This window comes from Amphiprion ocellaris, chromosome 8, assembly GCF_022539595.1.
Source record: "Amphiprion ocellaris isolate individual 3 ecotype Okinawa chromosome 8, ASM2253959v1, whole genome shotgun sequence".
NCBI lineage: Eukaryota > Metazoa > Chordata > Actinopteri > Pomacentridae > Amphiprion > Amphiprion ocellaris.
This window is the reverse complement of record NC_072773.1, coordinates 17,080,503-17,150,013: the sequence shown is the minus strand read 5'-3', so window position 1 is coordinate 17,150,013 and position 69,511 is coordinate 17,080,503. Positions and strand designations below refer to the sequence as shown.

Below are 69,511 nucleotides of genomic sequence, written 5' to 3'. Positions count from 1 at the left end.
AGAGAACTACTCAAGAACTTCTAAGATTTCAGTCCTCAGACTGTCGAAAGGTTCAAACTAACAGAGAAGTACTCAGGAACTTAGAAGATATCAGTCCTTGGACTGTCTGAAAGTTAAATCTAACACAGAACTACTGTGGGACTTAGAAAATTTCAGCCCTCAGACTGTGTGAAAGCTCAGGTCCTGAGGACTCGGGAGGTGTGGAGGCTTTGGAAAGTCTTGGAACTGAAGGTTCAGCCCTCCAGCACAAAGGCTGAAGTCCAGCCTCCTGAGAAAAACGGTGGAGTCGAGACTCGAGTTAAAAAAAAACTCGAAACTAGCAAAAAATAGATGACAAATGCGCAAAAAAAAGAATATTTAGTATCTGAGCGAATAGCTCAGGGGAAAAGGAGACAGACTACCAACTGGAAGGTCGCAGGTTCAAGACCCGGCAGTGGCAGTTTTCTTTCTTTGTCTTTGTCAGGATTTTGAGAAAATTTAAGAAGGGTCTGGTCTTGAACCAGCGACCTGCAGCTCCACAGGCAAATCCTTAACTCACTGAGCTACAGATCAGATAAAAAGAAATAAATTCGTCGTCCCTTTGTCATCGTAGTTCCTGAAGTGACCACATGGGCAGGGCCAGGGCGGGGTCTGGGTGGAGTCAGGGCGGAGAGTAGGCGGGGAGGTGGGTGGCGGCCTCCCCCCTCTACTCCCCCACCTCCCCTCATCGCCCACCACACCTTCCCCCGCCCCACGAGTTCTTCGAGTCTCCACGAGTTCTTCGAGTCTCCACAGGTTTTCCCCAGTTTCTGGAGTTTCCACCAGGTAGGAGGCAGAACAAGTTGTCATGAAGAGGAGTTGAAGTCGGCCAGGATGGACTGACTTTTTACAGCGACTAGAAGGAAGACGACTAGAACAGCAGGTCTTTAACCACCATCCATAAAATCCATGGAGTCGCTCCAGAGAAATGAAGGGAGATCAACTTTTATCAACGTCCATCCAGACGTTCAACTTGATATCTTTACTTTGACATTTTTAGCACCACAAACCTTTAGTATCACACTTTATTTTCATTTATTAGGACTTTAATGGAATCCACCAGCAGATTTAGTTTTTGTTGACAAACTTTATTCTTGTCATCGTGGGACTGCAGTATTTAAAACTCTTCCTTCTATTTGACCTCATGTTTATTAGTTTTAGTGGAGAAAGTTATTTTAATTGTTGATTAGTCTCTTAAAAACCAAATAATAAATTGGATTAGTCAAGAGCTTTAAATTTCTTACTTTGTCATATTTTAAATATGACAAAAAATATAAAAATAAAGCGTCTTGAGACAATTTGACCTGTAACTGCTGTTATATAAATAAAATTGAATTCAAATTGTATGTATCTTGTAATGTTGGAGTAATTCAGCCATATATGTTGGAAAACATTTTCTTTGACCATTAATCTGTTGATTGTTTTCTCCAGCAATTCATTTCTTGTTTTGGTTTATAAAATGTCAAACCCAAATATATTCAGTTTACTGTCATAAAAACCAAAAAGATTTACATTCATGATGCAGGAATCAGGCAGTTTTTCACTTTTTATCTTAGTTTAGTCAGAAAGATAGTTGATAATATGTGAATTGTTGCAGCTTGTGAGCCGTAGAAGGTTTTAATCTTTGGGGCCGAGTGTCAAAAAAACATTTCGAAACCAACATCAACAAAGATTTGAATATCATTAAAGGGAAATCCATCTGACGTAAATGTGTGATATTCATCCTCTGGAGCTTTCTCTTCACATCGTCTTCCACCTGGACTGGTGTGGTCAGGAGCATGTGCAACAAACATTTGAAAAACTGCACTATAACATCAATGAATGACACTGAAGTTTAATCTCTACATAAATGAGACTGAGTCTGGATGTGCTGCTCTGTCATTAACTCTTAAGTTTAGGGAAAGTTCAAACAAAAGAGGACAGTTCAGATAAGACTTGAGAATGAGCTTATTTTGAACAAACATCTCAGACTTTCTGAGCTTCAGAGCCTCTAGCAAGATATTTTAACAACAAGCAACTCAAGAGATCCAGAAGTTGGAGAGAGTTAGCTTTAGCTTAGCCAAAGAACATGTGGGATGCTAACCTAGCAAACATTTCAGACTTTTCTCTGTGAATTCTGACAAATAATTTCCTATTTAATGACAGAGCTACACATCTTAACTCAGTCTCATGAAAACAGACTCTAATTCAGTGTCATCCATCCATATTAAAGTGCAGTTACCCAAAATGTTTGTTGCATGAGCTCCAACAAAACCTGTCCAGGTAGAAGGCCACTTTGACAAACAGGAAGTGGAAGATTCCAAGCAGATTTATAGAAGGGGGAACCGGACTGTACTAAGTGTGGTCGAGTATAGAGGGGTGTTTTGTGGGTTTTTAAGGCTGATAATGATTATTAGTGAGACATTTGGAGTCGATATTCATTTGCAGTAAATGAAAGTATTTAAAATCTTGGAGTTAAACTTAGAAGCACACAAACAGGAAACTTTGTTGATACGTTTTTGTTTTGTTTACAGATGTTAAGTAAAAGGAGTTTTATTTTTGACATATAACCAATCAAATCACTCCAGAAGACAGAGCGACCACAGGTAGATAAAGGTTCAGAGCCAAAGTAGCGCCATTTTTAAATGTATTTATTACTGTAAATCAGTAAAAAATAAAATACTGATAATCAGTAAATCAGTCAGCCCACAATTACTACAATTCTACAATGTATGTCTCTTTGCTTTGACTTGTTAATTGTACAATATACGATGTATATGATGGCGATTTTTCATACCAAAGGCTATACTCTGATGTTTTCTAAGAGACATACGATGCTACTCTGTTTGTTCTGGCTCTGGGCTGCTGCACTCCTCCTCTGTTGTTTTCTGGATTGTACTCAGCTGCATGCCTTCGTCCATCCAGCCTCCGTTGACTCGTCCCGCCTGCCGTCTCTGGAGCTGAAGCTGGATTGGAACAGACCAAAGTACAGTCCAATCACGATGCCAGCTGCCTCTCAAAAGGCTCCTTCATCTGGCAGGTGGTGGCACTTCTTCTGAGGGGAAGCTGAGCTGGCCCAGCAGAACTTTGGAGATGTGTTCCAGTGGTTGGTGGATGTGTAGGGAGACAGAGAGGGACCTTTGAACTGTTCAGAAAGGAAAACAGGGAATCCATTGGTAGTTTTAGTTTAGGGTGCTACTGTGGTGTGTTTTTGGGCTTGAAGAGGTGAACAGGAAGAGGTTTTTTTCGTATTGATTATCTTTTACTTTGTTCCTGGTTGGAATGTCCATCAATGTCAACATGAAGTTCACTTTTAGTTCTGTTTATTTATTTTTATTTTACTAACACCCATTTGTTTTTAACTCCCTCACATGTTGTGTTGTTGTAAACTTCCTCTTTCAAATAAATACTCGTCTAACCATCTGGAAACCAGCGTTTGGACTCTTTTGGTGTTGCTCCTCACCTACTTCAGACAGCCAGGACAAAACAACGTTTTGTGGACCAAAGGCTATACTATGATGTTTTTAAAGTGACATGCTGAACTATGACGTGTTTTGGACCAAAGGCTATACTATGACATTTTTAGAGTGACATGCTATACTATGACGGATTTTAGAGCGACATGCTATACTATGACGTTTTTTGGACCAAAGGCTATACTATGACATTTTTAGATCGACATGCTATCGTATGACGTTTTTAGAGCGACAAGCTATACTGTGACGTTTTTTGGGCAACATGCTATACTATGACGTTTTTTGAGCGACATGCTATACTATGATGTTTTAAGAGTGACATGCTAAACTTTGATGTTCCTTGGACGAAATGCTAAACTATGAAGTTTTTTGAGCCACATGCTATACCATGACGTTTTTTGGGCAACATGCTATATTATGAAGTTGTTAGAGCAACATGCTAAACTATGACGTTTTTAGAGTGACATGCTATACTGTGACGTTTCAAGAGCGACATGCTATAGGATGATGTTTTTTGAACAACATGCTATAGTATGACGTTTTTTGGGTGACATGCTACACTATGACGTTTTTTGGACCAAAAGCTACACTATGACGTTTTTAAAGCGACATGCTACACTATGACGTTTTTAGAGCGACATGCTAGACGATGACATTTTTAGAGCGACATGCTACACTATGACATTTTTTGAGCCACATGCTAAACTATGACGTTTTTTGGGCAACATGCTATACTATGACATTTTTTGGGCGACATGCATGCTATACTATGTCGTTTTTTGGGCGACATGCTGTACTATGACGTTTTTAGAGCAACATGCTACACTATGATGTTTTTTGGACGGCATGCTATACTATGACATTTTTAGAGCAACATGCTATACTATGATGTTTTAAAAGCGACATGCTATACTATGATGTTTTTAGAGTGACATGCTATACTATGACGTTTTTAGAGCGACATGCTACACTATGACGTTTTTAGAGCCACATGCTATACTATGACGTTTCAAGAGCGACATGCTATATGATGACGTTTTTTGGACGACATGCTGTACTATGATGTTTGTTGAGCGACATGCTATACTATGATGTGTTTAGAGCGACATGCTATACTGATGTTTTAAGAGCGACATGCTATACTGTGATGTTTCAAGAGCAACATGCTATAGGATGACGTTTTTTAAAATGACATGCTATACTATGACTTTTTTGGGCGACATGCTATACTATGACGTTTTTTGGGCGACATGCTATACTATGACGTTTTTTGAGTGACATGCCATACTATGACGTTTTTAGAGCGACATGCCATACTATGACGTTTTTTGGAGCAAAGGCTATACAATGATGTTTTTAGAGTGACATGCTATTCTATGACGTTTTTAGATCGACATGCTATAGTATGACGTTTTTAGAGCGACATGCTATACTATGACGTTTTTAGATCGACATGCTATAGTATGAAAATTTTAAAGCGACATGCTATACTATAATGTTTTTAGAGCGACATGCTATACTATAATATTTTTAGAGCGACATGCTATACTATGACGTTTTTTTGCCGACATGCTATACTATGAACTACAGGCCATACTATGTTATTCTTGAAAAGTATACTATACTTTGACATTTTCTGAACTACATCCTATACTATGGCATTATACACAGAGTGCTTTGGTTACATGTTGATTTATAATCTACATTTTTTTCTGTTTTGTTTTTTGACGGACTTGACCGTGAACACCGTTGACACCCACCCGAGGTAGACGCTGCCTAAGATCTCAAGGCTGCTTGGTCGTGGTCTTTCTGGTCCTGCTCCAGAATGCCTTCATCAACTACATCTTCTTTTGAAGAGGCCCTCAGATGCTGCAATCTCTGACCTTAAGGAGGAACTGCTACTTGCACTCTGTAACGAGACCGTGGTTATTTTAAAGACCCAGCTCCTGGCGGCTTTGAGTGAAAGTTTAACACCCATCAAAACAGAACTACAGACAGTTAAATCTGAGCTGTCGATCTGTATTTCAAACGTCAAGTCCTACCCGGGCGTCCTAAAGCATGCTGTGGGTGAAACGGAAACTTCACTCTCCACATCACCCACGACATCGTCACACTCCAAAGCAGAGCGCCTGTCTGCTGAACTTTTAAAAGTGGACTACAAATGTGAAGAATGTGAGCAGCAGCAGACTGTGAGCAGTGGAACAGATGTGATCAGAAAGAAGTCATTTTCTTTTTTATTTTCTTTCTGGTTGACTTGATGCTATCAGATGCAGATGTTGGAGCTGATTCTGATCTTTCAGGATAAAAAGCTGTTTTTCCTTCACAGACTTTTCAGGAAATTATTCTCTCAAGTTTTTTCTGCTATTTATATTTTTATTATCTGTGATTATTTCATTATTTCTTTATTGTAAAAATAAAGTTTGAGGCATAAAGACTCATTTAGTTATGTTAATCCTGAAATCTTTGATGTAGCAGAACTAAACTTCCATTTTCCTTCTATTTTCCTTCTTGTACTTCTGATACTAGAACTAAACGTATCTTCAACACGGATCATCTGCTTTTAATGAATCAGCAGCAACATCACAACAACAAATGAGACAATTTTCAACAAATTAATGAAACTGATGTCATTTAAAACGATCAGAGTCTGTTTTAGTGTCAAATTAAAGCTGATTACTGACTACTAGAACATTAACGTTACTGTTTTAATCACATTTAAGTTTCCTGAACGTTACATTAATGTCAACCAGCCACAGTTTTATGAACTTAATGAACCACATTACAGGAACACAACACACTTCAGCTGTTTACATAAAACTCAACACATTAGTTTGATGCTCCGTTAGCTTTAATCAGGCTACAACTGAGCAGCTAACTCGGTTAGCATCGCTAACATTAAAGCTAATATTTACTATGCTAACTTTCTTCTCTGGTCAACACACACTGAAACAAACTCCACCAACATCTCGAGTGCATGGCACACATTATATCTGACACTAAAGCTGCATATAAAGTGCATTAAAAGCGGCACCGATACGAAAATAAACATTTACTTACCGAACTATCAGAGTCCTCTCAGTGTCTGCTGGTAGAAAACTGGTTAAAACAAGCGAACGGGCAGGAAAACTGTCTGTGGAAAATGTTCTGCCGCTCCACCGATAAATAAACCAACAGTTGTTATATCAGAATTAATCCAAACGAGGAGAGCAGAGGCTCTGCTGCCTCCTCCATAGGACCTGTCAATCATTCCAGACCGGACTTCAATCAAGTAGTCCCCGCCCCCTGGCTTAAGCAAAAATTTAACACTGTATAAAAAAATCAATATTGATTTATTTTAAGATCGGCCACCTGATCTCTCATTTTGACCATGAAAACTAACGAAAAAAAATTTATATACAGTCTATGCACCATACTGTGTTTGGCTCCACACTTGCTGATGACCACTTCCGGTCTCAGAAAATGAAATAACGGACCCTTTTTCGTTTCTGTCTCTTACTGATTTTACTTTCTTGTTATTCTAAATATAAAACGAAGATCAAAGCATTTAAAAAAAATCGTATATCCCTTTTTGATCATGAAAAGGAAAAACGCCTTGTATTTCAATTTTAATTTTTGTATTTTAAAACGAAAATCAAATAACCACTCGTTTTTTGTTTTTCAATACCCGTTTCAGAACGGAAAATCCAATTACCAGATCCGTACACGGACCGTGGTGGATGTCTGGTGTGTGTGTGGGCTGTGTGTCTGAATGTTTTGGTTACAAAAAAAAAAAAAAAGTGGGACTGAAACGAGTGACAGCTCTTATCTGTGCAGGCTACAGCCGAAAACTACAGTTGTAGTTGTCGGCTGAAAAACTACAACTCCCGGCAACAACGTCACTTCCTGTTGATGGGGACGGGAGCCTCTCGGGTATGGACACATAAGAATCATGTGACAGGTCATGGCCACAACGTGATGACGCTTATTCAACGTAAGAAGTCCTCCAAATAAAGGTGGTTTGGTTTATAAAGAGTTTTGTTGTGTGCGCTTTATTGTGTATTTTTACAAACCCATCACTGCAACGAAAAAGCACCCTGAGATCTGGTGAATGTGTGAAATGTTAGCGTAACTCCCCAGATTTTATATGAAAAAAAGAATTATCGATCTATCTTATCTGGTTTAAAATCTACAGCCAAAAATCAATATGCAAAACGTAGCGCGGGCGCTACGCTGGGTTCTAAAGGGTTAAAATGTATTTAACCTTTATTTATTTAAAAAACATCCTCCTCCCAACATCAACTGTTGGGAGGAGGCTGTGAGAATCGGGACTTTATGGTGTCAGGAAACTACTACTGAGAGAGATCAAGAAGAGGAGGAAGAGAAGCAAGAAAAGGGAGGTTAATATTGTGGGAGATTTATTCAGAATTCAAGGCAACAAAGCAATTCACCTCCAGACCATCCACACTCTCTATGGGCTGTCTGATCAAGAATCGCAGCGATGGATAACATGACCTTCATTATCGTCATCATAAACCCAGCTGAAATGGTTTGGGAGGAGTTGGAGCGTAGAGTGAAGGAGAACCAGTCACCAAGAGCTCAGCAAAAATTTCAGCATCACCTGGTAACTTATCCTCTCTAAACCTTTTTACACCGGGATGTTTTAAAACAGAACAGTTTATCCTAATGTGCTTTCTGATAATCTGATGTCTTCTTAAAAACAGTTCCTTGAAATGCCGTCTTTAGAAGCAGGAACTTCACAACAGGAACCTGCGGCTAAGGTGAGACACTGTAAGATACTTATTTTAGCAATTAAAGAATTGTCTTTTTGCAACAGTTTGAGTGACAACACTTCCCCTTTTGTCTGACTGGTGTGTATAACATGCAGAGACAGAAAGCCGGATTTTGCTCTGGAGACTGTGGAAACCCTTTAATCTCTGAATGCAGTCAGTCTGTTTGGAAAATGCTTAAATGAAACTAGAAAAGAAATGTGGTTGCCTTCATATATATAGCTTTCCACTACAGCTAACTAAAATTTGACAAGTGCTCTGTGAATATTTTAAAACAAGAAACTGGAACCTTATACAACAATTGTACTTGTTTAAATGTTAAGAGAAGTCTTCAGGTTGCTTTAGTTCATTATTTTAAATGAAAAACCAGTGAAAGGTACCATCCTGACACAACCAAGGGTTTGTAACTCTTGCAAAGGAAAGCAACAGTTACTGCAATATTCCATCTGCACCTATACATGTCAATATTAACTGATGGAATTGGTTAAAAAAAAAAAAGTAGCCACATCCTTAGGTTATTTAAGCCACAATTATAAAGTTAAGAGATGCACTTTCTTTGATTTATTGAAGCCTGTTGGAGAATGATGAGTGTAAAGCTGTTAGCAGAATAAAAGCAACCTACAATTTAGATTCAATACTTCTTTTGATGATGAAATAATTAAGGATCTCTCTCTCTCTCTCACACACACACACACACATACACAAAAATAATCTGAGACACATTCTGCTGTTCAGCTTTTGTAATTAGAAAACAATTGACATCTTTGAATTGTTTCATAAAAAGATCATTGATTTCAAGTCCACTGCTTCCATTTTTTTTTTTTTTTTAGAAAAACATACAGTACCAAAATCAAAATAGAAAAGAATAAAAATCAGCTTACAGAGTGGCTTGACAAAACCTGGGGACTGATTTCAAAAGCACAATTAGGAGAACTGCATATATACATTCATATGGAAATCAAACTCCTCAACATCAGGTTGTTCGGTCAGTCCGTACAGGAGCAGAGTACATGACAACAACAACACAGGCAACACACAGCAAGTTGTGTTTCACGATCACATAAACAATGCAGACAAGAGGAGGACGTCTTGACAAAGGGCAGGAAGGGCAGCATTCCTGTTATCACACAGTAAATGCAAAACTCAAATATGAAAGCTGAAATATTATAAATAAATTATTTGCATAAATAAGGAAGATGATAAACAACAAAGTACAAGAGTTGTTAGGCAAAACTGCTTTGGCACATTTGTAGACTTACAGTACTGTGATATTTAGGTCCAAATAACAGTGCTGATTTCTTATACTGCACGTCGTGCCAGTTGTGCGTCGCCTTCAGCAGCCCCAGCTTACAAATTACTTCCCAGAATATCCCTCTTAAAAGCTCTGTCACAAAACACCTTCAAGCAGCAAAAAAGTGGCAACGCCACTGCATCCCTTTTAATCAATAGCAAGTTCAATCAGAGCTGGAGAAACGGAGAGCTCAAGAGTCCAAAATGTCGGAAGCTTCAGCAGCTTATTAGCTGTGTGGCAGAATCAACTTCATTTTAACAGTCCATCTGTCATTCAGCACTTTTCTAGTTGCTGTTATCGCTGCATGTTCCTGAAACTTACCGTCAATATGCTGAGACAAACATACAACACTAATTATTAGTGGTTGGAACCTTTGGGACTTTAACAAACAATTCATATTTTAGGGCACAAATTACATCTCAAACAAAAATTAAACAATGCATGTATGCTTAAAAAAAGTTTTAGGCTCAGCAACAAAAATAATTAGTAGTTGCATCAATCTTTTAAAGCTTTTTAAACTTTATATTGAACCAAAAAATGACATTGATTTAGGGGAAATAGCTCTTATTCCACAATCAAGGTTATTGTAATATAGAGGAAGGAAGAAAAATGTCATTATCAAACTAATTTCATTACGTTAACTCAACATGAATTTTGTTTTAAATCAACAAATGCAGAAATTTGAGTTGAAATTGCTCACAATATTAAGTTAAACCAGTTATCACCATTATTGTCAGCCTAAACTCAGGTTGGTTGTTTTACCTTCCAACCATGCATTCAATTAAGCGATGGGAATAGAACCCTTTTAGATTCTCTTAAATCCCTTAAAAGCCTTTTAGAGCATAAATGATAAATCTCATAAATCTTACATTCTCTTTAGAAAAGTTGGACTTGTAAGCTAGACTTTGATTCAAATGCTTTTCTGAATGTCATAGCTAATGAGATTTCCTTTCTTTAGGCACAGTATCTGAAAATTTAGCTTTCACTTCATTGCCTGATAAAAACTTCGACACAGCTAATAAGCTTGAAAAGGTTCCTCCATGTGTGACTTTCTCCGTTCATTCAGTGGTCAACACTGGAGACACAGCTTGAACAGACCTTTTTAGACCAGACATTCTGGCCGGTCAGAGCAGGAAAAGCACAGCATTTAAAACAACTGCATTCCATTCAGGTCAATCAGTTCTAGGATCACATTAGTACACAGTGTGGCTTCATGTCATGATTTACCAGGACACTTAGCATCACTGAGACATTGCTAATGAGAAACCTGTGAATTTGCTGCTGTGACAAGTCAACATGTCCTCTGTGGAAAAGATCTGTTGGTCAAGGTCCAAATTCACATGTAAAGTTGACCATAGCTGAACTGGACGCATTGAAATTTACACATATTTTTTGCAGCAGTTCCACAGAAAACAACACATTATAAGGTGCATTTTACAATTTTAAAAGCAGGTTCAAATGCAACACACTTTCTGTCATATTCAGTGAATATCTCTTCATGCTGTGTGCACTGAAAAATATCCAGTGCTGGATGGATTTGTTTTTCAGAATGACTTACTCCACCTTTAAATGCCTGTTTTGTGTCAGCACATACTTTGCAAAGACTTTATTTAATTTTTTAAAGTGCAGCTATTCAATTTCTATGGAAAAGTTGCATCACACCTTCTGTCGCAAGAGTAGCAGTTTTTAATACCAAATTGGTCAGCAGAGCAATCTATATATAGATCTATTTCATGTAGATCACAAAAGTAATGTGATGTTCTCCATCCCTGAAATTATTGCTTTTAAATTCAATCTATTATATGCATGTGCTTTTCTAACTGAAAATATATTTGTGCTGCTGTACTGTGGTTAATAGTTTTAGTTCACATTATATTCATTCATTTCACTTTTGCTTCACAAAGTATTCAGAACATTCGCAGTAGCTCTCCAAACTGTAGCCCACTGCATGTAGTTTGCTTTAATCATGCTTCAGATGAGTTTCAAAGTTAGACTGGAGTCTATCTGTGGCAAACTGAACTCACTGGACAGTGAACTGTCAGACAGAGAGAGACTTCTGTATCCATAGTCCCACAGTTCAGACAGAATGTAAGGACCAAGCCATGAAGTCTAAGGAATTCTTCTGTGATAAAGCCTAAGAAGTCCTATGTGGAGATGGAGAACCTGCTCAAAGGATGACCATCTTAGCAGCACCTTCTAACTTCAGTCCTTTTAGGTAGAGCAGCTAAACAGAAGGTGTTCAGAATAATGGTATGTGTCCAAAGGATCCATATTTTCTACTCTTATTGTCTATGTAAGCAGCCATGCAATGTGTTCTGGATACGCCAAGATGCATCTGGAGAGATGGGGAATCTCATTTACTTCTACATCAGGAGTGTTCAGCTGCCTCTCTATGCCTCTGCAAAGTCTCAAAAAACTTTTGAACAAACTGCAATTAAAAGTAAAAGACAGATTTACTGACTGCACAGCTTATTTTTCATCTCATGCATTCAGAAACAATTTATTCGGTGAACTGTTGTTGTAATAGAAATTTTTTTAAAAGAGTTTGAAATCTAGGAACACAAAGTCCACAAGTGAAATATCCGTGCAGTTAGGTGCATCCAATGTTTGCACAGTTGTAAAGCATCTAATGTTGGAAAGCAGTGCTACCCCTAATGCTCAGATACATCCCACTGAATGTGTGCTATAACAGGGGAAACCAGTCAGGACTGAGGGAAGAATGGATACAGACAAACACAAATATCTCAGACTGAGGCAGCAGTTCACAGTTCAGCATTACAGTGAACCAAAGCAAACAGCCATGATAGCTCAGCGGTAGCTTCAAGACAAGGAATCAGAAGTTTATGACAGTCGCTTTCCTTCCAGTCTTATGACACAAAATATCTTTCAGGATCAACTGTCCAAACCCAGGTATCTTTGTGGAAACCTACCCAAGAAGGTAGGTAAGTTTTAGACTTGATTTAAATTGTCAGTTCAGATTATTGGGTGTAAAGTGAACGACAAAAACAGTAATTGTATCCATTTAACTATAAAGTCTGATGATAGAAATGCTTTCTTCCCTTCTCACAACAGAAATGGCATCAGGCTCACATTCTACAAAGTAATTTGAACTGATTAGTAAATAAAAACCTCTGCAGCTTGGCACTGTCACACACATGTAGACAAAGCAGGGTTTTCTTCCAAGACAGCAGCATGTCATCATGTGGTTTGAAAAATTATTTGTGTGCATGAAGGCATTCTGGCACATACACAAAGACACAATCAGTCAGCCTCACTGGTTAATGAGGCTGACCGGGCGTGTGGGTTGACGATGACGCCGTCCTCAGGCGGGTCTTTGATGGGCAGGTCACTCACCTTTCCCTGGTCAGTGCTCTCACAGCTGTTTTGCGGTGACTCCGGAGGAGGCTTGTACAGGATGCTGGCTACCAGGAAAAAAATTGCCCCCAAAGCCTGAAATAGATTGTCACAGATGACAGCAGTGAGGAAGACGTGTATGATTAACTGCACAGAAGATAATTTAAAAATATAATTAAAGAATGGTTTGACATGTTTCCCATTCTCACATGAGAAGGTCACTATCGCAAGCATGGCTGTGGGTTGAGTCTGAAGCTGCAGGCAGGAAGTGATTATTGTAGCATTCAGCTAATTTCACCATGCAGTGTGAATCCAAAATATTACGAACTGCTTCTCAAATTCACTTCTGCATTTTTATATATTAGCTCAACAGAGCAGCAATAGGCCCAACTGAACAGCCTCCTCTAAATCACAAGACAAACTACTTCAACCTGCAATTCAGAATTCAAACAAGTCAGTACAGTTCAGATGTTGTTTCCTCCCCATGTCTGACTGAATGTTTGAATTTTGAATAAAAAGCAACAGCCCCATTAGAACATTTTTAAAGCTGACTACCAGACTGGCTCAAAGAAAACATTACTTTTTTTTTTCTGGAAATTACATTTGATAAAGTATGTGTCACATTGTATTTGACTGTGAGAGAATTATGTATAATCTGATATTCTTTTATAATCTCCATATAACACTATGGGGTGATTAAAGCTCTGGTGTTAAGCAAAATTTTCCAACTCATTTTGTGGAGTGTCTTTAAATGTAACACTCAAATTTTTATGAAATCCAGGTAAACCTATAGAAGATGCCACAAAGAAGATACATTCCAGATGACTGAAAATGACGATGAGTTAAAATCTTTGTCTAACATCTTTACTACAAAAAATGGGCATTGGGTCCAGTCATTTGTCAAGCAGTCCAGAATTCCTCTTGTCACACAATGTCATAATAAGAAGCTTAAAATGGCAATAGCCAGAGAAAATCATTCTGACATGCTGCAATTCCACATGGTTTCTGGGTTTTTTCTGCTCCTGTTAGTTTTCCTAGTGGGCTAAAACTGGAATGGGCATGTACAGCATATTTCCAAGCACCCACACCTGTGTGTGCTTGGAATACTAAAATGGTGATTCTACAAACGATAATTTAATCTCCATTCTTGTCTCAACTGGCACTTCAGCGAAAAGTCTCAGAATTGTTTGTGCTGTTCGCAGCTGAATCACTGCTAATGTCATGGTTGTGCTGTGTGATGCGTGGAGCACAACATTTTTTGTTTTTGACAAAATCTAAATAGTGCGAATTAGAGAAAATTTATAAGTAAACAGATTTTTGATGAAAAAATATTCAGAACCGATTTGGTTATGTTTACCAATGGAACACAGATGGGTAGTTCAAGAACTGTTAGGAAGTTGGAAATCAAATTAATCTTTTTGTTTATGTAGTTTCTGACTGATAAATTGTGTATTTTTTAAATTGTGTTAAGTTTCAGAGGGTCAATAATGCTAAACAAAAGCAACATTAATATGCATGGCTCACTCTGATCATTGTTTATCCACATTTTAAAATCTGACCTCTGCAGCAACATAAGATTGTGATGATTAAATCTGAGAGTAAATGGCATGTTAGCCTGTATGCTACCTTATAGATGATTGCAGTTATTAGTATGTACTGGCTCATGGTTGAGTTCTGGTAGAGGTAGCAGGAGCCCTGCTCACCACACTGATCCTGCCACAGCAAGCAGGAGATGTCAATCATTGCGCCGAACGCGATGGGTCCTGGAATAGTACCTGTGAGGAAAACAGCAACACAGACAGGAGAGAATAAGACACTTTGGCTGTGACTCAAAGGTTTGAAGTAAACTTGGAAAAACAACACAGCAGGCCTACCAAGTGTGCGCACCACAACCCACTGAATACCAAGTGCAAAGGATCTCTGGCTGTCTGGAACACACCTATGCAGGACAGTGTTAGTGAGACATGCAGGCATAGCGAAGATCCAAAGCAGTTGCATCCGTTTCATTTTTCAATCTGCATCACTATGCTTCCATAGACACTTTGCTGGGATCCTTAGTGAGCTGTTATTGCAGTCGTAAAAGTGGTAATAATCCCACCCCACAGAACAATTTCCTGATGCAGGGAATACATGTAAAGTGGTAAAGTGACATCAGCTGCAGATGTATAAAAGCAGTTGTTAAGACCTTGAGACCACGAGCACAGTATTTTCATGAAACTCGCTTTATTCTATATGTCTCGCTTCAGAAACACTTAATATCAACAGCTGGGAACCACATTCTGTAAAAAAACAAAGTAGTCTGTGCTGCTCAGTGCAACCAAGAGGCTAACTCAGCTGCGGCCAAAAGTCATGTGACAAAAATTGTGGGATTTTTGGACTGAACTGCAGGCTGTGTTTAAGCTAGGGCTGGACCCGAATATCCGAAAATTCGGTCGTTGTGGTGGTATATGAACATTAATTTTGGGATCCGAATATTTGGATCCCCCCTCCCTTCGCCCCCGTATCACTTGGACTTACCAACCCTGACCTCACACTTCACTTTTCCCTTGTTAGTAAACAGAAGACAAAAGCTGAAGATGGCGATATCCATGCTAATGCTATGCTAATGTTATTGGTCTCCGAAGCAAGATCAAACTTTATATATAAACTGTATATATTTGGATATTTGTCAGCTCTCCGAATATCCAGAGCCCAGAAATTGCTATTTGGACCAGCCCTATTACAAGCACAGCAGAAAGGAGGCAAATATGGAAACAAATGAAAAGTGTAAGTGGTAAAATATCTATAGAATGTAAAATTACTATTTATTAACAGCATTAGTAACACCAAATGTTTAGCATGTTAATTTTATCACAGCTTTGTTATACCGCACAAAAAATTGTTTCAGTTGTCATTTTTATTGATGATTGTGTTGTTTCCATAGAGGTGCAGGACTTTAGACTACAGTGAAAAAAATGAGCCCATAATGAGTAACTATTGAAAACGCACACACGCACACACACACACACACACACACAAAATGGCATCACTTTCAGCAGGTTGAAGTTTTCCACCTACCGGAGTATGGCAGTCACTGTTGGGCTCTGACAGAGGAAAGTGAAGGTGATGGTGATGAAAAACACTGTGAGGAAGACTGGCAAGTGGTAGCAGGAGTTGCCACATTTTCCTGCCAGAGCGAAGCCCTCCTCCCCCCAGGACACATTACCCACCACACAGCTACATCCAGAGTACACCTGCAAACACACACAGACAGAGTCACACATAATGGAGCACAGAACATACTGAACTCAAAGTCAAGTCTCTACCTGCATTCACTTAATGAAGCAAGGAGAAGAAAATCCTCACTAAAAGCCCAGTGTTTAAATCCATTTTGGACAGTGGGTGACGCATACAGCTTGCACAGCAAAGGACACAGAAGTGGTGCCATATTTGGAATTCTGCTTCTGCAAAGCTTGGCATAGTTTGTAGAAATACTTGATTTAAACATTGGTTTGTCCTGTGGTTAAGATGTTTTCATCCACAGGCAGTGCCAGCGATGGACTTTTGAGCTTAAGTCCCAGATCTCTTTAGCATAGCGCGAGAGGTTGACTGTTCACCACATGTGGCATTTTATTTGGAGCCAGTGTGCTTTAGGTCCAATGCTTGTGACAAGCTCCACACATTCACAATAAAAAATGTAAAAATGATATCAGCCAATTAAATTTTATTAATTTTTTAGTTCTTAGCTCAAGAGGCGTTTCTAATATTTTATCATATCCATTCACAATCAGGACAGTTACACACCGATACAATGGATTCATGTGACACCACCACTTACTACAACTTCATTTATAAATGTATAGTATGTATAAAAATATAGATATTTAGGGCACCCAGATAACTCAACTGGCTGAGAGAGCGACCCATGTATGCAGTGGCCTGGGTTCAATTCCAGCTCACGGCCCTTTACTGCATGTCTTCCCCCAATTCTTGTCCCTGCTTTTCTGTCTGACTCTCGACTGTGCCTATCAAATAAAGCCAACAAAAGGCCAAAAAAATAACTTAAAAAAAGTGGATCTATAAATATATAAAACATCTGAGAAGGTCAACAAATTTTCCTAAATGGACCATTTGTGGAATTTCTGTCACATTGCATCGCATTAAATTGCACATTAATTAATATGGTATTTATTTATATTGCAATATTTAGTGATTGACTCATGATTCCAAACTCATTTAAAGATTTTAGGTTGAGCTCTGGATCACAACTGACTCTGCCATTGCTTTGGTTCTGATCCAGGGTAAACAGTAGTTTTCTTGTGTAATGGAAAAAATACAGTGAGCATTGGCAGATAATTGTTTAACAATGTACTTTTCTTATTGCCTCAATAACATCAGTGCCAAAATCACATACGGGACTGATGGTTTGCTAATAAGAATGCAGGTTGAGGACATGTCTTCCGACACAGAGGAAAGTGTTTTCAGCTTCTCAGCTTGAAATGATGGCGATAGAACCCAGTAATCACGTCAGAACAGTCATAACATCTCATTTATGTAAGGTAGAACGTTTCAGTATATGGAGGAAATAGGAAGACGTTTTTTGCCCCCAATTTGGTCTAGGCTATTTAATATTTAATATCTGCTGACAGTGAGTCCCAATCAGATTCTCTTTTCCTTGAAAATACACACTTTAAATGCATTAAATTTATTAAAATAACTTCTACCATTCAAAAGTTTGGGGTCACTTAGAAATGTCTTTATTTTTGAAAGAAAAGCAGTTTTTTTCAATGAAGATAATATTAAATTAATCATAAATACAGTCTAGACATTGTTAATGTGGTAAATGACTATTCTAGCTGGAAACGTCTGATTTTTATTGGAATATCTACATAGAGGTACAGAGGAACATTTCCAGCAACCATCACTCCTGTGTTCTAATGCTACATTGCATTAGCTAATCGTACTGAAAGGCTAATTGACGATTAGAAAACCCTTGTGCAGTTATGCTAGCACATGAATAAAAGTGTGCGTTTTCATGGAAAACATGAAATTGCCTGGGTGATCCCAAACTTTTGAACGGTAGTGTAGCTGCTTAGCATTGGGGGAAAAAAAAAAATTGCATTCCTGCTTAGAAGCTGTTCTTTAATGTTACATAGGTGGTCACAAACCTTGTTGTAAAGTTATGGTAGGACCCTGTCTGAAATATAATGTGCAGAGCGCATGTGGACCTGTGGCTCCACAAGCTCCAAAGCACATTTGAAAGCTATATTTTCTATATGCATGTCAGAAAATGTATGGTAGATTAGCTCTAATACATGCTTGTTCCATCAGATGGGCTGTTTATTACTATACCAACCCGAGGAGGTTCCTCCTGTATATCCAGGCCTTTCCCTGTTTATTTGCTTTTATCTAATCTGCCTCAGATCCTAGAAAATCAGGTGTGAGTTTTCCTTCCATTCAGAATGACAGCGTGTTTGAGAAGAGTGTGAGCTGCACCTGTTTGCCTGTGGAGACATCAGTGTGGTTGATGGAGGTGCAGCCTGCATGGCAGGGAGAGTAATACATCATGTCATCTGCCCCACACACAGGGTTGTACAGCTCTCTGACACAACTACAGTTAGCATTACAGTCCACTGTGAGGTTCAGGTCCAAAGAGAAGCTGCAGACAAGAGGGGGAACAAGAGTCAGAAATCAGAGGAACAGAGGGAGGCAGGGACAAATAGAACACAGGAGATAAGGGAAACCAAATGGGGACCAACGGCAAAGAAGGAACCAGTCATGTCAATTTTTCTCATCCTTCCTGTACATCATCATAGAAACATTCTGAAGGATGCTGCTAATACAGGTGCTGGTCATATAGTTAGAATATGATGAAAAAGTTTATTTATTTCAGTAATTCCATTCAAAAAGTGAAACTTGTATATTATATTCATTCATTACACACAGATTGATATATTTCAAATGTTTATTTCACTTAATTTTGATGATTATACCTGAACACTAATGAAAATCCCAAATTCGGTATCTCAGAAAATTAGAATATTGTAGAAAGGTTCAACACTGAAGACACCTGGTGCCACACTCTAATCAGCTAATTATCTCAGAACACCTGCAAAGGCCTTTAAATGGTCTCTCAGTCTAGTTCTGTAGGCTACACAATCATGGGGAAGACTGCTGACCTGACAGTTGCCCAAAAGACAACCATTGAAACCTTGCACAAGGAGGGCAAGACACAAAAGGTCATTGCTAAGGAGGCTGGCTGTTCACAGAGCTCTGTGTCCAAGCACCATCAATTGAGAGGCAAAGGGAAGGAAAAGATGTGGTAGAAAAAGTGTACAAGCAATAGGGATAACCACACCCTGGAGGGGATTGTGAAACGAAACCCATTCAAAAATGTGGGGGAGATTCACAGAGTGCAGCTGGAGTCAGTGCTTCAAGAACCACCAACACAGACGTGTGCAAGACATGGGTTTCAGCTGTCGCTTTCCTGTGTTAAGCTACTCTTGAACAAGAGACAGCATCAGAAGCGTCTCGCATGGGCTAAAGACAAAAAGGACTGGACTGCTGCTGAGTGGTCCACAGTTATGTTCTCTGATGAAAGTAAATTTTGCGTGTCCTTTGGAAATCAAAGTCCCAGAGTCTGGAGGAAGAGAGGAGAGGCACAGAATCCACGTTGCTTGAGGTCGAGTGTAAAGTTTCCACAGTCAGTGATGGTTTGGGCTGCCATGTCATCTGCTGGTGTTTGTCCACTGTGTTTTCTTAGGTTCAAGGTCAACGCAGCCATCTACCAGGAAGTTTTAGAATACTTCATGCTTCCTGCTGCTGACCATCTCTATGGAGATGCAGATTTCATTTCCAACAGGACTTGGCACCTGCACACAGTGACAAAGCTACCAGTACCTGGTTTAAGGACAATGGTATCCCTGTTCTTAATTGGCCAGCAAACTCACCTGGCCTTAACCCCATAGAAAATCTATGGGATATTATGTAGAGAAAGATGCGATACGCCAGACCCAACAATGCAGAAGAGCTGAAGGCCACTATCAGAGCAACCTGGGCTCTCATGACACCTGAGCAGTGCCACAGACTGATCGACTCCATGCCACGCCACATTGCTGCAGTAATTCAGGCAAAAGGAGCCCCAACTAAGTATTGAGAGCTGTACATGCTCATACTTTTCATGTCCATACTTTTCAGTTGGCCAACATTTCTAGAAATCCTTTTATGTATCGTTCTTAAGTAATATTCTAATTGTGACACTGAATTTGGGATTTTCATCAGTATTCAGGTATAATCATCAAAATTAAGAGAAATAAACATTTGAAATATATCAGTCTGTGTGTAATGAATGAATATAATATGCAAGTTTCACTTTTTGAATGGAATTACTGAAATAAATAAACTTGTTCATGACATTCTAATTATATGACCAGCACCTGTAAGTACATGAAAAGGCTGTGGAAATAAGAAATAAAAATATTCAATTGAAACATTTTTTTAAAAAAATGACTTTAAATGACTTATCTTAGCACAAAACATGGACATTCCTAAAACAGATTCTGAGAAAGCCACTTGAAACATGACTTCAAAAGTGAGTCAGTGGTGTCAACATGTGAATAATTAGACAGGAGCTGTAAATTGCCTCACATTCACAGAATGGCAGTCTACAGAAAACAATGCTTCACTGAGCAAACCTGACAACAACCCGAACCAAACTTTACAGATAAAAACAATATCATCTTCTAGACTACCTGAAAACAGTCAAAGACTAACAGGTGCTGACATTATCATCACCCACCTGTTTCCAGACTGCAGCTTGCTGGGTTTGTCATACAGGTGTTTGTACTGTTCCAGCTGCTGTTTCCCCATCAGACCAGACTGATAAGGAGCCGTGACACCAGCCATGGGCACATTGGGGCAATGGATGAGAAAGATGAAGATGGCGGCCAGACTGGTCATTGCGCATATCATGCAGAAACGGATGATACCTCGACAGCGCAGGTTAAACCTCTTCACTATGTAGCCTCCCAACAAGGTGCCCCCGCCTCCCGCTGGTACCACTATGTATCCTGGAAGGAGGGAACAAAATTATAGAGTCATAAAATCTGGCTGAACTTCACCTTCAAAGAAAATACACTTGAAAGCAAACAGCATTCAAATGGCTACATTTTGATGGTGTTTGCTGGGAATGTTAATGATCTCCAAAGGAAGAATGTTATTGGTTACACCTGACCATTCCTCAAACACTTATCATGACAAAATCTTTACTGGTAAACAGCATGCAGGGAGCCTTTCTACAGAGCAGCAAGAGCGCCATTTTTGTGTCGCTCTAGATATTAGACATCCATTTGTCACTCCTTTAGTAGATTTGCATTTGCATGACTTTACTTCTTTATTAGTTACTCACCAAACAATGTGGAGGCTTTTGATGCACTGAGATTGAATTGTGACTCCAAGAACTTTGGCCCAAAGGCGGACACTCCTGCGACGAGGGTGGCCACTGTAGCAACAGTCAAACAAAGGAACACGAATGTAGGATTCTTTAAAAGAAGCAGCACAGATCTGGAAAGGGACAGAGAGAGAGTGAGGGGGCAGCAGAGTGTGCAGAAACTGTAACTGAATAAACTTTAGCTTCCCTTTTCATTATAGCGGGCTGCTGGAAATGTTGCTAATAACCTGCTGATAAACACTGCACTAGATCTGAAGATATATCATCATGTTACATAATGTGCCATGTAATCCCCTGTTTTGACCTGTTTGGATGAACGCTTTCCCTTGTGTTCTGTCTGCTCCCACATTTCAAAACGGAACAAACATGGCAGCTCATTTGGAAACGTTCTCTTGTATTATAATAGTTCACCAAAATGTGTTTCTGAAAACATTTGAGGCGAGCAGCTCAAATGCAGCTGCAGAATGTACCTTGATTTAAATGTTCCTAAATGTTCTTTACTTTTTTGTCCAGGTTGGGACATCATTGAGCTGATTGTTTTCAAGGTCTGAAATGAAGTATGGTCTACCCTAGGGGTCAGTCTTATCTTATTCCCTTTGTAAATACTACACCTTGGTAGGATTATTCATAGACATTTTGCTATCTTTCATTTTTATGTCAATGACAATCATTGAACATAAGAGCCATAGATCCCAGCACCTTCAGGCCATGACTAAAGTGCATAGATGATAAAACACTGAACATTGTCAGCAGTTAAATGAGGAAAAAACTGAATTCCTTGTTATTGATCATCAGTACTCTGCTCACAAATCAGCATCATCTCTTTATTATTGCAATAAACATATTAAACCACGTAATTCAGTCTTCTTTGTTCTGTTCTGGCAGGTGATCAGTGTGTATGAGCATGTGAGTCGATCCTGTTGACACTGTTGGCCCTCCCTGTACTTAGAAACAAATCTAGAATGACCTTCCACACTGCACTGGAAAAGCAAACATGCAGTCCAGCATTCAGCTTTAAGAATTTCAAAGCAACGTCTTTCATTTATGCTCTGTATCTAATTTATGAGCACTCAATTTCAGCTCAGTGAGAGTCCCTACTGCTGTTTTGAGGTTCTCCTCTGCTTCTACTTTCCCTCCTCCACATTACCAAACAGCCACTAAAATAATAAGTGTGAGCTTTTTGATTTGTTTCTTCTTCAACAGTTAAACTCTCAGCACCTTTGAAAAATCTAACGATCCTACAGTAACACTGAATGCTGACAGCTTGCATTCATAGGCAGCTTTTTTTTTCTTGAGATATTGAACAATATATCGTTAATTTTTCAATTTATGGTACAAAAGCAGCTCCTCATGTTGATGCTCTCAGTCATTCTGGTTTGGTTTTCAACCCTCATGATGCTGTTACTGGATAACCCATCTAAACTATATCTAAATCAGCTCTTCTTCTTCCTGTGGAAGTAAGTGCACTACCTGGGCATGTCTTTGACTGATTTGCCAAACTGAGGGTCTGAGGCTGTTGTGTGACTTCCATCCTTCAGCTGGTGGGCTTCAGACACCCGCATGGAGGCGTATTCCTGAGATCCTGCAAGAAGAAACACATGAAGACTATTCCTATATATGTTGGCAGTGGATCCATGAGTGTGTGTTTGTGCAGTGGACAGCAGTGGTACCTGGTAGCTGTCGTGGGTAGCCCAGGATGGGGAACGATATCAGCAGAGCTGCTGCTCCTCCTACTAGGAAGCCGATCCACCAAGCCCCAATCCAGTTTGGGTCCTCTGGAGTCATCTCTGTCCTGTGACAGCATAGACACATCTGAACCACTGGATCTTTACAGATGATGACTTCTACATGCTGCAGTGAGACAGCTCTATTCTATTCTGTTCTGTTCTAGTTTGTCCTGCACTAATCTGTAGCTTGTTCTGTTCTGTTATACTCTAGTGCAGGGGTGTCAAACTCAAACTTTTATAGTCTAGTATGTTCTACTCTCGTCAGTTCTATTCTAATCAACTGCATTTTATTATGCCCGTTACTTCTGTTCTAGTCAGCCCTATTGTAGTCAGCTCTATTCTTAGACTGTAGTCCATTGTATTCTAAAAACTTCTATCTAAAAGTTTGTATACTATAGTCAGCGCTATTCTCAACAGATATGCTCTACAAAGTTCTATCCTTATAATCTAGTCCATTTTTTTCTGGTGTGTTTTGGGATATTCAGCCATTGAAAGCAGACTCACGTCAGGTGGATCTCGGTGAAGATGCTGAGGAAGTATCCTCCCAGCAGGTAGCCTGCTGCTGGACCCAAAACGGCCGCTGCGTAAAAGATTCCTATAGAGCGACAGATACAACAGACTCAGAAGACGAGTGTGTCAGTCTTGCAGCGTCTACTTCCTGCTTCCCACTTATGCCTTCCTGTTCTTCAGTTTAAAAGGGCTATTGTCCCTTTAATGGGATCTGTATCTAGAAAGTTATGTTTCATGAGAAAAAGAGGCTTAAAGTGAGAAACCGGGTGCTTGTTGAATTTGTATGTCTTGGTGAGAACACTGTTGCCATTTGATATAGGGAACAGCGAATGCTGAATGGTGAAGACTGGTGGTGACACACTCTAAGAGAAAAAATTACAGGGCTGGCACTTAATCTGTATTAATGGCAACATAATAATGACCACATTGACTGTGTTACTGTGAGTGTATGAATGTATCAATGTGGTCATTTCTACCTAATAAACTCTCTTATCTGTATCCAATTCTCTCTTAATGGAGGTAATACAAATTCACTGACAATCTGCTTGATGGCTGCTGCTAATTGGCAATATTCCATAGGGTGACAGTAGTACTTTATCTGATCCTACAGGGAGAGATTTAACTTCAACACAATTAAAACGAGGAAAGAAGGACAGAGTTTATTGCAACATGTGCTAGAGGCCTCCTGTTTGCATATGTATTGTCATTATGTTATGTAATCAAAGCACATTCACAAGAGTTAACATTCAGAGAGAGTGATCAGTGTTCAGCTGCCAATATGAGTTGAAACTGAATAAACACACCTCTCCTCTCTACATGAGTCTATACAACTGTGGCCTGCAGCCTCCTTACTGTTTGACTTGAACCAGCTGAGAGTGTCTTGGCAGAGACAACAGAGCAGGGAATACTGAGAAACTCTCTGACCACCTGTCAGCGAGGCAGTTAGTTCAAAGAGTTGCTGCTACTACTGTAAATATATGATAGTTTTATGATAGTAATCTGGGTTGCTGGATGAAACAAGAACACCTGACAGCAACCCAGATTGGACGCTGATGGATATTTTTGACTGTTCTGTGACATTTTTAGACAAAATAAATGAAAACATAACCAGACAATGGAAAAAATAACCTGATATTGCTGTTGTGATATTGTGACACAAGTTAGGATGACTTTTTTCCAAAATAAACTCAAAACCTACAGATTTAGACTGTTTTTTTTCCTCTCAAAGTCCAGAAGAGTAAAAAAAAAACACCTCTACTTCTAAATAAATTTGCTTTCTATAGAACACAAAAAGGTTACCATTACATGCTAAGCCCATATTTGTATAGAAATATCCATAGCTGTACTCCACTATTCAGCCATAGTCACAATTTTTGAATGTCAATTCAAGTGTTATATTTACTGATATCATCCACTAATGACACTTACAAACTGCTGTGTTTGGACGTCTGCGTTTTATCTCCAATAAAACTGAACAAAAGTCTCACATTGTTTGATATCTGACAGCTATCTCTGCACTTTAGCTGCATAAGTTAGCTTTTGTTAACAACAATACGGATAATAAAGAAGGTGAGGAGCTGTATAACCAGCGGTTAAATTGGGTCAGAACCCGTTGGAGTTGAGCTCATTCAGTATCACAGATTTAACACCTCACACACTAACACAAGTGTTAAAATCAGAGTGCAGACTCTGTTCTACATCAAACAAATGCTTGTCTTTTCTTTGATTTCATTAAACAGTTGCAGCATCACACAGCAGCAGGATCTAAAGTGTCTCGAATTTGTGAGAAAAACTGTGCTAAACTTCTGCAGGTGGTACACCAGAGGTAACATTAATTATCTTCAAACATGTCATAGTCATAATATGGAGCTTTACTAATCTAAATGGTTCTACTGCACAGTGGACAGAGCTGCCGTGGACAGATGCACACTTTCTACAATGAAATTGTTGGGTTCATGTTCAAGATGTCACTTTTTATTTTCAGCAGAGGCCCAAATATTGACTCCTCAAGAGAATCACAATATTTTCTGGTCTACAGAGAGATATAACAGTTGTTGTTTTACTCCAAAATTTAAATAAGGAGAGTTATTACAAGAACGAATCTTATCTAATCACTTAAGTAAATAAAAATGAGGCAACAGCCTGATAATGAAACCACAGTTTAATACGCTGAGTTGTAAAGCTCCTGCAGAAATTTTAGTTGGGTCTGTATGAAGTCTGTTTTTAGAAGCATGACAGGCATGTGAGTGTTTCGTGAGCCATTAGTTAAATGAAAAATAATAAAGTCATCAGACTGAAATTTCACAAAAAAAAAAAAAAAAAAAAAAAAAAGTGAACAGAATATACACTGCCTGGCCAAAAAAAAAAAAAAAAAGTCGCCACCTGGACTTAACTGAGCAAATAGATAAGAGCCTTCCTTTGGATAATTACTGCAGTGATGAACATGTTTCAGCTGGCAACAATTTATTGAACCCTAGCTGATGCAGTCAGGAGCTTCTCATTTCTTAAACAATGTCAGAAGACATATCCTGTGGTCATGGAAAGGATGTTAATCTGTTTCAGAAAGGTCAAATTATTGCCCTGCATCAAGCTAAGAAAACAACTAAGGAGATTTCTGAAACTACTAAAATCAGGTTGAGAACCGTCAAACGCATTATTAAAACCTGAAGGATAGTGGTGAACCATCATCTTTGAGGAAGAAATGTGGTCAGTCATATGGTCTGATGAGTCCATATTTCCAAAGTGATGGGGGCATCAGGGTAAGAACAGAGGTGGATGAAGTGATGCACTCATCGTGCCTAGTGCCTACAAGCCTGTGGAGGTTAGGGTTATGATCTGGGGTTGGTCAGGTTCAGCAATGTTATGTTTCCAAAGAATGAGGTCAGCTGACTACCTGAATATACTGATAGATCAGATGTTTCCATCAAAGGATTTGTTCTTCCCTGATGGCATGGGCATGTTCCGAGATGACGATGCCAGGATTCATGGGGCTCACATTGAGAATGGGTGGTTCAAGGAGCATGAGACATCATTTTCACACATGGATTGACCTCCAGATTCTAGACCTCAGCCCCATTGAGAATCTTTGGGATGTGCTGGAGAAGACTTTGCGCAGCAGTTCACCTCTCACATCATCAGTACAAGATCTTGGTCAAAAATGATTGCATCTCTGGATAGAATTAAATGCTGTGACATTGCAGAAGCTTATCGAAATAATGCCACAGTGAATGAGTGCCGTACTCAAAGCTAAAGGCAGTCCAACAAAATATTAGAGTGTGCAACTTTTATCTTTGTGCTGGATGGACAAATTACAAAAGATGAAAGTGTATTAGTGTATGAAAAAACATTAATTGTTCAATAATTCAATAATTAATAATTCATTCATTTTTAATGTCAGCTATTGATTGTTAATGTGGCTTAGCACTGATTAAGTCCTGTTTTTAGAGAATTCAAGATGAAAGGCTGAAAGAACAATATCATGTTGAAAGGATAACTGGAAAAACTCTGTCCTGCATCTCAGTGTTGTTACTTATTCAAACTGTGGAGCTCCATGTTAACTACCTGTTTGAAATTAACATGGAACCCAGAACACCTGAATTATTTAAGGGCAACAACCACCACTCCGTTAGTGTTTTTGAACAGATGCTTTTCAAACACCAGAATTTCAAAGATGCAATGGCTGAACATAAATAGTGTGACATGAGCATACAGAAGGCATACTAATCACAGAGAGTAGTAGTAATTTTTGTCATCAAGTAGAGCTTTCACTTTTAACAGCTTTCAACACTGCTAAATAATTAAATGATTAGAATTAACTATATAGTATTGTATAACCTTGGGGAAAATGACAAGAGAAACTGTGGACAAAAGAGAGTACATGTAAAGAACATTAGACTTCTTTTCATTCTTTTACATAACTTGATCTTTGGAATTTGACGCAAATAATCTTCAGCATTTTTACACTTATTGACACATGAGATTATTATGTGCTGCTATTAGAATAACTACTTTAAAATATGTAAATGAAGCAAAACAAAGCAGCACTGCACTGGCTTTCATGAACAACTGATGTGATGTGACTCACCGACGTAAACAGGTGCATAGTTGGAGTTGACGTTCTCATCCAGGTATGTGACCCCTAACGTGTAGAGAGGCGTAGCACCAATCCCATGCAGGAACTGGCCCAGCATGAACACGAAGCGATAGCTGGACAGCCCTCCTCCCTCCTTGTCCTGGCATGGACTGGTACGGTTTGCTGAGCACATTCCTGTTTGCTCAGGTAGGCTGACTTGGTAGGGCGGTGAAGTGAAGTGAGGCAAGGCAAACACCAGAGAACCTAGTGCCATGATGAGCACCCCCCATCCCAGCCAGCGAGGCTTGTGCCCTGTCCCCCCAAAGTAGCTGACGAATATCACACAGATGCAGGAGGCGATGTCGTAGCTGCTGACGATGAGGCCGCTCTCGTAGCTGTGCAGGTCAAAGCGTCGCTCGATGGAGGTGATCACGGTATTAATTAAGCCGTTGACTATCATTCCCTGGAGAAAAGCAGCCACACTAAGGAAGAACAGCACCCAACGAGGGGTGTTGAAAACTTGCATGGCTTTGGGTGTCAGAGCCCCCCAGCCACACAGCTGATCCGAGTCTGGGGATATCAACTGCAACCCCAAAGGAGTTTCTGCATGAGGTTTTGTTTCAGCCCCATGCATCTGCCCAGGGACTGATGAAGCCCCGGTGAAAATGTGGGGCTGGATGGGGACATCAGGTCCCAGGCTTCTGGACCCTGAACCTATAGGGCTGCCTGTCTGGGAATCCACAGGGCTGGGGGTGTCCAGAGAGGGATCCCCGCTGAGAGGGCAGTCCTGGAGGTCCAAGAGCTCCTGCTTGGAGCTGAAGGAGGCGTCGGCATTTAGCAAGACTGGCATTGCCCCTCTGAGGGGCACTGTGAGGGTCCTGTGGAGGGAGGGGTCTATGAACTGAGGTGATGAAGTGATATGTTTACCACCACCACAATGTAGAAATGAAGTGTAGATCAATACTGGGTTAATGTGAATTTGCTGTGGTGAGGTCAGTGTCAGGCTCGTCCCTGGTATTATCTATTTTAGGCTTGTGGTGTGCCCTTCATTTGTCCAAGGTGCTGAATATGTGTTAAGGCTCTTCAGGTTTTCCTGTTTATTGGTACAAGGCTGCACAGGGTGGAAATACTGCTTCATAGCGGTGCTGAGGAATAGCATCCTGTGGAGACAAAAGAAAAGATAAATGAGGAAATTACGAAACAATCATTTATAATAAGGCACAAATCATCAATGCACTGAAAGCTGTGAGTTATGACTATTTTGTAATCTGTGCAATATATGAATTTCGACATATGGAAATTCTGTATCATATCATCATCAGCATCTCCTTTTCTGCTGTAACACTCCAAAGACACAATATAGTGCTGCTTGAAAATCTGTGAACCCTTTAGAATTGTCTACATTTCTGCAAAAATGTGACCGACAACATAATCAGCACAAAACTAACAAAAAAAAGGAGAACAGAATCAAACAAATGACATAAAAATATTCAACTTGGTGTCTCATTTACTAAAAAAATTATCCAAAATTAGATATCTGTTGCCGAGCTGAGAGAGCGAATTTAGATTCCTACAGTGTGCCTCGACAAAAAATGTTCTAATTACAAACACAGCCAGCAAATAAATTACTATCAGAAGTTGCACACAGACACAGAGACTCACACACACAACCTATTAAACCTCCAATACCACACAGCTGTAATGAAGCATAAGTAGCGCCCTCCGCTTCAGCAATCACAAACACAGATCATCGCTTTAACACTAACGTTTAAACAATGTAACTATTTAGAACAGCTTGTGACGTGGCAATTAAGTCCTAAATCAAGGGCCCGAGTCTCAGACATGACCGTGTTCAAATGCCCAAAAAGATTCTTTAAAGATCTTCAAAAAACATCACCAGGAGAGTCAGCACGCAGGGGCAGCAGGATTTATTGTCGACACAAAACCCAGGAGCAGTTCTTAGCAGCGACCAGCACTGCAAGTACTGAAACAACTGAGCTGTGCATCGTTTTTTATGCTGTCAGAGTTGGCCACTTTTTCCATGCCTATAGGGTATATTATTGGATAGACAGCTTTGACACCATTGTACATTGTCAGATCTTGGCATCAGGTTATCATATTTCACCATTAGGTCACACTTTACAAGAGGACATGCATATCAGGCTGTTATTAGGTTATGCTTTGCAGTGAACATCCCCAGACATGTTTAGAATTGCCCTAGTCTTACTGTACACTCACCCCTACTGTTTTTTATGACGGTCTTTATGCATGTTACACCATTGCATATCGCTATGTTTCTTATCCACTTTTTAAAAGTTACATTGCCTTTAGTATACAGTTATGTTTTGAGTACTCCATATTTCATTTTTCTAAAAAGCATATGATTTGTGTTCACATCAAAAATACATATTTTATTTTATGATCTTCCACCAACATTCCTAGACATCCTCACTGCTCCATGACCCTTTCTCCCCCTCACTTCTACACACACTGCTTCAAGGCCTTTTTTTTCCTTCCTCCACAGACACACACATAATACCATCAAAACATCAGTGATTACTAGGATATTTTTCATTACGTATTTTCACGTGTTCACATGTAATGCTGCTTATTAGTTTAATAGCATTTGCCATGATTATCTCATCTTTTTACTTTTAGCACATCGTACCCAAAAATATTACACTACACTTGACACGACATTTAATGTTTTTCACCAAAATACAGTACGCAACAGCCTCACAACACCTTTTTACTCATCGATGCAGTTTAACCCCTTTACATATGCCATGTATTTTTTAGCAGAAAGCATAAAAAGCTTGGAAGATGTTTGTCTGTAGGACAATTATGGTGAAAATAGTGAGCAGCACTGAATGGTTCAATAAGTTTATGTGCCTGTAGATGGCATAAGAGTGAGAAATGCTGTTTCGCTGCACAGCCACTCATCAGAAGTAGGGACTATTGCTTCTGCAGTGTCTTCTGCATGTTCAAATGGTTTACACTATTTGAATAGTTTCAAATTTAGTGGGCAGGTTTCATTCAAATTATACTGTCAGAACTTTCAATCTGCTCTCAATCAAGTCCAGGAGAACAAGAACAATCAGGAGTTCAGTTCGGTTATGCTGCAATAACATGCAAACTGACTGTGAAAAACTCTTCTGACAGGCATTTTGTGACTATTTGCTTTGTCAGCAGAGCCTAATTGGATACATCTACAAAACACAGCTGATGGAAGAGACTGTGACACATAATATTGTTATTATATAATCAGTTTAGACAGAATATTGTTCACAATAGCCTGCATGATAAAAAATGTTTGGCCTCAAAAAATAAATAAATAAATAATGCCACAGTTTGCTTCAGTGTTTTTGAGTTATGACTGCTTCCAATGAAACTATGTTTAACCAACAAACTATGTTGAGTTCGAAGAATTAGCTTTGTCCTTACAATCACAGGTATTTTAAAATATCATTTTTAACTGTTTTAAATTGTGCAGGCATGTGAAGATAGCAAACTTCAAAGTCATGGAGAAGAAACATTTTGTTCCCAAGCCATTTTCATTAAGCTACCTCAACTTGAATTTAGATTTAAATCAACAAATGCAGAAATTTTACTTTAACTTACACATAATATCAACTTACAATTACTAACATTATATCAACCAAACTCATTAAAAATTATGTTTGCAGCTTAAATAGCTCATCTAAATCAGTAAATTACATTTTTTTTCACTAGTAACCGTGCATTGTAAAAGTTTTAGAGTGCACCAAGTGGCATTCAGCTTGCAGATAACTTTGTCAAGCACAGTTCTCTTTTTTTTCTTTTTTTTTTAAGATTTCAGAAAGAATGAGGTCAATGAGCCTTTTGAGGTTACCAGATAGAGCTTTGAATTTAAGAGCTGTTGCATTATCATTTTCCAAGTACATGGTGACAGTTAAAGTTTAACTCTGGGTTATTTCAACTTTCACAGTGTTTCTATTCCAGTTCTACCATGCAGTGCAAAGTTTGCACAATGGAACCACAACAACAATAATAAACTGAAATAAACCTGGTTACAATAAACCAGCGTTATTCTTCAACTTCTGCTCAACATCAGATCATCAACTGAGAAGGAGTTAATGTATTGCTGTTCCACATATACTGTCTGTTTGATTGTATACTGTGCAGAATGAGCTTTAACAGTGGCAACAATTTAATGAAGTAGAAAAAGGGAAAAAGACTAAATTTCTCATACAATGAACCAGTAAACATGATCACTGATAAACTGAACTCCCAGTGAGGTAAAGCTATGTGAGGCAACTCCTGGACCACCAGACTGAGGAACTGTTGAACTCTGGTGGTGCTCTGTAGCTCTCCACCTATCACCCACCTACCTGCAACTACAGACACTTCTTCACATGTGCAACTCAGGCCACTTGGCCAAACGGACATCGACCTCATAGTACAGTTTTTGACCACATGCCTATTTATTTGTTTACCACTGGTAAACACGTGTATATTCTATATTTTGCTGTGTAATTTCACTCTTTTGTATTTATTAATTTCTTTGACTTACAATCAGGACCCAAGGACTAATTTCCTGCCACCTCATGAATACATGTGCTGGCATGACAATAAAGAATCTTGAATCCTTGCTTACTTACTGTACAGAAATATTTCATTCTCAGACACTATTTAGAATTGAGAAAGTGTTTTTCTTACTATAACACACAGCAACATTGAAATTAATATTCTATTAAAAACTGTATTAGCCACATATTGTATGATTTGCTTTTGTAGTTGCACAAACTCATATTTGCATCGATAATGTCTAAAAGCAGTGTTTCCAAAGTGTCTATTTTAAGTCTACTAAGGACTACACACAAAAAAGAACATTTTCTGCTGGTTTTACTTAAATTGCTTACATGCTAACATTATGTTAATTGACAACCTATAAGAGTATAAAACTCTACCCTGTGAGAGTTGAACAAAGCTTCAAAAATGCAAAATAAATCAAATTATGAATATAATTTGCCTCCTACCTCCATTCCCTTATTTGATACGCAGCAGGCCTGGCAACATTTATGAGTGTAGATAAGTTTTTTAAAAAAAGAGACAGAAATGGAGCAGGAGAGACAGAGTAGAATAAAGATGGAGAGTCAGTCAGTGGTATTCATGTTAGGTCCTAAGCCCGTCTTTCAAAGCCTCTTATAGTCTGAAGCAGCACATCAGCAAAGTCACACACAGCCCGTCCCCCCAATCAGTGGAGTTCTGCAGGCAGGCTGGGGGAGGGAGGGATGGAGGGAAGGAGGGAGGAGAATATTCCCAGCCCACATAATCCACCTGAGAGATAAGTGCTCACCGATACTGACCTGGAGCTGAGGTCTGAACTGGATTTTCTAAGTGTGAAAGTGTGTAGAAACAGAAATCTTCATTCAGAATATGGCTGTAACTAATCTTTCAATGTGGGTGTCATTTAATCTATTGTAAAATGTTTGATCTGCATGCAAAGTTGGCACCAGTGCACAAGACTGTCGGTCACTTCACTTTTGTAAAAGGAGGGAAAGCTAGACTCATGTTGAATAGACAATAGTAGCACCAAACCATCTGAGAGGCAAGATGTGGAAACACCATTTTCACAATCGCTAATGTTGTCTTGTTTAATATAACATTAACAAGCCCCTGTCCATAACATCAATAGGCTTCTGTCATTACGGTTTTGTGAGTGCAGTTTTTTTTTTTTTAAACCTACTGAACTTCCAGCAGTTTCTGGGTGTTTTTTTTAGTCCTGCTATATTTTCACTCACTGTCATTTTTCACTGCAATGTAAAGTCCTGCACCTCTATGAAAACACTACAACTATGACTCGAAGTGGCCAGAACTCCCAAATGTAGGTGGAATTTCTCTAAATAATTTACAAAATTTGAAGAATAAAACTGGAATCAACTTGTGCAACAGTTTTCCAAGTCTCTAAAGGTGTTACTATTACAGGGGCAAATGGTGATTCTCTATGCCATACCTGTAGTCTATTCATACTGTTAATTTGTCTCCATACTTGTCCCTTGTCTGCTCTCTGTAAACACACCCTGCAGTTGAACCCAGGTCAGCTGAACAGGTCCTGAACTTTTGTCCTTTGACTGTTGGTAATGACTGACTTACAAATACCTTTATGATTTATTTTTGTTTGTTTTTTACAGAACTGGCTTATGTCAAAAGGTATTTTTTGTGCCTCTGGTAAATGATAAATGTTTTCCTTTTTTCAATTCTTTTTAATGATGACATGCACTTCAACATTATTAATATTATTTGCTACATCACCTCTGCTACTTTCACATCTAACACTCCTGTACATTACTTAGCAGATTTATTTGGTTTAATTTAGAGGTAATTAGTGACCTTTAGCCAAATATTTCTTGCAAAACCAACTCTGCTCAACTGATTCTACTCTACCTACCCCCCCTAAATGATAAATAGCAGCAGACAGTGAACAGTTAACTGACCATATATGTAGCAAGCTGAAGATATAGCAAAAAGAAGGTTAAATACAGATTTATTTGTCAGGAAAGAATGAGGCATCGAATCATAAAGCCTACTGGATGAATGTTAATTCTTATTTTGTTAATGTTGAACGTTAATATGAGTAGTTAACCCTTTAGCCAGAAGATCGGAAGTGGTCAGATAGATTTTGGATAGTCTGCCCTGTGAAAGCCAAAGATCAATTAATGTAGCTCTACAAAAAGCTCTTACATTTCAGCTATTTGCCTTCAACGCTGGATTTCGGCCTATGTGTAACATCCATATTTTTTTACTTTTGCCAAAGCTTCAGTGTTGTTTTGGTGCCCAGTGACGTTTAAGTATGTGGTGGGAAGAGGTCCCTTGTAAAACTTTTATAGTCCACCAAATGGCAATCAGGTTGCAGATAACTTAGTTACTTATTTAGCAAAGTTTGCACTTTATGAATGATGCCATATAAAGTGAAGTCGGCGTTTTAAGGTTCCCCGATAGAGATTTTAGAGATAGAGCTGTTGCATTATAATTTTTTTTCAGTAAACCAAGTAACAGTTAAGGCAGATTCTTCCCTGGTGTATTTCCCTTATTGTGTCTGTAACTTGCTCTATAGGGAACATGCTGTGCAAAGTTGGCACGATATAGTCACAACATCCACAATAAAATAATAGAAGCCTGGCATTATCATTTTTCCAAGTACACCAAAGAACAGTTAAAGGTTAAGTATGGGTTATTTTAACCTTCACTTCGTGCAAACATTGCATACAGTGCAATGTTTCACAATGTAACCACAACAACCACAATAAAGTGAGATAAACATGGTTATTCTTCAACCTGAGAAAAAGTTAATGCATTGTCACTCCTCATATGGTGTCTGTTTGATGGTATAAACAGTGTGACATTAACTTTCCGCACAAAGACACAACTGTACAGATTGTGTTATAACTGACATAATTTTAATGAAGTAGAGAAAGGAAAAACGAGCACTTCCCTCACTGACTAAATTCCTCATACAATAAACAAGTAAACAGGATCGCTGATAAGCACAACTTTTGTAACTCTTTACTTATTGTCATACAAAAATATTTCATTTTCAGATATTATTAAGAAATGTGAATTTTTTTGTGTGACACAGCACATTGGAAATGACATATTAATTAACACGATATTTGTCAACCATTGTATCATTTGCTTTAGCGTTGCACAAACTTACATTTTTGCATGAATAATGTCTAAAAGCAGTGTTTCCAAAGTGGATGTTTAAAATACTTCAATGATAAGGATTCCTTGTTTTACTTTAATTGCATACCTATTATAATGTTAAATGAAAACTCATAAGTCACTTACGCTCCTAATTCTTGTTTCTATGGTGCTGTACTTTTTATCTGTGCCCACAATAATCGTTGTTTAAAATCATAAAGATGTCTTCCTAATAGTGTCTGTTACAGTAGACTTTAGAATGTGGACAGCAAACGTAAGAAAATATGCTTAATTTGTTTTCTAAAAGGGAGATGAAAGAAATGTTACATGGTATTAAATTACAGAAGCTAGTGGCACACAGATTTGCCTTTTTATATTCAAATTCCAAAAACCACAAACATGTGTACAATGAATTAATGTCAGGATTTTAAGCACTAAAACTAAAGAATAGTTGTTGGAAAGCTACCCCAGCTCATTACTCTCCATGAACATCTCTGAGTGCAGAATGCCACAAGGTCCTGAGAAGCAAAGCTGTTTGCTGAGCAACACAGAAATGAATAGGACTGTCCGACCACGCTGGGAGCTGTTGTCTATTCAGCTGATCCCTCATGATAAGCAGGAATAATACAGTCTGGGAGGGAAGCCAGAATATGAAATCCAATTAAAATCCTATAATGTGTAATTGACAGGTTGACGGGTGTCCATATGAAATTAGGCCTTGATTCCAGTTCCTGGTTGTCCGAGTGCGGACGCGGGGGTGAAGTGGGAATTTGTGAAGTGGGGGATTGTGAGTAGAGTTTTAAAAGGATCATAAAATGTGGGGAGTGGATCGATATCAGGTGATGATGATACGACCAGAGGTGGGAGTGTCCTGAAGGTTGAACCAGGCCACTCCGTTAACAATGAGGAAACACCTTCCTGCCCTGCTGATTGTTTTTCTGAAGCAAGCCACAGACAAGTTCTCACTGGGCTTATTTTAGATTTCATTCCTATCCAATTCTCCATCTCATCTTTTCATTTTTGCTTTCAAAGTGAGATCAGAGTGAGGAGTTGTAATATTAATAAGCAACCGGGTCTACCCTGCCTACCAGGTCCTTTATCCTCACAGCAGAAATTTGTTTACTTTGGAATGGGGAGTATTTCCTCTTCTGTGGTACACAAAGCCTTTTGAAGTATCACCAGAAAGTCTCGTATGGTAATTACAACAGACTCAGTTAAAGCCCAGAATTTCAATTTTACTCAGAGACACTGGTGTTTGCAGAGTGTGTGAGATGTCACTACAATGGAAGCAATGTTTACTGCAGCAGAGGACCCAACTGGTCGAGCTGCAGCACAGGACAAACTGTGGGACTCACTGAGTCAGCTGCAATAACAGGTAACCCTGTTTGAACCCAGTGAGGATGTAGTTCCAGGAACTTTCTTTTTGAACCTCAAATCAGATAAACATACATTTTTAAATGAAACTACTGCAGCATTGTGCATTTGGCCTCAGTGACCTCATGCATGTTTTGAGGCTAATCTTACATATATTTGACAAGAGACAAGCTAATCACAGCCTGATTGCTCCTAGTCTTCTTTTGTACACAGCAGGAACAGTCAACTTGATTCACCTAAGCCTGAACTTGTCAACATGGATTTATGAGTCATTTGGTTCCATCTTCTCTGTTTTTACGTCTGCAGAGCACAAAGAGGTCTGACTTATTTTATTGCATCCGTAACAGTCAGAGACAATAAACGTTACAATTACTGCACCACACTAAAAGCTTATTTCCATCTGCAGTCCATAGAAGGAAGCCAGCAGTGGGCTGACCTATGAAAAGTCACTGGTGGTCAATTCAAACAATGACATCTTTCCAACTGACATCAAATTATTGCTTCTGAATAATACTAAAGAGGTAATCCTTGTGCACCACTTTTTTACTGAGAAAACTTCTGTTTCAAATAAAAATGTAAATTCATGACAGAGATATACTCTGCATCCATAGGGTCATGCTTCTCTAACCTGAGGGTTTTTTTCCATTGGATAAGGTTAGAAAATACATTCTGCTTTTACATAGAGCATTTTCAGAATTCAGAGACAGAAAACTCTTTTTTTTGCTATGGTTGACAGAGGTTAACACACTGCTGTTTCATAAAACCAGCAAATCGACAAGCCACACGCACATCACACAAACACCATTTAGAATCATGTTCAAATAGAAAAAATGCAACCGAGTACAGAATCAGGCTGCAAAGCACACACACGACAGTGGAAATGCTTCCAAGAGACACTAAAAGTGATGGATCCTGCTGGGACAAGGCTGGTTTTTCCATGGTCAGTCATGAAGTAAACAAGTGGCAACCTCTGTTGCTGCAAAATGAACCCAATGTGCTGAACACTCGCAGTTTCTTGAACAGCCACTAGAGGCTTGCTCTAAAAGAGAGCCAATCCTTTGAGACCCTAGTGTTAAAATGTCCAACTGTATGGCAGAAATAAAAATGTTTACAGCCAGGTATGAAAAAATGATTTGGTCTCAATAACTAACTTCAACAATAATGAGGATTGTATGGAGATTCACTGAGAAGGCCAAGGGTTTGCAAAGCTGTTATCAAAGCAACAGATGGCTATTTTGAAGAATCTAAAATATATTTAGTTATTTCACAACTGTTTGTTTACATAATTCCACATATCTTGTGTCATAGTTTTGATGTCTTCAGCATGTATCTACAATGTAGAAAGAAAAAACACTGTGTCCAAAGTTTTGACTGGTAGTGTATATCAAGCACTTTGTCAACAAACCAAGGTCTTATCATTCTTACATGTTTTCATGGTTATTTAAGACACTATGACAGTGAAACACAGCCACTGTCTGTGGTAATAAAAGGGGCTTTTTTGACTAATTTTCTTCTATTGAAAATTTTGATTTATCTAAAGCTGAAGAAAACTATTTAACCAACCTGATAAATCTATATACAAATTGGAATTATTGCAGTACATATCTACTACCAAGGCTGGTTCTTGCAAATTACCCCACTGTGGGACCAATAAAAGATTATCTTATCTAATATTATCTTATCTGTTGTTCTGTCCAGTTCAAGCCATCAAAGTACAATAGTCAGTCATTATACTGTAGGCAGAGTAATCCAATCCTGCAGGACCTCACTGTCAAAGTGGGGAATTCATGGGGAGGGACAAAGCAGGCTCTGAGCCAATATTGCTCTTCTACTTGGCTGTAAATTTGAGATCAACACCAACTAGCCCCACAGGCAACAGACAGCACTGTCCATTCCCCCTCACCTCCACAGCAATGAAGCATCGCTGCTGTCTGCTCAGCTCCTGTTTCCCATTCTATTGTCTCCGTCCGCTCTTGATTCTGCAAAAACAAAATGACAGTAAGGACATGAACAAGAGAAAGGGAATACAAATGCACATACTCCAGTGCATAATATGCAAAGAAAAGTTGCAAAAAATCCCTGTAGGTGACTGGTGTATTCACTTAAGTAATAAGGTAAGCAAGTTGAATTTAAACAAAAGATAAACCTCATTGAAGGTAGGCCCAAAGCTTGAAATCTGCATTTACAATATAAACATACTGAGTGACAGTCACAGCACTGCAAACGTGTCATAACAATTATAAATATACATTCTAGCGAAATTATCAAACATAGCTACTCACTAATTTTGCCACTTGAACAGCCAACAGTAGAAGAAAATAAGTTAGCATTTTAGCACTAATGAAGCTAGGGTAACGTCCTGTCAAAGCCTACCATTGGTTGAAGCTGCAGCGACATGTCACCATTAACTGGAAAAGCGATAACTGAAAGAATTATGCCCCCTAGAGGCCTGGTGGTTCAAACAAATAAATGAGAAGTTAAAATGAATGCAGCAAAGCAGCAGCCATTAGAAAAGAAGCACTGCTTACTTTGACTATCTTTAATTAACAGATGGTTTTTCACATTAAATGACAGGGCGATGATTTTCATGGTTTTTAGATAAAATGACTGAATAAAGCCCTGCAAAATGTTACCATCAGACTATGAATATCTTCAAAGTTGCAGGGCCTTTAAGTGCACAGGAGTGGATTGAAATTTTGCACCTTTTAATCATCTAATTTTTTTCACCATGTTTGAGCCCTAATAACTTCATAAGTAGCTGCACTTATAAAAAAATATGAAGATAGGCAGATTAAATATCCAGGACCGAAAAACTCAATTGAGCTTTGTTAAAAACTGCAACCAAATTAATTTTAAATCCACTTAAAGTGTCACAATCCAGAGCCAAATTCTGTTTTATGTTCAGCTGAATGTTTTCAATAGCCAACTTGTATTGAGAATTCTACTCCAAACTCTACAAATCTGAACGTAATAACACCCTGTTTGATATCAATCGCTTTTTCGACAGCCTGGTGTTCCCATCTGTCCCAATACAAAACAATTCTGCTAGACAAGCATCTCCATTCCAGAACTTCAGGGTGCAATAAAATTGCTAAAGGCAAGTAAGGCTCCTGGGCCACACAGCTACAGCTCAGAATTCTACAAAAATTACACCACTGAACTGTGCCCACTTCTCCAGGCAATGTTTAACGGATCACTTGGAGCCTCCCTACTTCCTTATGTCAAGCAACAATAACCGTCTTGCCAAACTAAGGCAAAGATCCATTCCATTACAGTTCATATTGATCAGTTTCCCTCCTAAATACAGATTATAAAATTCTAGCCAACTCCGTTAGAAAGGTTTTGCCACAAATGATTTTGCCAGATCAAACTGGTTTAATCAAACACAGACACTGCAGCTCTAATATAAGGCATTTACTCCATATTATACACACTCCACCCAGTCCAATAGCTGAAGTAATACTGTCACTAGATGCTGAGAAGGCCTTCAACCAGGTGGACTGGGGATTCCTGTCTGCAACATTTTAAAAATTTGGCTTTAGTGATGGCTTTGTCTCCTGGGTAAAGCTGCTTTACTCCAATCCCATTGCAGCAGTCACAACAAACTCACAACAATTCCAATATTTTGACCTCAGCAGAGAAACGCAGCAAGGATGCTCACCGTCAATTCTTACTTTTAATATCGCCAGACATTTTTTTAAAAAACGTGATTTTTTTTCCATTTCATCTGTTGGCACACACAACCCTCCTGCTGGGGTCGGTCTGCTGGTCATTTCCTGGCAGAAGGAAAATGAGTAACTGCTGCCCTGTGGCAAGATTAGGATTAACAGGCTGAATTAAATCCGAAATGGACTGATAAAAAGGAACGCTTCTGTGCGCAGACAAACAGCTTCTGTGCGCTCTAATGGGGATATTGGAGACACATGCGCGTAAACTCCTAATCTGTCAAACACTATGTCAAACTTATGTTAAACCCTCGCAGTCATCTTATGTGCCACATTCGAGTCCAGACTCCAAGTTCATGTTGACCCTTTGAATGCGTTTCAGTGCGTAAAGATAAACTGCGGAGACATGCGCGTATAGTGACCAAACAAACCATCGCTAAGACACTTTCCTGATACTCACCTGAAGCACAGTCTTCATAGTGACAGGAGAGACGATAGTGGTGCAAATCTTCTCGTCGTTACGCATCACCTGGCCCATGATGAAGAGCATCGGTGTAGCGAGCGAGAAGGATGTGATCCACATGGCCGGACACTGCGAGGCTGGCCAGGTGGTAGTGCACGGTACTCTGGAGGTTCTGCAGGGTCTTTTTGGTCAGCAGGGTATACAGGGTGATGGAGTTTCCCAGAGAGCCCACAGCGAACAGAGCCACGTAGATGACAGTGACTATCACCTTAGAGTAAATGTCCATGTTCACTTCCAAGTCTTCCTCCTCCGTTTTGGAAGCGGTGTTCCAGTTTGACTGGTGATCAGGTTAACTGGCGATAGCTGCCGTCTCCAGATGTTTCGTCCGCAGATTCGTCACGATCAGACCTGGATTTCCGTGAAATAAAGATACCAGATAAAGAAGACCTCGCCGAAAAACGTCGGCATCACTACTTAATAAAGTGTGTATCCATGTAAATATCATCTACAGACAGTAAAAAGAAACGTGCGGGCCGAAATAAAAAACACGTATTTTTCAAGTAGGTGAGAGGATTCCAAACCACGTAATCCAGCGATAAAATTACGAGACCACTGTTTTAGTCATTGTGCTACCGATCAGCTCTGCAAGCATTCTGCTTCATCTACATAGAGCACTGTCATTCTGTCAGGTGTTTAACACCTGGTGATTGTTCAGGAAACACGTCCATGTCAGCTGGGGATAATCACAACTTACCACAGGCTGCCTGGTTAAGAACGAGTCAGACAACTATTTATTGTCTCACCAAGAAAACCCACAACATAGAAGCACGTCCACTGCTGTGTTGTGTGTTAGTTTGTGTGTTCAGTGGAACAGATCCAGAGCAGAACTTCGAGCTTAACTCGGGTTTGTTCTCAGAAACACTCAGACCCTCAGCAGCCTCCCATCGGAACAACACGCAGCACAACATTAGCTTGATTTGCTAAAATACATCGGAACAAACTGAGACCACGTTGTCAAAACTAGTCACTCAGAAAACAGTAAAAACTCGTTCAGTCATCCACGTCCTAACCGTCATTCAGAGCACGTTAACCACTGACAATATTTATAAAATAAAAAAAAAAGGGGGGGAAGTAAAGGGATTTGATCTGGTCAAAACAAACAATGGTTTATTCGCCCTATCAGTGAGCCATGAGCACCTATTGCATGTATTGAAGTGACTACAGTCACATTTGAACGTTACAGCTACAGATATTCCTGTTGGACTCTGAAGATATTGTGCTGCCATATTTGTATATTTAGCCTACATGTACTCTAAGGTGAATAAGGAACGTCATTAAATCAAATACTGTCAAACACCACAATTCACTCTAGTCTTCCTCTGCGACATCATTAAAATTATTTTCTGCCATTTCTAAACCAGCCAGGGTGTTTGGGAAGACACAAATCACACAAATATATTGTTTGTTTTGACCAGGTCGGATCCCGTTACTTCCTTTAAAAAAAAAAAAATATTGTCAGTGGTTAACGTGCTTTGAAATGATACCCCCTGGCTCTTCTAAAAAAAAAAAAAAAAAAAAAAACCCAAAAAAAAAACAACTGGCTTAAACGTTTAATATATCACTTAGTCATTTATGCTAGAAAGTGTTATCAAAAAAAAAAAATCTCACAGGTGTAAATGTCTCACTCTCCTAACCTACACTCCCCACTGGAGAACCCCCTCCTCCTTCTACTTTTCTCTCTCTCCCTCTCTATATGTCTCCCTTTAGCCCTCTCCCCCTCTCACACACTCACCCCCCACACTCTCACTCACACTCTATGTACCTCCCATGTTTATTGTGCCTGTATGTTTTATAATGTGTTTGTTGATAGGTTTTCAGGCAATGATGTGCTATTATATAATGTAAATATAGATCCTGACCTGCTGTATGCATCTCTCTCCAACACTCACAGCTCACAGACAGCAACAGACAGCTCACAAGGACACACACAGATGTTATATTACATTACTACATACTCAGTGACAGAACATCTTCTCTCTCCATGTTCAAGTTTAATATCGTAGCCTGGAATGTTCATGGCATACGCTCACAAACAAAAAGAGTTAAAATCATGGACTATGTCTCTAAATTAAAAGCAGATATTTTGCTCCTCCAAGAAACGCATTGACTACAGTCGGAAGAAAAATGTTTATCAGACTCGAATTATAGTATCATCTTTTCATCTTGTTATAACAGCAGACAAAGAGGGGTCTCCATTCTAGTCCATAAGAGAATTCCATTCACTTTAAACAGTACAGTAACGGACTCAGAGGGCAGATATATTATTATCCAGGCAACAATCTTTAATAAATTATATTCTATTGTAAACCTCTATGCTCCGAATAATGACGACCCAGCCTTCTTTCACACTGTTTTCTCTCACTTAGCAGACTTATCTGCTAACTCAACTATTATCGGTGGTGACTTCAACATAGTTTTAAACCCTTCAGTAGATCGATCTAATAGTCCAATACATGTAAAACAATCACAATCAGTTAAAGTCATACATGATTATATGAAAGATTTTGGACTAGACGACGTCTGGAGACTCAAAAACCCAACAAAGAGGGACTATACGTTTTTCTCTCCGGTGCACAAAACATTTTCAAGAATTGACTTTTTCCTCTTAAATAACTCTATCGCACATAAAGTTACTACTAAAATCCACCCAATCATTATCAGCGACCATGCACCAATATCTCTCAGCCTGCAAACAGATTCCATCCCTAAACCTCCTCAGACTTGGCGCCTCAACATCTCTCTACTCAAAGACCCAGAATTTGATCGAGTAATAAGGAGTGAGTGGGCAGACTTTCTAAAAAACAATGACTCTAATGACTTATCTCCATCTTTGCTTTGGGAAACTGGAAAGGCTGTAATCAGAGGTAAAATAATATCGTACTCCTCATACAAGAAAAAAAAAAGATCTACAAACAGAGAAAGAAACTGAAGAAAAAATAAAACAACTTACAGAGAATTATGCAATAAACCCAAGTGATCAATTATGGTCCGAACTACAAAATGCAAAACTAAACCTCAATAATATCCTATCCAAGAAAACAGAGTTTTTATTACAACTAAGATATAATGATTTCGAACACAATAATAAATCAGGAAAATTTCTGGCGAACCAACTCCAGCGCAATAAAGAAAAATCCTTCATAACAGCAATTCAGGATCCCTCAGGAAAATATACTCAGTCACCTCAGGAAATTAACCAGACCTTCTATAATTATCTGATTTATCAGGTAGAGATTCATCCTGAAACCTGCAGGAAGATGCTAAATTTAGAGGAAAAACATCAGAAGTGTAACAATTATCAGGCAGATTCATCCCGAGAGCCCTGAAACCTGCAGAAAGATGTTAAATTTATGAGAAAAATATCAGAATTATAATATTTATCAGGTTGAGATTCACCCTGAGAGATTTGAAACCTGCAGAAAGATGCTAAATTTAGAGGAAAAACATAAGAATTTTAACATTTATTGGGCAGAGATTCACCCTGAGAGATTTGAAACCTGCAGAAAGATGCTAAATTTATAAGAAAAATATCAGAATTATAACATTTATCAGGCAGATATTCATCCCGAGAGCTCTGAAACCTGCAGGAAGATGCTAAATTTAGAAGAAAACATCAAAATTATAACATTTATCAGGTAGAGATTCATCCTGAAACCTGCAGAAAGACGTTAAATTTAGAGGAAAACATCAGAATTATAACATTTATCTGGTAGAGATTCATCCTGACACCTGCAGAAAGATGCTAAATTAAGAGGAAAACATCAAAATAACAATATTTATCAGGTAGAGATTCATCCTGAAACCTGCAGAAAGATGCTAAATTAAAGAGGAAAACATCAAAATAACAACATTTATCAGGTAGAGATTCATCCTGAGAGCCCTGAAACCTGCAGGAAGATGCTAAATTTAGAGGAAAAATTGAGAAATTACACCAAAACCTGCAGGAAGACGTCAAGTTTAGAGGAAAAACATCAGAATTACGACATTTATCAGGTAGAGATTCATCCTGAAACCTGCAGGAAGATCCTAAATTTAGAGGAAAGACATCAGAATTATAACATTTATTGGGCAGAGATTAATCCTGAGAGCCCTGAAACCTGCAGAAAGACGTTAAATTGAGAGGAAAAACTGAGAAATGACACCAAAACCTGCAGGAAGATCCTAAATTTAGAGGAAAGACATCAGAATTATAACATTTATTGGGCAGAGATTAATCCTGAGAGCCCTGAAACCTGCAGAAAGACGTTAAATTTAGAGGAAAAACTGAGAAATTACACCAAAACCTGCAGGAAGACATCAAGTTTAGAGGAAAAACATCAGAATTATAACATTTATCAGGCAGAGATTCATCCCAAGAGGCCTGAAAGCTGCAGGAAGACATTAAATTTAGAGGAAAAAATGAGAAATTACAACAAAAGCTGCAGGAAGACATCAAGTTTAGAGGAAAAACATCAGAATTATAATATTTATCAGGTAGAGATTCATCCCGGGAGCCCTGAATCCTGCAGAAAGATGTTAAATTTATAAGAAAAATATCAGAATTATAACATTTATCAGGTAGAGATTCACCCTGAGAGCCCTGAAACCTGCAGGAAGATGCTAAATTTAGAGGAAAACATCAGAATTGTAATATTTATCGGGCAGAGATTCATCCTGAGAACCCTGAAACCTGCAGAAAGATGTTAAATTTAGAGGAAAAACTGAGAAATTACACCAAAACCTGCAGAAAGACATTAAATTTAGAGGAAAAACTGAGAAATTACACCAAAACCTGCAGGAAGACATCAAGTTTAGAGGAAAAACTTCAGAATTTTAACATTTATCAGGCAGAGATTCATCCTGAGTGGCCCGAAAGCTGCAGAAAGATGTTAAATTTATAAGAAAAATATCAGAATTATAACATTTATAAGGTAGAGATTCACCCTGAGAGATTTGAAACCTGTAGAAAGATGCTAAATTTATAAGAAAAACATCAGAATTATGACATTTAACAGGTAGAGATTCACCCTGAAACCTGCAGGAAGATGCTAAATTTAGAGGAAAACATCAAAATAAGTACTTTTATCAGGTAGATTCATCCCGAGAGCCCTGAAACCTGCAGAAAGACGCTAAATTTAGAGAGAAAACATCAAAATTAGACCAAAACCTGCAGGAAGATGCTAAATTTAGGGGAAAACATCAGAATTATAACATTCAGGCAGAGATTCACCCTGAGAGCCCTGAAACCTGCAGGAAGATGCTAAATTTAGAGGAAAACATCAGAATTGTCACATTTATCAGGCAGATTCATCCTGAGAGCCCTGAAATCTGCAGAAAGATGCTAAATTTAGAGGAAAAACTGAGAAATTACACCAAAACCAGCAGAAAGATGCTAAATTTAGAGGAAAACATCAGAATTGTCACATTTATCAGGCAGATTCATCCTGAGAGCCCTGAAACCTGCAGAAAGACGCTAAATTTAGAGGAAAAACTGAGAAATTACACCAAAACCAGCAGAAAGATGCTAAATTTAGAGGAAAAACATCAGAATTATAACATTTATCAGGCAGAGATTCACCCTGAGAGCCCTGAAACCTGAAGAAAGACATTAAATTTTGAGGAAAAACTGAGAAATTACACCAAAACCTGCAGGAAGATGCTAAATTTAGAGGAAAACATCAAAATTATAATATTTAACAGGTAGACATTCATTCCGAGAGCCCTGAAACCTGCAGGAAGACGCTAAATTTAGAGAGAAAACATCAAAATTAGACCAAAACCTGCAGGAAGATGTTAAATTTAGAGGAAAAACATAAGAATTATAACATTTATCAGGCAGATTGATCCCGAGAGCCCTGAAACCTGTAGGAAGATGCTAAATTTCGAGGAAAAACTGAGAAATTAAACCAAAACCTGCAGGAAGATTCTAAATTTAGAGGAAAAACATCAGAATTATAACATTTATCAGGCAGAGATTCACCCTGAGAGCCCTGAAACCTGTAGGAAGATGCTAAATTTAGAGGAAAAACATCAAAATTAGACCAAAACCTGCAGGAAGATGTTAAATTTAGAGGAAAAACATAAGAATTATAACATTTATCAGGCAGATTGATCCCGAGAGCCCTGAAACCTGCAGAAAGATGTTAAAATTATAAGAAAAACATCCGAATTATAACATTTATCGGGCAGAAATTCACCCTGAGAGCCCTGAAACCTGCAGAAAGATGCTAAATTTATAAGAAAAACATCAGAATTATAACATTTATCGGGCAGAAATTCATCCTGAGAGCCCTGAAACCTGCAGAAAGATGCTAAATTTATAAGAAAAACATCAGAATTATAACATTTATCGGGCAGAAATTCACCGAGAGCCCTGAAACCTGCAGAAAGATGATAAATTTAGAGGAAAAACTGAGAAATTACACCAAAACCTTCAGGAAGACATCAAGTTGAGAGGAAAAACATCAGAATTATAACATTTATCAGGTAGAGATTCATCCTGAAACCTGCAGGAAGACGTTAATTTAGAGGAAAAACTGAGAAATTACACCAAAACCTGCAGGAAGATGTTAAATTTATGAGAAAAATATCAGAATTATAACATTAACGAGGCAGAGATTCACCCTGAAACCTGCAGGAAGATGCTAAATTTAGAGGAAAAACATCAGAATTGTAACATTTATCAGGTACAGATTCATCCTGAAACCTGCAGGAAGACGTTAATTTAGAGGAAAAACTGAGAAATTACACCAAAACCTGCAGGAAGATGCTAAATTTAGAGGAAAAACATTAGAATTATAACTTTTATCTGGCAGAGATTCACCCTGAGAGCCCTGAAACCTGCAGCAAGACGTTAAATTTAGAGGACAAATATCAGAATTCTAATATTTATCAGGTAGAGATTCATCCTTAGAGCCCTGAAACCTGCAGAAAGATGCTAAATTTAGAGAGAAAACATCAAAATTGGACCAAAACCTGCAGGAAGATGTTAAATTTATAAGAAAAATATCAGAATTATAACATTAATCAGGCAGAGATTCACCCTGAAACCTGCAGAAAGATGTTAAATTTATAAGAAAAATATCAGAATTATAACATTTATCAGGTAGAGATTCATCCTGAGAGCCCTGAAACCTGCAGGAAGATGCTAAATTTATAAGAAAAACATCAGAATTATAACATTAACAAGGCAGAGATTCACCCTGAAACCTGCAGAAAGATGCTAAATTTAGAGGAAAAACATCAGAATTGTAACATTTATCAGGTAGAGATTCACCCTGAAACCTGCAGAAAGATGCTAAATTTAGACGAAAAACATCAAAATAACAACTTTTATCAGGTAGAGATTCATCCTGAAACCTGCAGGAAGATGCTAAATATACAGGAAAAATTGAGAAATTACACAAAAACCTGCAGGAAGATGCAAAATTTAGAGGAAAAACATCAAAATAAAAACTTTTATGAGGTAGAGATTCATCCTGAGAGCCCTGAAACCTGCAGGAAGATGCTAAATTTAGAGGAAAAACATCAGAATTGTAACATTTATCAGGCAGAGATTCACCCTGAGAGCCCTGAAACCTGCAGGAAGATGCTAAATTTAGAGGAAAAACTGAGAAATTAAACCGAAACCTGAAGGAAGATCCTAAATTTAGAGGAAAAACTGAGAAATTAAACCAAAACCTGCAGGAAGATCCTAAATTTAGAGGAAAAACATCAGAATTATAACATTTATCAGGTAGAGATTCATCCTGAAACTTGCAGGAAGATGCTAAATTTAGAGGAAAAACATCAGAATTATGACATTTATCAGGTAGAGATTCATCCTGAGAGCCCTGAAACCTGCAGAAAGATGTTAAATTTATAAGATAAATATCAGAATTATAACATTTATCAGGTAGAGATTCACCGACAGCCCTGAAACCTGCAGGAAGATGCTAAATTTATAAGAAAAACATCAGAATTATAACATTTATCAGGCAGAGATTCATCCCGAGAGCCCTGAAACCGGAAGAAAGACGCTAAATTTAGAGAGAAAACATCAAAATTAGACCAAAACCTGCAGGAAGATGTTAAATTTATAAGAAAAATATCAGAATTTATAACATTAACGAGGCAGAGATTCACCCTGAAACCTGCAGGAAGATGCTAAATTTAGAGGAAAAACATCAGAATTGCAACATTTATCAGGTACAGATTCATCCTGAAACCTGCAGGAAGACGTTAATTTAGAGGAAAAACTGAGAAATTACACCACAACCTGCAGGAAGATGCTAAATTTAGAGGAAAAACCTCAGAATTATGACATTTATCGGGCAGAGATTCATCCTGAGAGCCCTGAAACCTGCAGAAAGACGTTAAATTTAGAGGAAAAACTTAGAAATTACACCAAAACCTGCAGGAAGACATCACGTTCAGAGGAAAAACATCAGAATTATAACATTTATCAGGTAGACATTCATCCCAAGTGCCCCGAAAGCTGCAGGGAAAACGTTAAATTTAGAGGAAAAACATCAAAATTATAACATTTATCAGGTAGAGATTCATCCTGAGAGCCCTGAAACCTGCAGAAAGATGCAAAATTTAGAGAGAAAACATCAAAATTGGACCAAAACCTGCAGGAAGATGTTAAATTTATAAGAAAAACATCAGAATTATAACATTTATCAGGTAGAGAGTCATCCTGAAACCTGCAGGAAGATGCTAAATTTAGAGGAAAACATCAAAACAACAACTTTTATCAGGTAGAGATTCATCCCGAGAGCCCTGAAACCTGAAGAAAGACATTAAATTTAGAGGAAAAACTGAGAAATTACACCAAAATCTGCAGGAAGATGCTAAATTTAGAGGAAAACATCAAAATTATAATATTTATCAGGTAGAGATTCATTCCGAGAGCCCTGAAACCTGGAGAAAGACGCTAAATTTAGAGAGAAAACATCAAAATTAGACCAAAACCTGCAGGAAGATGTTAAATTTATGAGAAAAATATCAGAATTATAACATTAACGAGGCAGAGATTCACCCTGAAACCTGCAGGAAGATGCTAAATTTAGAGGAAAAACATCAGAATTGTAACATTTATCAGGTACAGATTCATCCCGAGAGCCCTGAAACCTGCAGAAAGATGTTAAATTTATAAAAAAAATGTCAGAATTATAACATTTATCAGGTAGAGATTCACCGAGAGCCCTGAAGCCTGCAGAAAGATGCTAAATTTAGTCGAAAAACATCAAAATAACAACTTTTATCAGGTAGAGATTCATCCTGAAACCTGCAGGAAGATGCTAAATATAGAGGAAAAATTGAGAAATTACACAAAAACCTGCAGGAAGACATCAAGTTTAGAGGAAAAACATCAAAATAACAACGTTTATCAGGCAGAGATTCATCCTGAGAGCCCTGAAACCTGTAGGAAGATGCTAAATTTAGAGGAAAAACATCAAAATAACAACGTTTATCAGGCAGAGATTCATCCTGAGAGGCCCTGAAACCTGCAGGAAGATGCTAAATTTAGAGGAAAAACATCAGAATTGTAACATTTATTAGGCAGAGATTCACCCTGAGAGCCCTGAAAACCTGCAGGAAAACGTTTAAATTTAGAGGAAAAACATCAAATTTATAACATTTATCAGGTAGAGATTCATCTTGAAACCTGCAAGAAGATGCTAAAATTTAGAGGAAAAACATCAGAATTATGACATTTATCAGGTAGAGAGTCATCCTGAAACCTGCAGGAAGATGCTAAATTTAGAGGAAAAACATCAGAATTATGACATTTATCAGGCAGATTTATCCCGAGAGCCCTGAAACCTGCAGGAAGATGCTAAAAATAGAGGAAAAATTGAGAAATTACACAAAAACCTGCAGGAAGACATCAAGTTTAGAGGAAAAACATCAAAATAACGTTTATCAGGCAGAGATTCATCCTGAGAGCCCTGAAACCTGCAGGAAGATGCTAAAATTTAAAGGAAAAACATCAAAATAACAACATTTATCAGGTAGAGATTCATCCCGAGAGCCCTGAAACCTGCAGAAAGACGCTAAATTTAGAGAGAAAACATCAAAATTAGACCAAAACCTGCAGGAAGATGCTAAATTTAGGGGAAAAACATCAGAATTATAACATTCAGGCAGAGATTCCACCCTGAGAGCCCTGAAACCTGCAGGAAGATGCTAAATTTAGAGGAAAACATCAGAATTGTCACATTTATCAGGCAGATTTCATCCTGAGAGCCCTGAAATCTGCAGAAAGATGCTAAATTTAGAGGAAAACTGAGAAATTACACCAAAACCAGCAGACTGCAGGAAGATGTTAAATTTAGAGGAAAAACATAAGAATTATAACATTTATCAGGCAGATTGATCCCGAGAGCCCTGAAACCTGTAGGAAGATGCTAAATTTAGAGGAAAAACTGAGAAATTAAACCAAAACCTGCAGGAAGATTCTAAATTTAGAGGAAAAACATCAGAATTATAACATTTATCAGGCAGAGATTCACCCTGAGAGCCCTGAAACCTGTAGGAAGATGCTAAATTTAGAGGAAAAACATCAAAATTAGACCAAAACCTGCAGGAAGATGTTAAATTTAGAGGAAAAACATAAGAATTATAACATTTATCAGGCAGATTGATCCCGAGAGCCCTGAAACCTGCAGAAAGATGTTAAAATTATAAGAAAAACATCCGAATTATAACATTTATCGGGCAGAAATTCACCCTGAGAGCCCTGAAACCTGCAGAAAGATGCTAAATTTATAAGAAAAACATCAGAATTATAACATTTATCGGGCAGAAATTCATCCTGAGAGCCCTGAAACCTGCAGAAAGATGCTAAATTTATAAGAAAAACATCAGAATTATAACATTTATCGGGCAGAAATTCACCGAGAGCCCTGAAACCTGCAGAAAGATGCTAAATTTAGAGGAAAACATCAAAATTATAATATTTATCAGGTAGAGATTCACCGTGAGAGCCCTGAAACCTGCAGAAAGATGATAAATTTAGAGGAAAAACTGAGAAATTACACCAAAACCTTCAGGAAGACATCAAGTTGAGAGGAAAAACATCAGAATTATAACATTTATCAGGTAGAGATTCATCCTGAAACCTGCAGGAAGACGTTAATTTAGAGGAAAAACTGAGAAATTACACCAAAACCTGCCAGGAAGATGTTAAATTTATGAGAAAAATATCAGAATTATAACATTAACGAGGCAGAGATTCACCCTGAAACCTGCAGGAAGATGCTAAATTTAGAGGAAAAACATCAGAATTGTAACATTTATCAGGTACAGATTCATCCTGAAACCTGCAGGAAGACGTTAATTTAGAGGAAAAACTGAGAAATTACACCAAAACCTGCAGGAAGATGCTAAATTTAGAGGAAAAACATTAGAATTATAACTTTTATCTGGCAGAGATTCACCCTGAGAGCCCTGAAACCTGCAGCAAGACGTTAAATTTAGAGGACAAATATCAGAATTCTAATATTTATCAGGTAGAGATTCATCCTTAGAGCCCTGAAACCTGCAGAAAGATGCTAAATTTAGAGAGAAAACATCAAAATTGGACCAAAACCTGCAGGAAGATGTTAAATTTATAAGAAAAATATCAGAATTATAACATTAATCAGGCAGAGATTCACCCTGAAACCTGCAGAAAGATGTTAAATTTATAAGAAAAATATCAGAATTATAACATTTATCAGGTAGAGATTCATCCTGAGAGCCCTGAAACCTGCAGGAAGATGCTAAATTTATAAGAAAAACATCAGAATTATAACATTAACAAGGCAGAGATTCACCCTGAAACCTGCAGAAAGATGCTAAATTTAGAGGAAAAACATCAGAATTGTAACATTTATCAGGTAGAGATTCATCCTGAAACCTGCAGAAAGATGCTAAATTTAGACGAAAAACATCAAAATAACAACTTTTATCAGGTAGAGATTCATCCTGAAACCTGCAGGAAGATGCTAAATATACAGGAAAAATTGAGAAATTACACAAAAACCTGCAGGAAGATGCAAAATTTAGAGGAAAAACATCAAAATAAAAACTTTTATGAGGTAGAGATTCATCCTGAGAGCCCTGAAACCTGCAGGAAGATGCTAAATTTAGAGGAAAAACATCAGAATTGTAACATTTATCAGGCAGAGATTCACCCTGAGAGCCCTGAAACCTGCAGGAAGATGCTAAATTTAGAGGAAAAACTGAGAAATTAAACCGAAACCTGAAGGAAGATCCTAAATTTAGAGGAAAAACTGAGAAATTAAACCAAAACCTGCAGGAAGATCCTAAATTTAGAGGAAAAACATCAGAATTATAACATTTATCAGGTAGAGATTCATCCTGAAACTTGCAGGAAGATGCTAAATTTAGAGGAAAAACATCAGAATTATGACATTTATCAGGTAGAGATTCATCCTGAGAGCCCTGAAACCTGCAGAAAGATGTTAAATTTATAAGATAAATATCAGAATTATAACATTTATCAGGTAGAGATTCACCGACAGCCCTGAAACCTGCAGGAAGATGCTAAATTTATAAGAAAAACATCAGAATTATAACATTTATCAGGCAGAGATTCATCCCGAGAGCCCTGAAACCGGAAGAAAGACGCTAAATTTAGAGAGAAAACATCAAAATTAGACCAAAACCTGCAGGAAGATGTTAAATTTATAAGAAAAATATCAGAATTATAACATTAACGAGGCAGAGATTCACCCTGAAACCTGCAGGAAGATGCTAAATTTAGAGGAAAAACATCAGAATTGCAACATTTATCAGGTACAGATTCATCCTGAAACCTGCAGGAAGACGTTAATTTAGAGGAAAAACTGAGAAATTACACCACAACCTGCAGGAAGATGCTAAATTTAGAGGAAAAACCTCAGAATTATGACATTTATCGGGCAGAGATTCATCCTGAGAGCCCTGAAACCTGCAGAAAGACGTTAAATTTAGAGGAAAAAACTTAGAAATTACACCAAAACCTGCAGGAAGACATCACGTTCAGAGGAAAAACATCAGAATTATAACATTTATCAGGTAGACATTCATCCCAAGTGCCCCGAAAGCTGCAGGAAAACGTTAAATTTAGAGGAAAAACATCAAAATTATAACATTTATCAGGTAGAGATTCATCCTGAGAGCCCTGAAACCTGCAGAAAGATGCAAAATTTAGAGAGAAAACATCAAAATTGGACCAAAACCTGCAGGAAGATGTTAAATTTATAAGAAAAACATCAGAATTATAACATTTATCAGGTAGAGAGTCATCCTGAAACCTGCAGGAAGATGCTAAATTTAGAGGAAAACATCAAAACAACAACTTTTATCAGGTAGAGATTCATCCCGAGAGCCCTGAAACCTGAAGAAAGACATTAAATTTAGAGGAAAAACTGAGAAATTACACCAAAATCTGCAGGAAGATGCTAAATTTAGAGGAAAACATCAAAATTATAATATTTATCAGGTAGAGATTCATTCCGAGAGCCCTGAAACCTGGAGAAAGACGCTAAATTTAGAGAGAAAACATCAAAATTAGACCAAAACCTGCAGGAAGATGTTAAATTTATGAGAAAAATATCAGAATTATAACATTAACGAGGCAGAGATTCACCCTGAAACCTGCAGGAAGATGCTAAATTTAGAGGAAAAACATCAGAATTGTAACATTTATCAGGTACAGATTCATCCCGAGAGCCCTGAAACCTGCAGAAAGATGTTAAATTTATAAAAAAAATGTCAGAATTATAACATTTATCAGGTAGAGATTCACCGAGAGCCCTGAAGCCTGCAGAAAGATGCTAAATTTAGTCGAAAAACATCAAAATAACAACTTTTATCAGGTAGAGATTCATCCTGAAACCTGCAGGAAGATGCTAAATATACAGGAAAAATTGAGAAATTACACAAAAACCTGCAGGAAGACATCAAGTTTAGAGGAAAAACATCAAAATAACAACGTTTATCAGGCAGAGATTCATCCTGAGAGCCCTGAAACCTGTAGGAAGATGCTAAATTTAGAGGAAAAACATCAAAATAACAACGTTTATCAGGCAGAGATTCATCCTGAGAGCCCTGAAACCTGCAGGAAGATGCTAAATTTAGAGGAAAAACATCAGAATTGTAACATTTATTAGGCAGAGATTCACCCTGAGAGCCCTGAAACCTGCAGGAAAACGTTAAATTTAGAGGAAAAACATCAAATTTATAACATTTATCAGGTAGAGATTCATCTTGAAACCTGCAAGAAGATGCTAAATTTAGAGGAAAAACATCAGAATTATGACATTTATCAGGTAGAGAGTCATCCTGAAACCTGCAGGAAGATGCTAAATTTAGAGGAAAAACATCAGAATTATGACATTTATCAGGCAGATTTATCCCGAGAGCCCTGAAACCTGCAGGAAGATGCTAAAAATAGAGGAAAAATTGAGAAATTACACAAAAACCTGCAGGAAGACATCAAGTTTAGAGGAAAAACATCAAAATAACGTTTATCAGGCAGAGATTCATCCTGAGAGCCCTGAAACCTGCAGGAAGATGCTAAATTTAAAGGAAAAACATCAAAATAACAACATTTATCAGGTAGAGATTCATCCCGAGAGCCCTGAAACCTGCAGAAAGACGCTAAATTTAGAGAGAAAACATCAAAATTAGACCAAAACCTGCAGGAAGATGCTAAATTTAGGGGAAAACATCAGAATTATAACATTCAGGCAGAGATTCACCCTGAGAGCCCTGAAACCTGCAGGAAGATGCTAAATTTAGAGGAAAACATCAGAATTGTCACATTTATCAGGCAGATTCATCCTGAGAGCCCTGAAACCTGCAGAAAGACGCTAAATTTAGAGGAAAAACTGAGAAATTACACCAAAACCAGCAGAAAGATGCTAAATTTAGAGGAAAAACATCAGAATTATAACATTTATCAGGCAGAGATTCACCCTGAGAGCCCTGAAACCTGAAGAAAGACATTAAATTTTGAGGAAAAACTGAGAAATTACACCAAAACCTGCAGGAAGATGCTAAATTTAGAGGAAAACATCAAAATTATAATATTTAACAGGTAGACATTCATTCCGAGAGCCCTGAAACCTGCAGGAAGACGCTAAATTTAGAGAGAAAACATCAAAATTAGACCAAAACCTGCAGGAAGATGTTAAATTTAGAGGAAAAACATAAGAATTATAACATTTATCAGGCAGATTGATCCCGAGAGCCCTGAAACCTGTAGGAAGATGCTAAATTTAGAGGAAAAACTGAGAAATTAAACCAAAACCTGCAGGAAGATTCTAAATTTAGAGGAAAAACATCAGAATTATAACATTTATCAGGCAGAGATTAACCCTGAGAGCCCTGAAACCTGTAGGAAGATGCTAAATTTAGAGGAAAAACATCAAAATTAGACCAAAACCTGCAGGAAGATGTTAAATTTAGAGGAAAAACATAAGAATTATAACATTTATCAGGCAGATTGATCCCGAGAGCCCTGAAACCTGCAGAAAGATGTTAAAATTATAAGAAAAACATCCGAATTATAACATTTATCGGGCAGAAATTCACCCTGAGAGCCCTGAAACCTGCAGAAAGATGCTAAATTTATAAGAAAAACATCAGAATTATAACATTTATCGGGCAGAAATTCATCCTGAGAGCCCTGAAACCTGCAGAAAGATGCTAAATTTATAAGAAAAACATCAGAATTATAACATTTATCGGGCAGAAATTCACCGAGAGCCCTGAAACCTGCAGAAAGATGCTAAATTTAGAGGAAAACATCAAAATTATAATATTTATCAGGTAGAGATTCACCGTGAGAGCCCTGAAACCTGCAGAAAGATGATAAATTTAGAGGAAAAACTGAGAAATTACACCAAAACCTTCAGGAAGACATCAAGTTGAGAGGAAAAACATCAGAATTATAACATTTATCAGGTAGAGATTCATCCTGAAACCTGCAGGAAGACGTTAATTTAGAGGAAAAACTGAGAAATTACACCAAAACCTGCAGGAAGATGTTAAATTTATGAGAAAAATATCAGAATTATAACATTAACGAGGCAGAGATTCACCCTGAAACCTGCAGGAAGATGCTAAATTTAGAGGAAAAACATCAGAATTGTAACATTTATCAGGTACAGATTCATCCTGAAACCTGCAGGAAGACGTTAATTTAGAGGAAAAACTGAGAAATTACACCAAAACCTGCAGGAAGATGCTAAATTTAGAGGAAAAACATTAGAATTATAACTTTTATCTGGCAGAGATTCACCCTGAGAGCCCTGAAACCTGCAGCAAGACGTTAAATTTAGAGGACAAATATCAGAATTCTAATATTTATCAGGTAGAGATTCATCCTTAGAGCCCTGAAACCTGCAGAAAGATGCTAAATTTAGAGAGAAAACATCAAAATTGGACCAAAACCTGCAGGAAGATGTTAAATTTATAAGAAAAATATCAGAATTATAACATTAATCAGGCAGAGATTCACCCTGAAACCTGCAGAAAGATGTTAAATTTATAAGAAAAATATCAGAATTATAACATTTATCAGGTAGAGATTCATCCTGAGAGCCCTGAAACCTGCAGGAAGATGCTAAATTTATAAGAAAAACATCAGAATTATAACATTAACAAGGCAGAGATTCACCCTGAAACCTGCAGAAAGATGCTAAATTTAGAGGAAAAACATCAGAATTGTAACATTTATCAGGTAGAGATTCACCCTGAAACCTGCAGAAAGATGCTAAATTTAGACGAAAAACATCAAAATAACAACTTTTATCAGGTAGAGATTCATCCTGAAACCTGCAGGAAGATGCTAAATATACAGGAAAAATTGAGAAATTACACAAAAACCTGCAGGAAGATGCAAAATTTAGAGGAAAAACATCAAAATAACAACTTTTATGAGGTAGAGATTCATCCTGAGAGCCCTGAAACCTGCAGGAAGATGCTAAATTTAGAGGAAAAACATCAGAATTGTAACATTTATCAGGCAGAGATTCACCCTGAGAGCCCTGAAACCTGCAGGAAGATGCTAAATTTAGAGGAAAAACTGAGAAATTAAACCGAAACCTGAAGGAAGATCCTAAATTTAGAGGAAAAACTGAGAAATTAAACCAAAACCTGCAGGAAGATCCTAAATTTAGAGGAAAAACATCAGAATTATAACATTTATCAGGTAGAGATTCATCCTGAAACTTGCAGGAAGATGCTAAATTTAGAGGAAAAACATCAGAATTATGACATTTATCAGGTAGAGATTCATCCTGAGAGCCCTGAAACCTGCAGAAAGATGTTAAATTTATAAGATAAATATCAGAATTATAACATTTATCAGGTAGAGATTCACCGACAGCCCTGAAACCTGCAGGAAGATGCTAAATTTATAAGAAAAACATCAGAATTATAACATTTATCAGGCAGAGATTCATCCCGAGAGCCCTGAAACCGGAAGAAAGACGCTAAATTTAGAGAGAAAACATCAAAATTAGACCAAAACCTGCAGGAAGATGTTAAATTTATAAGAAAAATATCAGAATTATAACATTAACGAGGCAGAGATTCACCCTGAAACCTGCAGGAAGATGCTAAATTTAGAGGAAAAACATCAGAATTGCAACATTTATCAGGTACAGATTCATCCTGAAACCTGCAGGAAGACGTTAATTTAGAGGAAAAACTGAGAAATTACACCACAACCTGCAGGAAGATGCTAAATTTAGAGGAAAAACCTCAGAATTATGACATTTATCGGGCAGAGATTCATCCTGAGAGCCCTGAAACCTGCAGAAAGACGTTAAATTTAGAGGAAAAACTTAGAAATTACACCAAAACCTGCAGGAAGACATCACGTTCAGAGGAAAAACATCAGAATTATAACATTTATCAGGTAGACATTCATCCCAAGTGCCCCGAAAGCTGCAGGAAAACGTTAAATTTAGAGGAAAAACATCAAAATTATAACATTTATCAGGTAGAGATTCATCCTGAGAGCCCTGAAACCTGCAGAAAGATGCAAAATTTAGAGAGAAAACATCAAAATTGGACCAAAACCTGCAGGAAGATGTTAAATTTATAAGAAAAACATCAGAATTATAACATTTATCAGGTAGAGAGTCATCCTGAAACCTGCAGGAAGATGCTAAATTTAGAGGAAAACATCAAAACAACAACTTTTATCAGGTAGAGATTCATCCCGAGAGCCCTGAAACCTGAAGAAAGACATTAAATTTAGAGGAAAAACTGAGAAATTACACCAAAATCTGCAGGAAGATGCTAAATTTAGAGGAAAACATCAAAATTATAATATTTATCAGGTAGAGATTCATTCCGAGAGCCCTGAAACCTGGAGAAAGACGCTAAATTTAGAGAGAAAACATCAAAATTAGACCAAAACCTGCAGGAAGATGTTAAATTTATGAGAAAAATATCAGAATTATAACATTAACGAGGCAGAGATTCACCCTGAAACCTGCAGGAAGATGCTAAATTTAGAGGAAAAACATCAGAATTGTAACATTTATCAGGTACAGATTCATCCCGAGAGCCCTGAAACCTGCAGAAAGATGTTAAATTTATAAAAAAAATGTCAGAATTATAACATTTATCAGGTAGAGATTCACCGAGAGCCCTGAAGCCTGCAGAAAGATGCTAAATTTAGTCGAAAAACATCAAAATAACAACTTTTATCAGGTAGAGATTCATCCTGAAACCTGCAGGAAGATGCTAAATATAGAGGAAAAATTGAGAAATTACACAAAAACCTGCAGGAAGACATCAAGTTTAGAGGAAAAACATCAAAATAACAACGTTTATCAGGCAGAGATTCATCCTGAGAGCCCTGAAACCTGTAGGAAGATGCTAAATTTAGAGGAAAAACATCAAAATAACAACGTTTATCAGGCAGAGATTCATCCTGAGAGCCCTGAAACCTGCAGGAAGATGCTAAATTTAGAGGAAAAACATCAGAATTGTAACATTTATTAGGCAGAGATTCACCCTGAGAGCCCTGAAACCTGCAGGAAAACGTTAAATTTAGAGGAAAAACATCAAATTTATAACATTTATCAGGTAGAGATTCATCTTGAAACCTGCAAGAAGATGCTAAATTTAGAGGAAAAACATCAGAATTATGACATTTATCAGGTAGAGAGTCATCCTGAAACCTGCAGGAAGATGCTAAATTTAGAGGAAAAACATCAGAATTATGACATTTATCAGGCAGATTTATCCCGAGAGCCCTGAAACCTGCAGGAAGATGCTAAAAATAGAGGAAAAATTGAGAAATTACACAAAAACCTGCAGGAAGACATCAAGTTTAGAGGAAAAACATCAAAATAACGTTTATCAGGCAGAGATTCATCCTGAGAGCCCTGAAACCTGCAGGAAGATGCTAAATTTAAAGGAAAAACATCAAAATAACAACATTTATCAGGTAGAGATTCATCCCGAGAGCCCTGAAACCTGCAGGATGATGCTAAATTTAGAGGAAAAATTGAGAAATTACACCAAAACCTGTAGGAAGATGCTAAATTTAGAGGAAAAACGTCAGAATTATGACATTTATCAGGTAGAGATTCATCCTGAAACCTGCAGGAAGATGCTAAATTTAGAGGAAAAACATCAGAATTATGATATTTATCAGGTAGACATTCATCCCAAGAGCCCTGAAACCTGAAGCAAGATGGTAAATTTAGAGGAAAAACTGAGAAATTACACCAAAACTGGCAGGAAGATATCAAGTTTAGAGGAAAAACATAATTATAACATTTATCAGGCAGAGATTCACCCTGAGAGCCCTGAAACCTGCAGCAAGATGGTAAATTTAGAGGAAAAACTGAGAAATTACACCAAAACTGGCAGGAAGATGTTAAATTTATAAGAAAAATATCAGAATTATAACATTACCGAGGCAGAGATTCACCCTGAAACCTGCAGAAAGATGATAAATTTAGAGGAAAAACTGAGAAATTACACCAAAACCTGCAGAAAGATGCTAAATTTGGAGGAAAATCATCAGAATTATGACATTTATCGGGCAGAGATTCATCCCGAGAGCCCTGAAACCTGCAGGAAGACCTTAAATTTAGAGGAAAAACTGAGAAATTAAACCGACACCTGCAGGAAGATCCTAAATTTAGAGGAAAAACTGAGAAATTAAACCAAAACCTGCAGGAAGATCCTAAATGTAGAGGAAAAACATCAGAATTATAACATTTATCAGGTAGAGATTCACCCTGAGAGCCCTGAAACCTGCAGAAAGACGTTAAATTTAGAGGAAAACATCAAAACAACAACTTTTATCAGATAGAGATTCATCCCGAGAGCCCTGAAACCTGCAGGAAGATGCTAAATTTAGAGGAAAACATCAGAATTGTAACATTTATCAGGCAGATTCATCCCGAGAGCCCTGAAACCGGCAGAAAGACGTTAAATTTCGAGGAAAAACTGAGAAATTACACCGAAACCTGCAGGAAGACATCAAGTTTAGAGGAAAAACATTAGAATTATAACATTTATCAGGTAGAGATTCACCCTGAGAGCCCTGAAACCTGCAGGAAGATGCTAAATTTAGAGGAAAAACTGAGAAATTACACCAAAATCTGCAGAAAGATGCTAAATTTATCAGAAAAAAATAAGAATTATAACATTTATTGGGCAGAAATTCACCCTGAGAGCCCTGAAACCTGCAGGAAGATGCTAAATAAAGAGGAAAAATTGAGAAATTACACAAAAACCTGCAGGAAGACATCAAGTTTAGAGGAAAAACATCAAAATAACAACTTTTATCAGGCAGAGATTCATCCCGAGAGCCCTGAAAGCTGCAGGAAAACGGTAAATTTAGAGGAAAAACATCAAATTTATAACATTTATCAGGTAGAGATTCATCCTGAAACCTGCAGGAAGATGCTAAATTTAGAGGAAAAACATCAGAATTATGACATTTATCAGGTAGAGATTCATCCTGAGAGCCTTGAAACCTGAAGAAAGATGTTAAATTTATAAGATAAATATCAGAATTATAACATTTATCAGGTAGAGAGTCATCCTGAAACCTGCAGGAAGATACTAAATTTAGAGGAAAAACATCAGAATTATGACATTTATCAGGCAGATTTATCCCGAGAGCCCTGAAACCTGCAGAAAGATGCTAAATTTATAAGAAAAACATCAGAATTATAACATTTATCGGGCAGAAATTGACCCTGAGATCCCTGAAACCTGCAGGAAGATGCTAAATATAGAGGAAAAATTGAGAAATTACACAAAAACCTGCAGGAAGACATCAAGTTTAGAGGAAAAACATCAAAACCACAACTTTTATCAGGTAGAGATTCATCCTGAGAGAACTGAAAGCTGCAGAAAGATGCTAAATTGAGAGGAAAACTTGAGAAATTACACCAAAACCTGCAGGAAGACATCAAGTTTAGAGGAAAAACATCAGAATTATGACATTTATCAGGTAGAGATTCATCCTGAGAGCCCTGAAACCTGGAGGAAGATGCTAAATTTAGAGGAAAAACATCAGAATTATGACATTTATCTGGTAGAGATTCACCCTGAGAGCCCTGAAACCTGCAGGAAGACATTAAATTTAGAGGAAAAACTGAGAAATTACACCAAAACCTGCAGGAAGATCCTAAATGTAGAGGAAAAACATCAGAATTATAACATTTATCAGGTAGAGATTCACCCTGAGAGCCCTGAAACCTGCAGGAAGACATTAAATTTAGAGGAAAAACTGAGAAATTACACCAAAACCTTCAGGAAGATGCTAAATTTAGAGGAAAAAGATCAAAATAACTTTTATAAGGTAAAGATTCATCCTGAAACCTGTTCAAACGTGTTCAGATGAAGACGAGAGTCCTGGTGTTCAGATGAAGATGAGAGTCCTGGTCTTCAGATGAAGATAAGGATCCTGGTCTTCAGATGAAAATGAACAGGAAGACGAGAGTCCTGGTGTTCAGGGAAGATGAAGACGAGAGTCCTGGTCTTCAGATGAAGACGAGGGTCCTAGTGTTCAGATGAAGACAAGAGTCTTGGTGTTCAAGTGAAGATGAAGGTCCTGGTATTCAGATGAAGACGAAGATAAGGGTCCTGGTGTTCAGATGAAAACAAGAGTCTTGGTGTACAAGTGAAGATGAAGGTCCTGGTATTCAGATGAAGATGAGGGTCCTGGTCTTATGATGAAGATGAGAGTCCTGGTCTTCAGATGAAGATGAAGATCCTGGTTTTCAGATGAAAATGAAGATGAAGACAAGAGTCTTGGTGTTCAAGTGAAGATGAAGGTCCTGGTATTCAGATGAAGACGAGGGTCCTGGTGTTCAGATTAAGATGAAGACAAGAGTCTTGGTCTTCAGATGAAGATGAAGATCCTGGTTTTCAGACGAAGATGAAGACAAGAGTTTTGGTGTTCAAGTGAAGATGAAGGTCCTGGTATTCAGATGAAGACGAGGGTCCTGGTGTTCAGATGAAGACAAGAGTCTTGGTGTACAAGTGAAGATGAAGGTCCTGCTCTTCAGATGAAGATGAGAGTCCTGGTCTTCAGATGAAGATGAGAGTCCTGGTCTTCAGATGAAGATGAGGATCCTGGTCTTCAGATGAAGATGAACAGGAAGACGAGAGTCCTGATGTTCAGGTGAAGATGAAGAAGAGAGTCCTGGTTTTCAGATGAAGACGAGGGTCCTGGTGTTCAGATGAAGATGAAGACAAGAGTCTTGGTGTTCAAGTGAAGAAGAAGGTCCTGGTCTTCAGATGAAGATGAGGGTCCTGGTGTTCAGATGAAAACAAGAGTCTTGGTGTACAAGTGAAGATGAAGGTCTTGCTCTTCAAATGAAGATGAGGGTCCTGGTCTTCAGATGAAGATGAGAGTACTGGTCTTCAGATGAAGATGAACAGGAAGACGAGAGTCCTGGTGGTCAGGTGAAGATGAAGGTCCTGGTATTCAGATGAAGATGAGTGTCCTGGTCTTCAGATGATAATAAGGATCCTGCTCTTCAGATGAAGATGAACAGGAAGACGAGAGTCCTGGTGTTCAGATGAAGACGAGGGTCCTGGTGTTCAGATGAAGATGAAGACAAGAGTCGTGGTGTTCAAGTGAAGATGAAGGTCCTAGTATTCAGATGAAGACGAGGGTCCTGGTTTTCAGATGAAGATGAAAGTCCTGGTCTTCAGATGAAGATGAACATGAAGACGAGAGTCTTGATGTTCAAGTGAAGATGAAGGTCCTGGTATTCAGATGAAGATGAAGACGAGGGTCCTGGTGTTCAGATGAAGATGAAGACGAGAGTCCTGGTCTTCAGATGAAGACGAGAGTCCTGGTCTTCAGATGAAGACAAGAGTGTTGGTGTTCAAGTGAAGATGAAGGTCCTGGTCTTCAGATGAAGACGAGAGTCCTGGTGTTCAGATGAAAACAAGAGTCTTGGTGTACAAGTGAAGATGAAGGTCCTGGTATTCAGATGAAGACGAGGGTCCTGGTGTTCAGATGAAGACAAGAGTCTTAGTGTTCAAGTGAAGATGAAGATCCTGGTATTCAGATGAAGACGAGGGTCCTGGTCTTCAGATGAAGATGAGAGTCCTGGTCTTCAGATGAAGATAAAGATCCTGGTCTTCAGATGAAGATGAACATGAAGACGAGAGTCTTGGCGTTCAGGTGAAGATGAAGGTCCTGGTATTCAGATGAAGACGAAGACAAGGGTCCTGGTGTTCAGATGAAGATGAAGACGAGAGTCCTGGTCTTCAGATGAAGATGAGGATGAGAGTCCTGGTTTTCAGATGAAGATGAAAATGAGAGTCCTGGTCTTCAGATGAAGATGAGAGTCCTGGTCTTCAGATGAAGATAAAGATCCTGGTCTTCAGATGAAGATGAACATGAAGACGAGAGTCTTGGTGTTCAGGTGAAGATGAAGGTCCTGGTATTCAGATGAAGACGAAGACAAGGGTCCTGGTGTTCAGATGAAGATGAGAGTCCTGGTCTTCAGATGAAGATGAGAGTCCTGGTCTTCAGATGAAGATCCTGGTCTTCAGATGAAGATGGACACGAAGATGAGGGTCCTGGCGTTCAGATGAAGATGAAGACGAGAGTCCTGGTGTTCAGATGAAGATGAAGACGAGAGTCCTGGTCTTCAGATGAAGACGAGGGTCCTGGTCTTCAGATGAAGATGAGAGTCCTGGTCTTCAGATGAAGATGAAGATGAAGACAAGAGTCTTGGTGTTCAAGTGAAGATGAAGGTCCTGGTATTCAGATGAAGACGAGGGTCCTGGTGTTCAGATGAAGACAAGAGTCTTGGTGTTCAAGTGAAGATGAAGGTCCTGGTATTCAGATGAAGACGAGGGTCCTGGTTTTCAGATGAAGATGAGAGTCCTGGTCTTCAGATGAAGATAAAGATCCTGGTCTTCAGATGAAGATGAACATGAAGACGAGAGTCTTGGTGTTCAGGTGAAGATGAAGACATGGGTCCTGGTGTTCAGATGAAGATGAAGACGAGAGTCCTGGTCTTCAGATGAAGACAAGAGTCCTGGTGTTCAGATGAAGATGAAGATGAAGACAAGAGTCTTGGTGTTTAAGTGTAGATGAAGGTTCTGGTATTCAGATGAAGACGAGAGTCCTGGTCTTTGGATGAAGACGAAGATCCTGGTCTTCAGATGAAGATGAAGACGAGTCTTGATGTTCAAGTGAAGATGAAGGTCCTGGTATTCAGATGAAGATAAGGATCCTGGTCTTCAGATGAAGATGAACAGGAAGACGAGAGTCCTGGTGTTAAGGTGAAGACGAGAGTCCTGGTCTTCAGATGAAGACGAGGCTCCTAGTGTTCAGATGAAGATGAAGACAGGAGTCTTGGTGTTCAAGTGAAGATGAAGGTCTTGGTATTCAGATGAAGACGAAGACGAGGGTCCTGGTGTTCAGATGAAGATGAAGACGAGAGTCCTGGTCTTCATATGAAGATGAGAGTCCTGGTCTTTACATAAAGATGAGAGTCCTGGTCTTCAGATGAAGATGAGAGTCCTGGTCTTCAGATGAAGATGAGGATCCTGGTCTTCAGATGAAGATGGACATGAAGATGAGGGTCCTGGTGTTCAGATGAAGATGAAGACAAGAGTCCTGAACTTCAGATGAAGATGAGAGTCCTGGTGTTCAGATGAAGATGAAGACAAGAGTCTTGGTGTTCAAGTGAAGATGAAGGTCCTGGTATTCAGATGAAGATGAGTGTCCTGGTCTTCAGATGAAGATAAGGATCCTGCTCTTCAGATGAAGATGAACAGGAAGACGAGAGTCCTGGTGTTCAGGTGAAGATGAAGACGAGAGTCCTGGTCATCAGATGAAGACGAGGGTCCTGGTGTTCAGATGAAGATGAAGACAAGAGTCTTGGTGTTCAAGTGAAGATGAAGGTTCTGGTATTCAGATGAAGACGAGGGTCCTGGTCTTCAGATGAAGATGAAGATGAGAGTCCTGGTCTTCAGATGAAGACGAAGATCCTGGTCTTCAGATGAAGATGAACATCCTGGTCTTCAGATGAAGATGAACATGAAGACAAGAGTCTTGGTGTTCAAGTGAAGATTAAGGTCTTGGTATTCAGATGAAGACGAGGGTCCTGGTGTTCAGATGAAGATGAAAGTACTGGTGTTCAGATGAAGATGAAGACAAGAGTCTCGGTGTTCAAGTGAAGATGAAAGTCCTGGTATTCAGATGAAGATGAGTGTCCTGGTGTTCAGATGAAGATAAGGATTCTGGTCTTAAGATGAAGATGAACAGGAAGACGAGAGTCCTGGTGTTCAGGTGAAGATGAAGACGAGAGTCCTGGTCTTCAGATGAGGACGAGGGTCCTGGTGTTCAGATGAAGACAGGAGTCTTGGTGTACAAGTGAAGATGAAGGTCCTGGTATTCAGATGAAGATGAGGGTCCTGGTCTTCAGATAAAGACGAGAGTCCTGGTCTTCTGATGAAGACGAGGGTCCTGGTGTTCAGATGAAAACAAGAGTCTTGGTGTTCAAGTGAAGATGAAGGTCCTAGTACTCAGATGAAGACGAGGCTCCTGGTGTTCAGATGAAGATGAAGACAAGAGTCTTGGTGTTCAAGTGAAGATGAAGGTCCTGGTATTCAGATGAAGACAAGGATCCTGGTCTTCAGATGAAGATGAGAGTCCTGGTCTTCAGATGAAGATGAAAGTCCTGGTCTTTGGATGAAGATGAGAGTCCTGGTCTTCAGATGAAGATGAGAGTCCTGGTCTTTGGATGAAGATGAAGATCCTGGTCTTCAGATGAAGATGAACATGAAGACGAGAGTCTTGGTGTTCAAGTGACGATCCTGGTATTCAGATGAAGACGAGGGTCTTGTGTTCAGATGAAGATGAAGACGAGAGTCCTGGTCTTCAGATGAAGACGAGAGTCCTGGTCTTGAGATGAAGATGAAGACAAGAGTCTTGGTGTTCAAGTGAAGATGAAGGTTCTGGTATTCAGATGAAGACGAGGGTCCTGGTCTTCAGATGAAGATGAAGATGAGAGTCCTGGTCTTCAGATGAAGACGAAGATCCTGGTCTTCAGATGAAGATGAACATCCTGGTCTTCAGATGAAGATGAACATGAAGACAAGAGTCTTGGTGTTCAAGTGAAGATTAAGGTCTTGGTATTCAGATGAAGACGAGGGTCCTGGTGTTCAGATGAAGATGAAAGTACTGGTGTTCAGATGAAGATGAAGACAAGAGTCTCGGTGTTCAAGTGAAGATGAAAGTCCTGGTATTCAGATGAAGATGAGTGTCCTGGTGTTCAGATGAAGATAAGGATTCTGGTCTTAAGATGAAGATGAACAGGAAGACGAGAGTCCTGGTGTTCAGGTGAAGATGAAGACGAGAGTCCTGGTCTTCAGATGAGGACGAGGGTCCTGGTGTTCAGATGAAGACAGGAGTCTTGGTGTACAAGTGAAGATGAAGGTCCTGGTATTCAGATGAAGATGAGGGTCCTGGTCTTCAGATAAAGACGAGAGTCCTGGTCTTCTGATGAAGACGAGGGTCCTGGTGTTCAGATGAAAACAAGAGTCTTGGTGTTCAAGTGAAGATGAAGGTCCTAGTACTCAGATGAAGACGAGGCTCCTGGTGTTCAGATGAAGATGAAGACAAGAGTCTTGGTGTTCAAGTGAAGATGAAGGTCCTGGTATTCAGATGAAGATGAGAGTCCTGGTCTTTGGATGAAGATGAAGATCCTGGTCTTCAGATGAAGATGAACATGAAGACGAGAGTCTTGGTGTTCAAGTGACGATCCTGGTATTCAGATGAAGACGAGGGTCTTGTGTTCAGATGAAGATGAAGACGAGAGTCCTGGTCTTCAGATGAAGACGAGAGTCCTGGTCTTGAGATGAAGATGAAGACAAGAGTCTTGGTGTTCAAGTGAAGATGAAGGTTCTGGTATTCAGATGAAGACGAGGGTCCTGGTCTTCAGATGAAGATGAAGATGAGAGTCCTGGTCTTCAGATGAAGACGAAGATCCTGGTCTTCAGATGAAGATGAACATCCTGGTCTTCAGATGAAGATGAACATGAAGACAAGAGTCTTGGTGTTCAAGTGAAGATTAAGGTCTTGGTATTCAGATGAAGACGAGGGTCCTGGTGTTCAGATGAAGATGAAAGTACTGGTGTTCAGATGAAGATGAAGACAAGAGTCTCGGTGTTCAAGTGAAGATGAAAGTCCTGGTATTCAGATGAAGATGAGTGTCCTGGTGTTCAGATGAAGATAAGGATTCTGGTCTTAAGATGAAGATGAACAGGAAGACGAGAGTCCTGGTGTTCAGGTGAAGATGAAGACGAGAGTCCTGGTCTTCAGATGAGGACGAGGGTCCTGGTGTTCAGATGAAGACAGGAGTCTTGGTGTACAAGTGAAGATGAAGGTCCTGGTATTCAGATGAAGATGAGGGTCCTGGTCTTCAGATAAAGACGAGAGTCCTGGTCTTCTGATGAAGACGAGGGTCCTGGTGTTCAGATGAAAACAAGAGTCTTGGTGTTCAAGTGAAGATGAAGGTCCTAGTACTCAGATGAAGACGAGGCTCCTGGTGTTCAGATGAAGATGAAGACAAGAGTCTTGGTGTTCAAGTGAAGATGAAGGTCCTGGTATTCAGATGAAGACAAGGATCCTGGTCTTCAGATGAAGATGAGAGTCCTGGTCTTCAGATGAAGATGAAAGTCCTGGTCTTTGGATGAAGATGAGAGTCCTGGTCTTCAGATGAAGATGAGAGTCCTGGTCTTTGGATGAAGATGAAGATCCTGGTCTTCAGATGAAGATGAACATGAAGACGAGAGTCTTGGTGTTCAAGTGACGATCCTGGTATTCAGATGAAGACGAGGGTCTTGTGTTCAGATGAAGATGAAGACGAGAGTCCTGGTCTTCAGATGAAGACGAGAGTCCTGGTCTTGAGATGAAGATGAAGACAAGAGTCTTGGTGTTCAAGTGAAGATGAACGTCCTGGTCTTCAGATGAAGATAAGGATCCTGGTCTTCAGATGAAGATGACCAGGAAGACGAGAGTCCTGCTGTTCAGGTGAAGATGAAGACGAGAGTCCTGGTCTTCAGATGAAGACGAGGGTCCTGGTGTTCAGATGAAGACAAGAATCTTGGTGTACAAGTGAAGATGAAGGTCCTGGTATTCAGATGAAGACGAGACTCCTGG

General features: G+C 38.6%; 1 protein-coding gene across 2 annotated transcripts; it reads right to left on the bottom strand.

The window, feature by feature from the left end:
• Positions 1–8,961: 8,961 nt before the first annotated feature.
• Positions 8,962–40,943, bottom strand: LOC111586199 (solute carrier organic anion transporter family member 4A1-like). 2 transcript variants are annotated; one of them, XM_055013164.1, is made up of 13 exons: positions 40,804–40,943; positions 38,582–38,657; positions 27,634–28,781; positions 23,544–23,634; positions 22,983–23,104; positions 22,783–22,894; positions 21,271–21,425; positions 20,662–20,932; positions 18,360–18,522; positions 15,942–16,117; positions 14,759–14,823; positions 14,511–14,659; positions 8,962–12,980 (listed from the first exon to the last, which is right to left on the bottom strand). In XM_055013164.1, the coding sequence occupies exons 3-13, from the start codon at positions 28,469–28,471 to the stop codon at positions 12,792–12,794; spliced, it is 2,331 nt and encodes a 776-aa protein (XP_054869139.1). In that variant the 5' UTR covers positions 28,472–28,781; positions 38,582–38,657; positions 40,804–40,943; the 3' UTR covers positions 8,962–12,791. The 2 variants fall into 2 exon arrangements, with proteins under 2 accessions (XP_054869139.1, XP_054869138.1); XM_055013163.1 differs by lacking the exons at positions 38,582–38,657; positions 40,804–40,943 and adding an exon at positions 32,640–32,823.
• Between the last annotated feature and the right edge of the window lie 28,568 nt (positions 40,944–69,511).

Coding starts and splice junctions, on each gene's coding strand:
- LOC111586199 (XM_055013164.1), bottom strand. CDS start 28,471: ATGCCAGTCTTGCTAAATGCCGACGCCTCCTTCAGCTCCAAGCAGGAG. Junction 22,895..22,982: donor CTACCCACGACAGCTACCAG/GTACCACTGCTG, acceptor TTCTTCTTGCAG/GATCTCAGGAATACGCCTCC. Junction 20,933..21,270: donor AAAAGCCTCCACATTGTTTG/GTGAGTAACTAA, acceptor CCCTCCTTCCAG/GATACATAGTGGTACCAGCG.